The sequence below is a fragment of the Bufo bufo genome, unplaced genomic scaffold, assembly GCF_905171765.1.
Source record: "Bufo bufo unplaced genomic scaffold, aBufBuf1.1, whole genome shotgun sequence".
NCBI classification, from domain to species: Eukaryota; Metazoa; Chordata; class Amphibia; order Anura; family Bufonidae; genus Bufo; species Bufo bufo.
This window is the reverse complement of record NW_024400292.1, coordinates 186975-257110: the sequence shown is the minus strand read 5'-3', so window position 1 is coordinate 257110 and position 70136 is coordinate 186975. Positions and strand designations below refer to the sequence as shown.

At 46.9% G+C, this 70136-nt stretch overlaps 1 protein-coding gene across 1 annotated transcript; it reads right to left on the bottom strand.

Annotated features, from left to right (window-relative positions):
- Window positions 1-14484: 14484 nt before the first annotated feature.
- Window positions 14485-68968, bottom strand: LOC120983844 (protein TAMALIN-like). Its single transcript, XM_040413241.1, has 4 exons — window positions 68786-68968; window positions 25995-26044; window positions 18483-18537; window positions 14485-14616 (listed from the first exon to the last, which is right to left on the bottom strand). Exons 1-4 carry the CDS (start codon window positions 68966-68968, stop codon window positions 14485-14487), a joined length of 420 nt encoding a protein of 139 aa, XP_040269175.1.
- Between the last annotated feature and the right edge of the window lie 1168 nt (window positions 68969-70136).

Genomic DNA, 70136 nt, shown 5'->3' with positions numbered 1-70136 from the left:
CTTCAGATGACCCCAAAGATAAAAGTCTAAGGGGGTCAGATCAGGAGACCTTGGGGGCCATTCAACTGGCCCACGACGACCAATCCACTTTGAAGATACGAGATGTGCAGCACCTGAAACTACGGATACTGGAAGCCTGTGCTAGCATTTCTCCTGCGGTGTTGCTATCAGTGTGTGAAGAGTGGGAGAAGAGGGTCATGTGACAATCCAACACAATGGGCAGCACATTGAACACATTTTATAAGTGGTCAGAAACTTGTAAATAACTCATGAAAGAATAAAGTTATGTTAAAACCAAGCACACCATTGTTTTTCTTGTGAAATTCCCAATAAGTTTCATGTGTCACATGACCCTCTTCCTATTGAAAAAACAAAAGTTGGATTCAAAATGGCGACTTCAAAATGGCCGCCATGGTCACACCCATCTTGAAAAGTTTCCCCCCTCACATATACTAATGTGCCACAAACAGGAAGTTGATATCACCAACCATTCCCATTTTATTAAGGTGTATCCATATAAATGGCCCACCCTGTACATGAAGTGCAAACCCAAACGCTCTCCTCAGAACTTTGTCTGGGTATCCTCGCTGGCGAAACTAACACGTAGGTCAGCCGCCTGCCTAATAAAGTCACGCTTAGTGGAACAGTTCCTCCTAAGACAGAGGTACTGTCCCTTAGGGATACCTCGCTTAAGTGGGATAGGATTACTACTCTCCCACCTAAGTAGGGTATTAGTAGATGTCTGTTTTCTATACACAGATGTCTCGAGTTCACCAGTGTCTGTTTTGGAAACAAGAACATCGAGAAAAGGCAGCTGTTTACCATCAACTTCACAGGTACAAATGCATACCAATGTTATCATCATTGAGCATCCCCACCAACGTACGGAACGATGGTTCACTTCCACTCCATATGATGAAGGTGTCATCAATGTACCGCGCCCACAAGCCCACTTGGTCCATGAGTATAGACCGGTCCTCCCTGAAGACCAGGGTCTCCTCCCACCAGCCCAGGAACAAATTTGCATACGATGGGGCACATGAACATGTGCCGCTGAGCTGGTGGTAGATCCTCCCATTAAAGGAGAACACATTACTGCTCAGAGTGAATTCCAATAGGGAGAGGACAAAAAGGCTGTGGGCGTGGTACTGACATCCACGGGTACTCAAAAAGTGTTCCACTGCCCTTATACCGAGGGTGTGGGGATGCTAGAATATAAAGCTTCCACATCAATGCTCGCTAGCATACTCTCATCCTCGATGTGGATCCCTTCCAGCTGTTTCAACAAGTGCGTGGTGTCACGGGTTGGTAAGAAGGGAGTGCAGTAAACGAAGGGTGCCAAAACCCGATTTACATAAATCCCCACATTCTGGGAAAGACTTCCCACCCCTGACACAATGGGACGTCCCTTCAAGGGGTGCGTCCCCTTGTGCAACTTTGGAAGACAATAAAAAGTTGCCAAACAGGGGATGGGTAGGTAGCATGAATTTGTATTCATCATCCGTAATGATCTGTGAAAACTTGGCCTCATCCAAGATGGTCTTTAATTGTGCTCTGAACTTTTCCAAAGGGTTATGTGCCAGGACCTCGTATGTGGATGAGTCCCTCAGCAAGGCCTCGCACATAGCACTGTATTGACCATGGTCCATGACCACTGTGTTACCCCTTTTTCTGAGGGTTTGATCACAATAGATTGAGAAGAAAGAGAAGACGTCATCGGCGCAGGCGCACTGGGGAGTGCTGAGGAGGCGAGCCTCCTTATCTCAGAGCGTCTGCGCCGAATCAACACAGGTGCGCGATTTTTGAAATGCTGACAGGGCCGGCCGGAGGAGGAGATCGCGGCTGGCCCTGTCAATCAACAGAAGGAGGGGGCGGTTTTCTGCGGCTGCTACCAGCAAGTAGACGCCCTACTTGCTGGTAGAAAGGTAATTAGCATATCATAAAAGTAAGTTTTTTGCCAAATCTACTGAACGAAAATTATTAATAACATAATGTATGGCAATATGGCAGGATAGGGATTATAAGTACACACAAAAAAAATAAAAAAATGAGTTTAGTGGGGTGACAGAAGCCCTTTAAGCTTAAGATTAGTAAAAGGTCCCTGACCTTCCTGCTGTTCAAATTCTCTATCAAGACCATACAGAAGACGCACGTCCGCTAGAATGTCCAAGGGAATGCCCAATTCGCGGCACTGTTTCTTTTCTTGTAACTTATAGAATGCGTGGAGCTTGCGAATGAACAGATTTAGGTCTTTAATAACATCAAATTGATTAAAGGAAGGAGTTGGTACAAAAGAGAGACCGAGTTGGAGGACCTCGGTCTCAATTGGGATAAGGGGGACGAGAGGAGAGTTTAACAACCTGAGGTCCTAGGGGTTTGGAGGTGGCTGTGTGCGACTGCGCAATGGATAGGTCTGTGGAGGATTGGGTTGGCTCTGATATTGGCCAGTTCCCCCTAAAAAACATCTATCCCCCCCCCCCCTGTGAGCCTCCTCTCTGTTGCCCACGGCGATTACCTCCCCAAGGTGACAGTCTAACTCCCTTGGATATACTGTCAGAGTCAGAGCAATCTGTTTCTGTCGAGGATTGGTCAGTGTTACCACCCACGATGTCTCTCCATTGGCGATAGAGGAATAAATCCTGTTCTCTTTAAAATCTGCTAATCTCTCAACAAATTGGCGGTGCTTGCGCTCCTTGAGATGGTACTGGTATTTCTCAAGTTAGTTGTGTAACTGCTTCTCTTTATTTGCAAACCCGCCTCTTGTGAAAAGGTTTGAGCAGCCTCAACCTGCAGTTAGTTGTTTATTGAGGTTTTCTAGATTATTTTTCTCCTCTATTAAAAGGAGGCGCATCAGCCACAGAGAACTCTCAGTGGCTTCCTTCTCCCATTTACTGAGAAAGCTGGGGTTCTGAATCTAGCTGCGGGTAAACAGCGCGATCCTGAGTCCCTCGGAACAATGCTATGTTTGAGATAATTCTCCAGGCTTTGTACTTCCCACCAAGAGAGAATTTGATCTTTGTAAATATCTGTCAGTTCTTTAAATACTGCATGAAATGATAGGGTATACTTTTGGGAAAATTCTTTATCTGAAAAAACTTTTCTGGCCTGCACCAGCCAGCTCTCAGCACTGAAGCCATGGAGGCACACAAAGTACACGTAGGTCAGTCGCAGAACTAAATAAGCAGCATACATTTTGCTAGCACATGCAACCTTGTCATATGTCCAATGTTCAAATACTCTAATAGAAAAATCACTGGGTAGATCAGCAATGTACGCTAGCTATAAGGCCTCAAGCACATGGACATATTTTTAGTCCGCAGCCGATCTGCATTTTCTGCGGATCGGAGGTGGACCCATTCATTTCCATGGGGCCACACTGTGTGGATGCGCTATCCATATGTCCATTCCGTCGTCCTGCAAAATGGATAAAACATGTCCTATTCTTGTCCATTTTGTGGACAAGAATAAGCATTTTTAACATAAGATGGGATGCGCAGAACGGGAAAATATGGAACGCACACTGCCGATTTTTGGACTGCAAAAAATGGATACATTGTGTGCATGAGGCCTTAAAACGCACAAGAACAAGGTTTATGGATAGACGCTAGCTAGGGGGTACTGACTTAAGTGAGGGGAAATGTACTGTAGAGAACGAGGTCCAAGTGGTAAAAAGGAGACGATATCTAGGAGACCGCAATGCATTATATTAGAGAATTACGGCAACTATAACCTAAACTCTAGCCTGTGGTCATATGGACTGGAGGGAAGGGGCCTGAAATGCTGAAAGGATTTCTAAAACATTTGGCAGCTCTGATTAGAGCAGGAACAGAAGAAGTTCATGCTCTCTCTCGGAGGCTCCTGTACAAGTCCTCGGCTTCACGGACTCATTTCCTGCACTGAACATGCTGTATAATGTAAAAAAAACAAAAAACTGGGACTTGAACGAAAACATCCCACAAGCATGAGTTTCACATTAACACACTGTTGTTCAAAGTCAAAGAATCATTAGCCAAACAACACTGGACATTTTCTTAAAATACAAGAAATGAACCGGATTTAAGAAAGTAACCAGAGTTGAGGGAAGGAAACACTAGTAAAAATACATACATTACATACATTATACAGTCATTCACTAGGATCGTTAAGGTCCACCATACATAGGAATACATGGTGAGTTTGTATTGTTGTCTTTATACTATTTTTGTACTTTCTGCACAGATCTCAAATCTTCTGGGTTTCTGACCATATCACCAAATACACACCTAAGGCCTCATGCACGCGGCCGTTGTTTTGGTCCGCATCCGAGCCGCAGTTTTGGCGGCTTGGATGCGGACCATTCACTTCAATGGGGCCGCAAAAGATGCTGTGTGCTATCCGCATCTGTTGCTCCGTTCTGAGGCCCCGCACAAAAAATATAACCTGTCCTATTCTTGTCCGAGCTTTGCGTACAAGAATAGGCAGTTATATTAAAGCTGTCCGGGAACGCACATTGACGCCATCCGTGTTTTGCAGATCTGCGGACCGCAAAAAACGGAACGGTCGTGTGCATGAGGCCTTAGATAGAGGTCGGTTAGAAAGCTCCTTCAGCTGACAATGTTTCCTCCCACACTTTCCACAGACATTTCAGCTTGGCTAAATGTGTAACATGCCATCTACTACTGGGGAGGAATCTGGACATCCACCTCCATTTACATAAGACGGTCAAAACCTGTGTTGCAAAATCATACAATGTGCATTAAGCACCTTAAGTTCCTAATGGCTCCAACCTGCCTTAGAAATTCCTGTAAGGCTGGCCATTCACATGAAACACTTGTTCGACCACCACTCTCCTCATCCCCCTCACACAGGGACAGAAGTGGAAGACGCTATTAGACATATCTGGAGGCAGCTTAACTCCCAGAGAACAAAAGAAATGGGCATTTTGAAATCCAGCAGCCCAATCCTTATATCTCCTGTAATATGCAGCCAAGGGAGGGTCAGGAGGCCCCTACCCATACACATTTAATATGTATTGCCCTCTTAAAAGGGATTCACTCAGCAGTTTTGCCATTCAAAACGGTGAGAGCACTAGGTGGGGGCTGGGAGGAAAGCAGGAAAAACAAATATCAGGAGTAGTGTGAATATGAACTTTTTGATGCTTCTGTAAATGTCCTGGAAGCAGAGCTATGAAGTGTCCTTCCCCCTGCCCTAAATGACAGATGTACTGGCCTCCTGGTTGGATGCTACAGCTGTCACTTAGAGCAGAAGGGAAGGGCTGTGAATAAGCTTAATGCAGAAGACAGAGCACGTCAAATTGACGCTATACCCCTGGGCACTTGCAGAAGCAGTGCCTAGCAGAGTAATAATTTTATATTCACACTACTCCTGATAATAAATGCTCCACAAAACATATATGTGTGTCCTGCTTTCCCCACAGCCCTTACCCTACCTAGTGCATGTTCAACAGTGCAGACAGATTCTTTAAGTCTAAGACCTACTATCATTTCACAGGTCCATTCACAGAGGACATATTGATGTGGCAAAGCCTATATAAAATGCAATTTCACCCATGTACAGCTTCATTTTGAAAACGCCTCGAAAGTAAAAGTTGTGCATTTTATTATTAGTCACTCATCTCAGTTATAATTATTATTATTTTTTTACCACAAATGATTCCAGCACTCTCATATGTTTTGTGGGAAAAATATTAGATACACAATAGTTAAAATGTTTGAAATTCTGTGACACCTTCGAGTGTTTGACAGAAAATTGACAAAGTGCATTGCTGAGCAACATTCAGTCTGACCTCACGCAATTAGGCCTCATGCACACAACCGTTGTGTGTGTTTTGCCTTCCGCAAACCACGGATCCGCAAAACGTGTCCGTGTGCGTTCCGCAATTTGCAGAACGGAACGGACAGCCATTAATATAACTGCCTATTCTCGTCCGCAAAAAGTGGACAATAGGACAGGTTATATTTTTTTGCGGACCACGGAACAGAGCAACGGATGCGGACAGCACACAGAGTGCTGTCTGCATCTTTTGCGGCCCTATTGAAGTGAATGGGTCCACATCCGAGCCGCCAAAACTACGGCTCGGATGCGGACCAAAACAACGGCCGTGTGCATGAGACCTAAACAATAGAGGGTGATTCACATGATCACACTCAGGTCATATGTTGTTGCATCTCCCGGACCCACCGTAGCTCCCCTGACCTGAACTGCCTGCATCAGTGACTTATGATAGGTCAGTTCCTATCTGATAGTGGCTCTATTGTACTGTACTCACATGGATGATGCGAGTACAGTACAACAGACCCGCAATCAGATAGGAATAGACTGTTTTATAAATCACTGTGATGCAGTCAGTTCGGGTTAGGGGAGCAGTCGGACCGGGAGATGTGGCCAACACAGCCTGTCTTTCCTGAATCATCCCTAAAACTTCTTACCAAGACATAATAATAGTACAAACTATGCAGGGACCTAGTCTGATTAGATAAATGACCAGAGGTCACATTTTTCTTCTAGGTGATAGGATTTTTCCTTTTCACTCTCGTAGTCTACCAGTCGATCGTCTCTTACCATTTACCTCTCAGGCATACATACCTGACCATACTGTCAGTCATAACCACTATAATACATAAGCAACTGTGTTACACTTTGATAATAAGCAGCACAAAACAATTAGTCTAAGTGTAACCCTGTGAAGTGACACAGGCTGCATTATCTGAAATGCCCAGTAGATGGACTCAGTATGCTGTTAATAAAACATTGAGTATTGATCACATGACCTGCTGAAATCAGTCACATGGATTGTGACATCATCGCAGGTCCTGAAAGGGCACTTCCTGCACAGCTCGGAGGAGGGAGGTCCTGGAAGATTTCTAGAAGTTACGACTTGCTCAGCCAGAGAGAGGACATGTGTCTGGCATTGAGAGACTGCAGCACAGAGATAGAACCTGGCGGAGAGAGGGACCGCTGGCAAAGACAAGCACTGAGTCCAGACGTCTGGTGAATCAGTGAAAGGAGACTGCTGCTGACTGGCCTGGTTAATGGTGTTGTGAGGGTAAGTCAAACCTCTCCCTGCATCACCACAGGGCACCTGTCTCCTCACTCACAGTAAAGACTCTGAGGTCCAGTGACGGACATTACACAGCTCAGGCTGCTTCAGTGACCCTGCGGAGCAGGACTTATAGGGCCCCAACTTTCCTATGTGCACCAACGGCCACTAGGGCGAAGATAGGGGGTGGGACGCAGGTGTGCTGGTGGGTGGGTGAGGAAACATCCACATTACATTGTTATCTGTGTTACTCTATTGTATTTTCCTATGTATGTTGCTTCATTTGTTACGCACTATATAAAGTTAATTCCAGTTAGGCTGTGTCAGTCTCATTGCACCAAGTATGTTCCAGTGGGACCCCACATCCCTACCCGGATGCTCCACTGGGTGGAGGCACTGCCGCAGACATGTACCCCAACTCCCAGATAGCGGAGGCTCAGGATCCGCCTGTCAGGCATAGTGAGTTAACTAGGTTTAGGGACCCCAAAGACACTAGGGGGCACCCTCAAACCCCCGTTACATATGGAGGCACTGCTCAGATTCATTGGGGTACAATTAGTGAGAATAGGTTAAATCCTCGGGCCACTCCCTCCTTTGCAAAAGAGTGGGCCCAGCAAAGAAATGTACCATTACAGCAAGCTGTGATGTTATGCAGAGTCCCATCCTGCTGTGAGATGAATCACGTCATCTTGTGTATAGAACTTCGACTGGGAAAAAAAATGGCGACCGTCAGGGATATCCTGCAGGATTCTGAAGGCCAAACTTACATGTTAATATATTGTCATACGGACTTGGAGACCATGAGATGTCTACCAACATTCATTTATATGGAGCCCCGGATGAAGGATGCTCTTTAGTGTACGCTCTACTTGATAAGAAAGAAAGGGTCTCGCTGCAACAACCTTTTAAATTAGAACAGAGAGATTATGTCACAGAAAATTATTCTAAGCTCCTGACTCCCATCTCCGGAAAGGCCGGAGCCATTCCTAAACAAGCTGCCCATCCTCCTAGAGGACAGGGGATGATTACTCCTAAAGCAGAATTTCATCCATCTACAGCATTACTGAAACCAGACAACCCTGAAGTACGCACCCCCTACAGGAGTAGTGATGTATCGGACATACTACAGAAACTCTCAGAAGCCATAGTGACGGCAAACCACACCCATAGTTACCGCAAACTAAAGGTGTTTTCTGGGAATCAGCCTGTTCCTTCAGGAGAAGAGCCTTTTGAGGTCTGGAAGGATAATGCTATGCAGTTGTTGGAGGAATGGTCTTGTACGGATACCATAAAGAAACAGCGGTTGGTGGAGAGTCTTCGTTTTCCCGCTACAGACATGATAAGACTGTACAAGGGAGTAAATGGGCAAGCTACTGTGCACGACTATCTACAAGTTTTACAGGATGCTTATGGGAAATCAGAAGATTTGGATGATCTGCTGGTTAAGTTCCTAGCCACTAAGCAGAAGGAGCATGAAAAAGCCACTGACTATATCAACCGGTTACAGCTATCGCTTGGAAAGTTATTCCATAAAGGAGCAGTCACTGCCTCTGAGTTGGATGCTCGGCTATCTAAGCAAATTCAGAGAGGTGGTTTGACCAATAATCCAGTTATGATTCTGTTGAGAGCCAAGTTGGATGATAAAGTTCTGCCTTATTCCACATTAATAAATACAGCCAGGAGATTGGAAGACCAGACGTGTCCACCCTTACAGAAGGAGAAAGAGGATACAGAACTGTCAGCTCTTAGGAAGAAGGTGGCTGAATTGGAGTTCTTATGCAAATCACCACCAGAGAGAGCAGATCCTCCCCCTGGAAGTGGGGGGCAACACAGGAAGACTCAGAAAAAACTGTTTCCTGAGGATTCACCCCGCCGAGGGGACTGCTTTAAATGTGGAAAGTCAGGGCATTTTCAGCGGGAGTGCCCTGCGAATTCCGTGGATGTGGAGGTGCTGGCAACCGAGCTCGGGGAGACTCAAATGACCAGGTCTTACAAGCGAAGGAAGACCCGGGTTACGTATAGTTTATCTGTAGGGGCCAAGATTGGGCCTAAATCTTTGATACAAGTGCAAGTAGAAGGAATTCATGCTTCAGCATTGCTAGATACAGGTTCTCAAGTCACCATTATCTACAGAGACTTCTATGAACGTCATTTGAAACACATTCCTATGGAACCTGCAGGAGAGTTTCAGCTATGGGGCGTTGGGTCTCAAGCTCAACCTGTGGAGGGATGCATAAAAGTGACCATAACTATTCCCCAGTTAAAACCGGGATGATATGTCCTATGGAGCTGGAAGCTTTGATATGCCCTGCAGCCAAGAAAGTGTGTGCCCCAATAATTTGGGTACTAAGGCAAAGATGGTACAGGATGTATTCAAGGCCTATCTGACAGAAGTGGGAGATGTCTCCTTAGACCGACTGATGGAGGTCAGCCCTGTCCTAGGAAAAGAGTGTAGACGACTAGCCCTTGAAACAAAACCAGGGTCGTGCCACTATTCAGGAACAGAACCTGTATTTGTGAAGCCTGGTGAGACCAAAACCTTACGAGCCATAGCCTCAATGCACCATGAAATGTTGGGGAGAACTGGACAATACCTTATTGAGTCTCTGCCTGAAGAGGATCAGAAGAAGGGGTGGACTCTCATACCTGAGGTAAAAGATTGGCGAAAAAGGTGGTGTCGGAGCTTTCCTGTGATGGTACAGAATTTAACCCCCACAGAAATCCGGATTGATCGTCATCAGAAGATTGGTGTGATACACCTTTTAGATCAAGTTTCGTCCATCATGTCTGAGTGCAGAGAAGAAGGATCATGTGAAAGCACCTTTAGATTTTTATCTAGAAGATTCCCTCTACCACAGGAGTGGAAAGACAGCCTTCGTTCAAAACTGGCCACCCGAGAGGGAGTGTTCTCCAGAGCAGAGATGGACGTGGGGTGTTCTAGGAGTGCCACCCATGCTATAAGACTTGCTGATCCCACTCCTTTCAGGGAAAGGTCAAGAAGAATACCCCCTCGAGATGTGGAAGATGTCCGGGACATACTCCAGCAGATGGAAGGAGCAGGCATCATCACAGAGTCCCGGAGCCCCTATGCCTCACCTATTGTGGTAGTGAGGAAAAAGAATGGTTCAGTTCGGCTATGTGTGGACTACCGTACTCTGAACAAGAGGACTGTGCCAGATCAGTACACTTTGCCCCGGATAGAGGATCTTCTGAACGCCCTATCTGGCAGCCAGTGGTTCAGTGTGCTTGACTTGAGGTCTGGATATTATCAGGTACCCATGAAAAAGAAGGATCAGGAAAAGACAGCTTTCATCTGCCCTTTGGGGTTCTTCCAGTTTACCAGAATGCCACAGGGAGTCACAGGAGCTCCTGCTACTTTTCAGAGACTGATGGAGAAAACTGTGGGGGATATGAATCCCAAAGAGTGTCTAGTGTATCTAGATGACCTAATTGTTTTCGGGAAGACACCAGAGGAGCATGAACAAAGATTGCTAAAGGTGTTAGCTTCAGGCCTTCAGCTTGAAGCTATCAGTGGACAAATGCCGATTTGCCCAGAACTCTGTCACTTATGTGGGGCACATAGTCTCCGCTGAAGGAGTAGCCACAGATCCTGCTAAAATTGAAGCAGTGTTGAATTGGCCAAGACCAAATAACATCAGTGAGTTGCGGTCCTTTCTCGGATTCTGTGGTTACTACCGAAGGTTCGTCAAAGACTACTCAAAGATTGCTCGAGAGTTACATGACCTACTGAAGATTACCTCTGATGTAAAGGGTGCTAAGGCACCATATCCTAAAGACCCCTTTGGAGAGAAATGGACTTCAGGATGTGAAGATGCCTTTCTGACATTGAAGAAGAGACTTACAGAAGCTCCTGTCTTAGCCTATGCAGACCCTGAGAAACCATATATCCTCCATGTGGATGCCAGTATGGAAGGCCTAGGGGGTGTACTGCACCAAAGTTATCCAGAAGGATTGAGGCCGGTGGCTTACATAAGTAGAAGTCTTACAGGTGCAGAGAAGAACTATCCAGTCCATAAATTGGAATTTCTGGCACTCAAGTGGGCCATCGTGGATAAGCTGCATGACTATTTGTATGGAGCAACATTCGAAGTAAGGACTGACAACAATCCACTTACCTACATCCAGACTACAGCTAAGCTGGATGCCACAGGACATAGGTGGTTGGCTGCCTTGTCAAGCTACAGTTTCAGCCTGAAGTACAAGCCTGGGCCCAAGAATGTCAGCGCAGATGCCCTGTCCCGCAGACCTAGACTCCCTCCTCACCAAGAAGAAGAGGAGTGGGAAGAGATCCTGGGCCGGGGGTAGGAGCCTTTTGTCAGATGTATGTGATGGCCGAGGGTCAAGAAGAATTTGCCGAGCTAAGAGGGATAGACTCCATTAGCCACTCTCCAGAAGCCGTGCCTGAGGTGTTCCATGCTCCAGTCATGCTTCAACAGTGGTCCAGTATAACCACAGAAGGCAAGAAGAAGGCTCAAGTGCAGGACTGGTATATTGGGATAGTTATCAGAGCAATAAAGACTAAGAATCCTAAATTGCTGACTTCTCTACCTGTGAGTCAAAGAGAATTATACCGAAGAGAATGGAGCCGACTACATCTCGAAGATGGAGTACTCTATAGGGTCGTGAAGTATCATGATCACCCTGACAGAAAACAATTGGTACTACCGCACAGATACCGTGGCATGGTCCCGAGAGCTCTCCACGATCAACATGGGCATCTCGGGGTGGACAAGACCTATGGTCTAGTACAAGATCGGTTCTATTGGCCTCGCATGAGGGAACATGTCGAGCAACATGTAAAGACATGCAGGAGGTGTATCCAGAGGAAGACCCTGCCTGTGAGAGCTGCCCCTATGGGTCATCTGAAAAGTACGGGACCCATGGATCTTGTGTGCATGGACGGCATTGAGAGCGATACAGCGGGAATTGGAAATGTGCTGGTGGTAACGGACCATTTCACCAGATATGCTCAAGCCTTCCCTACTAAAGATCAAAAGGCTGTGACTGTAGCCAAAGTCCTTTGGCAGAAGTATTTTATTCACTATGGACTACCCAATCGGATACACTCTGATCAAGGTAGAGACTTTGAGAGTAAGTTGATCAAGGAGCTGTTGGACATGTTGCAAGTGCAGAAGTCCAGAACCACACCTTATCATCCGGAGGGTGATGCACAGCCAGAACGGTTTAATAGGACCCTCCTAGATATGCTAGGGACTCTCAAGCAAGTCGAGAAGCGGTCTTGGAGTAAACATGTGGAAGCCATGGTCCACGCATACAACTGTACAAGGCATGAATCTACAGGGTTCTCACCCTATTTCCTAATGTTCGGAAGAGAAGCTCGATTGCCGATAGATGTCCGTTTGGGAGTGTCTCCTGATGGAACAGATTCAACTTCACACTTTCAATATGTGAGGAACCTCAAGCAAAACCTTCATCGGTCCTATGAGTTGGCCACCCAAGCTGCAGCAAAAATGGAAGAACGGAACAAAAGAAGGTATGATTCTAAGGTGAGATATCGGGAGATTCAAGCAGGGGATAAAGTTCTTCTCCGGAATCTAGGTGTGCCTGGAAAACACAAACTGGCTGACAGATGGAAATCTACCCTGTTTGAGGTTGTGTCCAAACTGGAAGGACTGCCAGTGTACAACATTAGGGGCCCGGACGGCCGAATAAAGGCTTGGCATAGAAACCATCTGCTTCCAGTTGTGTATGCTGATAAAGAGGAAGAGAGTAGTGAAGAACTGGAGGAAAACCCAGCAGAGAGTCCTGGAAATGGGGCAGAGGAGACCCCGGGAACTCCCAGTGCAGAGGATCAGTGGTGGTCATCACCCGCAGAAGAAACACAGCAATTGCCTCCTTTAACTCCTGTGGTTTCACAAAGTCCCGGAACCTCTCCTGGGTCACAAAGTTCTCCAAGGTTGAATCCAGAAAGTCCATGTTTTGTGCCTGGAACATCCCTTAGAGACTTTACTTCGAGGGCAGGAGTCGAAGTTCCACAGTTGAAGTCCCAAGATCCTCTCCCACAGCGAGAACTGAGACACAGCACCAGAGTGCGGCAACCCCCTAGGGCCCTACTTTATGATAATATAGGAGAGCCCAGTTATGCCCCGCTGACACAAGCAGCATCTAAAATGGCCACTTTCTTACATGCACTAGCTGAAGTGGTAAATGTTAGTGACTCTTTACCCTAGATAACTAGCTAGCTAGGATGTTACTGTGCTAACTGTACTGTATGTATGCTAAACCTTTTTCTGTTGAATTTTTGTTAAGCCCCTTGGCTAGGACTTGCCAGTGGAAGGCAAGTATTTTCAAGGGGGAGCATGTAACCCTGAAGTGACACAGGCTGCATTATCTGAAATGCCCAGTAGATGGACTCAGTATGCTGTTAATAAAACATTGAGTATTGATCACATGACCGCTGAAAGGAGTCACATGGATTGTGACATCATTGCAGGTCCTGAAAGGGCACTTCCTGCACAGCTCGGAGGAGGGAGGTCCTGGAAGATTTCTAGAAGTTACGACTTGCTCAGCCAGAGAGAGGACATGTGTCTGGCATTGAGAGACTGCAGCACAGAGATCCTTGCTGAGAGAACTTGCTTCACCCAAGATCACACTGCTGAGAGAGGGACCGCTGGCAAAGACAAGCATTGAGTCCAGACGTCTGGTGAATCCAGTGAAAGGAGATTGCTGCTGACTGGCCTGGTTAATGGTGTTGTGAGGGTAAGTCAAACCTCTCCCTGCATCACCACAGTGCACCTGTCTCCTCACTCACAGTGAAGACTCTGAGGTCCAGTGACGGACATTACACAGCTCGGGCTGCTTCAGTGACCCTGCGGAGCAGGACTTATAAGGGCCCCAACTTTCCTATGTGCACCAACGGCCACTAGGGCGAAGATTAGGGGGTGGGACGCAGGTGTGCTGGTGGGTGGGTGAGGAAACATCCACATTACATTGTTATCTGTGTTACTCTATTGTATTTTCCTATGTATGTTGCTTCATTTGTTACGCACTATATAAAGTTAATTCCAGTTAGGCTGTGTCAGTCTCATTGCACCAAGTATGTTCCCAGTGGGACCCCACATCCCTACCCCGGATGCTCCACTGGGTGGAGGCACTGCCGCAGACATGTACCCCAACTCCCAGATAGCGGAGGCTCAGGATCCGCCTGTCAGGCATAGTGAGTTAACTAGGTTTAGGGACCCCAAAGACACTAGGGGGCGCCCTCAAACCCCCGTTACATAAGGATCATTAACTGGAAAGAGAAGCTCAGACAGGAAGTCACGTCTTTGGTTTCCTAAGCAAAACCACTTGCATTACTTCTAACGGCAGCAGGATGATGGTGATAACCCAAGGAAATTCTAGATAAATGCAACGCTCGCATTTTACTTGAACCAAGGCAAATGTAAAAAACCTGTCCTGGGGGCTTATCTTGAAAAAAAATAAACACACTTACCAATTTTCAACCCACACCACATGGCAGGACTTCCTTTGTGTACCCGACAGACAAACGTGAACATTTCCACAGCGTTTTTGTCCTTGTGATGTAGTTCGTACGTCTAGAGAACGAGAAAAATGGTACATGTGTAATTTAGAAACAAGGATAAAGAAGAGGATGGATAACTGGGTAGAAGGCTATGATGCCAATGTGACACTAAAGATTGGAAGAAAACTTTATGGAAAAAGCTGTCTAGCTTGATATTGAGAGATAACACAAGAATAAACCTCTGCAGTCCTCGAGAAGAGCTGGAAATGGCCAGACAAATATGGAAAAAATTACGCTGCGCAAACACTTGGTCTCAACACTTCCTAGCAACCATGACAGGCGGCTGCGCTGGATGAACACAGTGCCAGATGCTTCTGTTTGCTTAACAGATGATAATCCAGGAGCCCGGCTAAGTAAAAGGATGTAGCCATAATTAATTAACCACTTGCTGGATCCATAATCACAGGGTACATTTTATTAAACCGTTCATACTTGTCCAGTACTAATAAGGGATTCGAGATGTACTGAAGCATAATCTAGGAAAGGAAATGCATCAAAGAAAAAAGCGGTGGCCTATCATGTTCCATCAAACACCACCGTGAGACGACATCTCCGATTACAAGTTACCCTCTATTCTCATAACTATTAGATTTTGGCTGAGGTCCTACTGCTGGAATCCCACTGATCACAAAAGGACTCCACACCCCTCTGAGCCCCCCCAAAACAGCCATTTCATTCATCTCTAGTGATGTTCTAGAACAGGGATCAGCAACCTTCGGCACTCCAGCTGCTGTGAAACTACAGCTCCCAGCATGCACACTTACTCAGCTGTTCTTGTAACTCCCAAAGAAGTGAAGGAGGATTCTGGGAGTTGTAGTTTCAGAACAGCTGGAGTGCTGGAGGTTGCTGATCCCTTTTCTAGAAATAGCTGGGCGCTGTACTTGGCTGTCTCCAGAACTCCCATAGAGATAAACGGAGGGCAGTGTGCTTGAACGACCTTCGGCCATAAGGGTTAAGGGGGCTCCCATTCAGTTTAATATTTATTCTCCATCCTGTGGACTGTGAATAACCTGACAACTGGAATATCCCTTTAACTTACGTAAATCACAAAGGCCTTCATTCATTAATTTAAAGGGAACCTGTCACCGGATTTTGTGTATAGAGCTGAGGACATGGGTTGCTAGGTGGCCACTAGCACATCTGCAATACCCAGTCCCTATAGCTCTGTGTGCTTTTATTGTGTCAAAAAAAGATTTGCTACATATGCAAATGTCCCTGAGATGAGTCATGTACAGGACTCATCTCAGGTTGATTTGCATATGAATCAAATCGTTTTTTTTACACAATAAAAGCACACAGAGCTATAGGGACTGGGTATTGCGGATGTGCTAGCGGCGATCTAGCAACCCATGTCCTCAGCTCTATACACAAAATCCTGGTGACAGGTTCCTTTAAGTCACTTTTTATTTTTGCATAAACTAAGCCTTTAAAAAAAAACTAACAAAAACAAACATACTTTGAGTGTAGGGCTGAAACGATTACTCGATTAAATCGAGTAATTCGACACCAAAAAATCCTCGATGCAAATTCTTTGCATCGAAGATTCGTTTGTGTCATGTGACCACGGAGCGGGAGTGAAGCGCTTGCTATTACTCCCGCTCCGTGGTCTCCCGCTGCGCTCGGATTACTCACCTTTCCAGCAGGGGGCCTCCGGACACTTCACAGCACGTCCATGGTCCAGGGCTGCACTGACCTCCTGACGTATGCACGCAGTGACCTGACGCGCTGTGTGACGTCAGGCGCAGAGCAGCGTGGAACGATGGAGTGTCGGTGGCGCCCCTGCTGGAAAGGTAAGTTGGTGAACCCGAGGGGGTGGGGGCGTGACTAAGGCCAGGCACCCGGAGTGCACAGCGTCATAGCAACCAATGACGCTGTGCAATCCGGGTGTCAGGAGGAGCAGGGTGGAAGAGAGCTGGTGGCACTTGGTGGGTGGAAGAGAGCTGGTGGCACTTGGTGGGTGGAAGAGAGCAGGTGGCACTTGGTGGGTGGAAGAGAGCGGGTGGCACTTGGTGGGTGGAAGAGAGCGGGTGGCACTTGGTGGGTGGAAGAGAGCGGGTGGCACTTGGTGGGTGGAAGAGAGCGGGTGGCACTTGGTGGGTGGAAGAGAGCGGGTGGCACTTGGTGGGTGGAAGAGAGCGGGTGCACTTGGTGGGTGGAAGAGAGCGGGTGGCACTTGGTGGGTGGAAGAGACGCGGCAGACAGGCGGTATGGCACTTGGTGGAAGAGAGCTGGTGGCACTTGGTGGGTGGAAGAGAGCGGGTGGCACTTGGTGGGTGGAAGAGAGCGGGTGGCACTTGGTGGGTGGAAGAGAGCGGGTGGCACTTGGTGGGTGGAAGAGAGCGGGTGGCACTTGGTGGGTGGAAGAGAGCGGGTGGCACTTGGTGGGTGGAAGAGAGCGGGTGGCACTTGGTGGGTGGAAGAGAGCGGGTGGCACTTGGTGGGTGGAAGAGAGCGGGTGGCACTTGGTGGGTGGAAGAGAGCGGGTGGCACTTGGTGGGTGGAAGAGAGCGGGTGGCACTTGGTGGGTGGAAGAGAGCGGGTGGCACTTGGTGGGTGGAAGAGAGACGCCGGCAGACAGGCGGTATACCTGGCACTTGGTGGAAGAGCGCTGATGGCACTTGGTGGAAGAGCGCTGATGGCACTTGGTGGAAGAGCGCTGATGGCACTTGGTGGAAGAGCGCTGATGGCACTTGGTGGAAGAGCGCTGATGGCACTTGGTGGAAGAGCGCTGATGGCACTTGGTGGAAGAGCGCTGATGGCACTTGGTGGAAGAGCGCTGATGGCACTTGGTGGAAGAGCGCTGATGGCACTTGGTGGAAGAGCGCTGATGGCACTTGGTGGAAGAGCGCTGATGGCACTTGGTGGAAGAGCGCTGATGGCACTTGGTGGAAGAGCGCTGATGGCACTTGGTGGAAGAGCGCTGATGGCACTTGGTGGAATAGAGACGCCGGCAGACAGGCGGTATACCAGACACTTGGAGGAAAGCTGATGGCACTGGGGGATAGTGGAGCTGATGGCACTGGGCGGAACTACCGCACTTGGCTGATCGCACAGTTGGGAACGAAGGGTGTTGGGGACTGTGGCAGGAGGTCTTATGAATTTTTTAAAAAGGAAACAGTCTTAATTCATATTTTCTTATAGATTACCGATTAATCGTAAATAAAATATCGATAGAATACCTCGATTACTAATATAATTGTTACTGCAGCCCTATTTGAGTGAATTTCCTCTTTTACACCGTGTGTTTCCAAAGTTAAAGGCTTGCTGGCGGGGGACATGGACTAGAACTTTAAACCTGATTTATTAATACTAAATGCCAGACAAATGGTGCAAGTTTCGGCATAAATCTTCTCCTGCCTAATAGTCTCAAGGTGTGTCACATTTATTAAGAGGTGTGCCCCTTTTTGAATCATTTGCTACCATCACAACAATCTTTATCCTTGTCTTGGCATACGAGTGACTTTACCAGATATATACACTCTCAGGCTGAGCATGCATGTTTACAACCATAGAAAAAGGGGGTCAGGAGCTGTTTAAGGAGTTGTCCAGTTTAGAAAAGCCATTTTCCTATACCCCATTAGAGATTTAGTGGGGGGGGGGCGTCACATTTCTTGGCCAGAGTGAAGACTGGTAAAAAAAAAATGGCCTCTTTCTCTGGAGGGTGTCCTGTACTGCCCAGTAATGGAATAGGCAATGTGCCATGTTCATTTCCACCTGTGGTGGCGCTCTATTCTCAATGAATATTGATGATTTCATGATCATTGGATCTAACAGTATCACAGAGGTTTGACTGTAACTGACCAGAAAGCCTAGAATGAAAAGGACAAAACTCAGAGCAAGGTGATGAGGCGCCATACTAGCCGTCATGACTTTACTCACCTTAATCTCAAGTCCAAATGTTTCACAATCTTCTTTTTCTAAAGTGACTGTTTTCCTGGAAGAACAAAGAAAAAAAGGCTCTTTTATATTTAATGCCTTCCTTCCCCCATACATCTTAACAGTCATTTGCCACTAACCAGGACAATGTGCCGCGTCTTGCACAATCCGTCTCATTGTTCTTTCTAAATGAGGCTGTGGGCTGCTGACATAGAAAGCCACAACACCCACTGTGACAAACTGCCATTTGCCACTGGGCATTGTAGAGGACTTATGGCTAGCCTCCTGCCCTACGGACTATGGCCCCCGGGACATATTACCCTTCAGGAACAGAACTATGCCGCATGTCTGGACTGTTCTTAGGACCGAACGCGGGTCAGCGGTGTATACTAAAGAATCTATGGAACTGTTTTGGGCAGGAAGTTGTGCTTGCGGTCGGTCATAAAGGACTTCCACTAAACTTTTGATCCTCGGAGGGATTTGTGTGATTTAGGAAGTGTTTATCTTTGATGTAAGCTGAGTTTAATATGTAATTTTTATGGAGATGGAATGTATGGTTTTAAAGTTACAGTGTATGTTTAAAAACTGTATTTTTACTGTCTGTGATAGTTATGTTAATACATAATTATATCCCAGACAGAAGAGAGGATTTTGTGTATTCGGGTGGTGATTCCTCTCCTATTGTCCCGCATGTGTATTGGTGATCTCCCTTTGTCCTAGGAGATAATTGAATTGCACTTCGGGTGTCTCCAGGCAGAGAGGAGGAGACCATGATGCATTGTGGGGACCTGCATAAATACGGACGGGTAGCCCTCAATAAAGAGTTCATGTTTTTGGAACCCTTCAAAACGCAGCCTCGTCTCGTTATTGGAGGGAATTGCTGCATCACGCTGGGGATTGCTATGCTCTGCATATTCCCTGGAGGAGAGATCTTTCCCACACGGTCCTGAATGCTGGAGGTTCGTTCAGGGTGGAAGGAAGACGGCGCGGCTCCAGTTAAGCTACGGCGGTTGTGGAGTCTGCGAAGGTTGTGGTGTCCAGTGCAGTGCTTGTGGTCCTCCGGCGCAAGCTAGGAAGCGTCCATTAACGGAAGCGGATCCGTTACATTGGTGGCAGCAGTGGGATGGCTTCCCTAGAGCGAGGATCAGCATCCTGGGAACACCAAGCAAAACTGGACTATTGGTATAGTCACGTACGGTTTGACGCTATGCTGAAGAGGCGTTGGCTATCTACGGGCCCCACCTAACAGAGGAAATTGTACCGGAAGTGAGGAGAGAACTGGCGGAGTATCTGCAGCAGGAAGCAGAATATTGGGCAGAGATAGCGAAGTATTCCGTCCCTGCGCCCCAGCAAAAACGTGAGTTCCAGGGGGCCGAAGGTGTTGTTCTTCCCCCCCCAGCGGCAGTGTGTACCCCAGGGGGCTGAAGGTGTCGTCCTTCCCCCCCCCCAGCGGCAGTGTGTACCCCAGGGGGCTGAAGGTGTCGTCCTTCCCCCCCAGCGGCAGTGTGTACCCCAGGGGGCCGAAGGTGACGTCCTTCTCCCCAGCAGCAGTGTGTACCCCAGGGGGCCGAAGGTGTCGTCCTTCCCCCCCCCAGCGGCAGTGTGAACCCCTGGGGGCCGTAGGTGTCGTCCTTCCCCCCCCAGCGGCAGTGGGTACCCCAAGGGGCCGAAGGTGTCGTCCTTCCCCCCCCCAGCGGCAGTGTGTACCCCAGGGGGCCGAAGGTGACGTCCTTCTCCCCCAGCAGCAGTGTGTACCCCAGGGGGCCGAAGGTGTCGTCCTTCCCCCCCAGCGGCAGTGTGAACCCCAGGGGGCCGAAGGTGTCGTCCTTCCCCCCCAGCGGCAGTGTGAACCCCAGGGGGGCCGAAGGTGTCGTCCTTCCCCCCCAGCGGCAGTGGGTACCCCAAGGGGCCGAAGGTGTCGTCCTTCCCCCCCCAGCGGCAGTGTGTACCCCAGGGGGCCGAAGGTGTCGTCCTTCCCCCCCCCAGCGGCAGTGTGTACCCCAGGGGGGCCGAAGGTGTCGTCCTTCCCCCCCAGCGGCAGTGGTGTACCCCAGGGGGCCGAAGGTGTCGTCCTTCCCCCCCCACAGCGGCAGTGTGTACCCCAGGGAGCTGAAGGTGTCGTCCTGCCTCCCCAGCGGCAGTCACAGTGTGTTACCCCAGGGAGCTGAAGGTGCGTCCTGCCTCCCCAGCGCAGTCTGTGTTTCAGGGAGAGGAGCGCAGCACCCTCTCTCCCCAGCGGCAGCTTACCCTAACAAGGGGAGACACCAATCGCCCAGACGGCGCAGATGGGACCGTGGTCTCTGCGCCTGACCTACCGGGATGCTGGACAGCCTGTCCAGATCCCCCACTACCCTCACCAGGACAACAGGAGGTGGGGGTGAGTACAAGTTCCCCTCCCCAGTTAACTCCTAACGTGGCCTCAGGGTTAACAGAGGCGATGTTAACCCCTGCTGACTCCCATGTTCCTCTGGCTACTGAGCGGGACTATGGTCTCAGCACCCCAGCAGAAGAGCTGGCAGCTGGGCAGAGTGCAGTCGGCCTCTGCCCTCCCTCAAGTCCCCACAGCATGTTGCCCCATCACCACAGCAAAATACCCAGGTGCAGTAACTGTTTCTTGTGGGTGGGTCACCCTTGTACCTGTTTGTTGTGGGTGGGCTACTCGGGCATCTGGGTTACTGTGGGTTGGGTGGATCGACTAACGGAGGCACTGACCGACAGAAGGTCAGGTGCCTGGTTAGTCTTCCCCCCAAAGGGAGATGTGTGACAAACTGCCATTTGCCACTGGGCATTGTAGAGGACTTATGGCTAGCCTCCTGCCCTACGACTATGGCCCCGGGACATATTACCCTTCAGGAACAGAACTATGCCGCATGTCTGGACTGTTCTTAGGACCGAACGCGGTCAGCGGTGTATACTAAAGAATCTATGGAACTGTTTTGGGCAGGAAGTTGTGCTTGCGGTCGGTCATAAAGGACTTCCACTAAACTTTTGATCCGCTGGAGGGATTTGTGTGATTTTTGGAAGTGTTTATGTTTGATGTAAGCAGAGTTTAATATGTAATTTTTACGGAGATGGAATGTACGGTTTTAAAGTTACAGTGTATGTTTAAAAACTGTATTTTTACTGTCTGTGATAGTTATGTTAATACATAATTATATCCCAGACAGAAGAGAGGATTTTGTGTATTCGGGTGGTGATTCCTCTCCTATTGTTCCCGCATGTGTATTTGGTGATCTCCCTTTGTCCTAGGAGATAATTGAATTGCACTTCGGGTGTCCTCCAGGCAGAGAGGAGGAGACCATGATGCATTGTGGGGACCTGCATAAATACGGGCGGGTAGCCCTCAATAAAGAGTTCATGTTTTTGGAACCCTTCAAAACGCAGCCTCGTCTCGTTATTGGAGGGAATTGCTGCATCACGCTGGGGATGGCTATGCTCTGCATATTCCCTGGAGGAGAGATCTTTCCCACACGGTCCTGAATGCTGGAGGTTCGTTCAGGGTGGAAGGAAGACGGCGCGGCTCCAGTTAAGCTACGGCGGGTTGTGGAGTCTGCGAAGGTTGTGGTGTCCAGTGCGGTGCCTTGTGGTCCTTGGCGCAAGCTAGGAAGCGTCCATTAACGGAAGCGGATCCGTTACACCCACCAATGCTTGAGGAGCCCTTTATTCAAGAGTCTCCTTGAAAACTTAGTTGTGCATGAACTCCATCTACACTATGCTACCTAAAAAGCAGTCCACTGACCATAACAAAAATGTATATTAACTATGCATTATACATTATAGAAAAGAAGAAAAGAATGGTGAGCGATGCTCCTCCATAATAATTGCACGAAAAGTCTACGGTTCCCAACTACAATAGAAACTCAGCAGAACATGGAAAGCAGATGCCATAGGAAACTAAAACCAGGAGTCTGGTAATAAATATCCTAGTCAACATAGAGAAAGAATAAGGGGTGGTCCCTAGAAGGAGAAGGTGTGGAAGCACCTCTCCGGGGAGTACTGCTCTGTAAAGCAAAAATATGTGAGAAAAGGGGCAGTAACTTATTAAAACCTGTAGTTTATTAGGACGATTAATAACTAGGAATAAGAAGCCCCTACCAGACAAACCACATAAACAAACAATGGCAAGGGACCTAGTCAAATAGGTCACCTGTAGGTCAGGTCCACTTAGGCCCTTGAGATGGTGCGAAAGTGAAAGTGACCAGAAACATACACTGTGTTGAGACCAGGGGGCGGTGTGCCTGAGGTCTAATAATATGCCATTAGGCAAAAGTAACAGGGTAGATCTTACCGGTGATGGACGCCCGGACCGTGTAGTCCAATGCTCAAGGGAAGGAATTCTTTAAACCTGAATGCGTCCTTCAATAGGTTAGGCCTTGATAGCTGAGGGCCACAGGGAAAAGTCTAATCCTGTTAATGCCCTACTTGGCCTATTGTGCCCTAAGGTAACCTCAGGACGCCGGCAGACAGGCGGTATACCAGACTGCCCTGCCACCCTCCATGGTAAGGCAACACGCGCTCCATGTGACACACAGTATTTGGGGCCAATTTGGACTATACATGTCCACTAGAGCCTGTGCAACATTTACTTCTCCCCCCCCCCCTTCCTCCATCTGTAACTATCATCCAGCTGGTATAGGAGTGGGGGCTTTTCCTCTACTTATGACCCCTGTCCCCTGATGAGTTAGGGGGTTCTGTAGAAGTAGAGGTACCTTATTCCCTGAAGGTTTGATATATTCTGAACGAAACGCGTAGGGTCTACGAATATACAGTTGCAAGAAAAATTATGTGAACCCTTTGGAATGATATGGATTTCTGCACAAATTGGTCATAAAATGTGATCTGATCTTCATCTAAGTCACAACAATAGACAATCACAGTCTGCTTAAACTAATAACACACAAAGAATTAAATGTTACCATGTTTTTATTGAACACACCATGTAAACATTCACAGTGCAGGTGGAAAAAGTATGTGAACCCCTAGACTAATGACATCTCCAAGAGCTAATTGGAGTGAGGTGTCAGCCAACTGGAGTCCAATCAATGAGATGAGATTGGAGGTGTTGGTTACAGCTGCCCTGCCCTATAAAAAAACAGTTCTGGGTTTGCTTTTCACAAGAAGCATTGCCTGATGCGAATGATGCCTCACACAAAAGAGCTCTCAGAAGACCTACGATTAAGAATTGTTGACTTGTATAAAGCTGGAAAGGGTTATAAAAGTATCTCCAAAAGCCTTGTTGTTCATCAGTCCACGGTAAGACAAATTGTCTATAAATGGAGAAAGTTCAGCACTGCTGCTACTCTCCCTAGGAGCGGCCGTCCTGTAAAGATGACTGCAAGAGCACAGCGCAGACTGCTCAATGAGGGGAAGAAGAATCCTAGAGTGTCAGCTAAAGACTTACAAAAGTCTCTGGCATATGCTAACATCCCTGTTAGCGAATGTATGATACGTAAAACACTAAACAAGAATGGATTTCATGGGAGGATACCACAGAGGAAGCCACTGCTGTCCAAAAAAAACATTGCTGCACGTTTACAGTTTGCACAAGAGCACCTGGATGTTCCACAGCAGTACTGGCAAAATATTCTGTGGACCGGTGAAACCAAAGTTGAGTTGTTTGGAAGAAACACACAATACTATGTGTGGAGAAAAAGAGGCACAGCACACCAACCTCAAAACCTCATGCCAACTGTGAAGTATGGTGGTGGTTTGGGGCTGCTTTGCTGTGTCAGGGCCCGGACGGATTGCTATCATCGAAGGAAAAATGAATTCCCAAGTATATCAAGACATTTTGCAGGAGTACTTAAGGCCATCTGTCCACCAGCTGAAGCTCAACAGAAGATGTGTGTTGCAACAGGACGACGACCCAAAGCATAGAAGTAAATCAACAACAGAATGCCTCGGGCATCTCAAACTCGCGGCCCTCCAGCTGTTGTAAAACTACAACTCCCACAATGCCGTGCTGTAGGCTGATACCTGTAGGCTCTCCGGGCATGCTGGGAGTTGTAGTTTTGCAACAGCTGGAGGGCCGCGAGTTTGAGATGCCTGCCTTAAACAGAAGAAAATACGCCTTCTGGAGTGGCCCAGTCAGAGTCCTGACCTCAACCCGATTGAGATGCTATGGCATGACCTCAAGAAAGCGATTCACACCAGACATCCCAAGAATATTGCTTAACTGAAACAGTTCTGTAAAGAGGAATGGTGAAGAATTACTCCTGACCGTTGTGCACGTCTGATCTGCAACTACAGGAAACACTTGGTTGAAGTTATTGCTGCCAAAGGAGGTTTAACCAGTTATTAAATCCAAGGGTTCACATACTTTTTCGACCTGCACTGTGAATGTTTACATGGTGTGTTCAATAAAAACATGGTAACATTTAATTCTGTGTGTGTTATTAGTTTAAGCAGACTGTGATTGTCTATTGTTGTGACTTAGATGAAGATCAGATCACATTTTATGACCAATTTGTGCAGAAATCCAGATCATTCCAAAGGGTTCACATACTTTTTCTTGCAACTGTATCCATCTATATTAGTCCTTAGGGACTTCTTCATTTTCCACCAAATATCACACCCCGATAGCCAAAGCCCCCCACAGGGCCATTTCCCCTGCCTTTACAGGGCCATCTAGGGTGCATCATTCAGGGTCAGGTTCCGGACGGGGCCACCCCTTGCGGGGAGAGGACCCCGTGTTAGGAGGTTACCTTAGGGCACAATAGGCCAAGTAGGGCATTAACAGGGTTAGACTTTTCCCTGTGGCCCTCAGCTATCAAGGCCTAACCTATTGAAGGACGCATTCAGGTGTAAAGAATTCCTTCCCTTGAGCATTGGACTACACGGTCCGGAGCGTCCATCACCGGTAAGATCTACCCTGTTACTTTTGCCTAATGGCATATTATTAGACCTCAGGCACACCGCAGTGGTCTCAACACAGTGTATGTTTCTGGTCACTTTCGCACCATCTCAAGGGCCTAGGTGGACCTGACCTACAGGTGACCTATTTGACTAGGTCCCTTGCCATTGATTGTTTATGTTTATGTGGTTTGTCTGGTAGGGGCTCCTTATTCCTAGTTATTAATCGCCCTAATAAACTACAGGTTTTAATACGTTACTGCCCCTTTTCTCACAACATAGAGAAAGCAACGCAAACTAGGAATCTGAAATGTTTTTTAAAGGGGTTGTCAAAATCTTCTATACTGATGGTAGGACAGGTCATCAATATCTGATAGGTCGGAGTACAAAGCCTGGAACCCCCACTGATCAGCTGTATGAAGAGGAGGCGGCGGCACTCCAGTGAGCGCTGCATCCTCTTCCTAGACCAGTGATGTCACTTTCATTGGTCACATGGCAATTCAAATGAACAGGCCTGAGCTGCAATACCAAGCACAGCCGCTATTCAATGGACAGCGCTGTGCTGTGAGGCCGCCGCGCTCACCGGAGTGCTCCCACCTCCTCAAACAGGTGATCGGCGGGGTGCCAAGAAATAAATATATATATTTATTACAGATGTCTTACCTGTGATGCTCTGATGCCTGGCTTACGTTCTTCCAACCCATTGGAGATCCCTAAATGAAGACAATGAACGGTGACACATGAATGATACATCTACATGCAATACTTGGAATCATTCTGCAAAAAATAATATAGGAAAAAGTGAGAACGAAGGAAAGGAAACAGTTTCTATTAATAAACGGGCGCCTTATCTTCTGAACAAACCCAAAAAATTTTAATAGCACAGGGTTTGACAGCACAGAGTCAAGACACCTTTACATGGGCTGATGATCAGGACAATGAATGATCAGGAACCAATGTTCATAGGACCAATGTCCCATGTAAACATCCTGCCAATTAGCCAGCAAATAAGCAAGCGCTCTTTTGTCGGCTGTACAATTGCTAGCGTGTCAGCAGGACGGTTCACCATGTACACAGGGGATGTGCTGCTGACAAATGCAAACTGAATGGGGACGAGAGAATTGAGGTAACACTCAGAGAACTTTTTTTTTTTTTTTTTTTTTTTTTTTACAGCTGCTTATTCCTCTGTCCATGCTGAGCACATGCACGCTTGGACAAACAGTGCGTGCATGTATGTGGGGTGGGGGAAGTCGGGAGGAATAATGCCATCCAAAAAAGAGTTAAGTGGCTGTGACAGACTTAGGCCTTGTTCACATTTCCATTTTTCACGTGTGCCATCTGCATTTTCTAAGGACAACACACCTACCCATTGATTTTGATGAGTTTCTTCACACATCAGTAGTCAATGGTCAAGTCACAAGAGACATGCACTGCTTTGGTCTGCGATGTGGACCAAACACACCTATTGAAGTCTATGGCCCTGATTTATCATACCTTCACTCCAGAATTCTGGTATCAAAAAGTTGCAAGATTAGGGCTTTTGCAACTTTTCGCATTTTTACACCTCTCACTCCAGTTTTGGAATGTGGGTGGAAAAGTGGGTGTGGTTAGCTATGTTAATGAGTTTCACTCCAGATTTATCATTGAGACCTTTTTTTTTAAAGTTACAAAAAGTCGCAATGTGGAGTAGGAAAAGTGGAGGAGCTTCTCTAGACAGAAGTGTTAGGCCCCTTTGACACGAGGGAGTTTCCCACACGGGTGCAATGCGTGGCGTGAACACAACACCCGCACTGAATCCCGACCCATTCATTTCAACAGGTTTGTGTACATGAGTGTTTTTTTTTTTTATGCATCAGTTCTATATTCTGTGTTTTTTCACACAGCACCACAGAAGTGAATGGGGCTTCAGTGAAAAATGCATTGCATCCGGAAGCAGGTACGGATGTAATGTGTTTTTCACTGATGGTTGCTAAGAGATGTTGTTTGTTATCCTCCCGTTTTTTATCATCAAAACGCATTTCACCCGCGTGGAAAAAAAATGAAAAACTGATCGCAATCGCAGACCAAACTGACTGAACTTGCTAGCAAAATGGTTTGAGTTTCACCTAACGCACCCGGTGCCAATCCGTCACGCTCGTGTGAAAGAGGACTTAGGTCTGAGTATCAGACAAGTTTATCAAGTAGATCAATAGAAGTAGGATTGGATTGGCTCACCCTCCAATTTATACGGAATGGGTGCTCCCCCTAAAAGAAAGATATCCCCAATCTTCTAGGTAGGTAAATAAACTATATGGAGGAGAGGGGCACACCTCATATGGTGATCAAATGGAACTGCAGCCAATGCGTTTAAACTATTTATTAGTTACAATAAAATAATATACGGTACCTGAATAGCATAAAATACACTAAAATACAATTAAAACATAAATAACTATCTGTGTAAATTGAGAAAGCCAGTATAAGTGTCACTGATATCCAATAAGATTAGTAAATTTGATGGTATTCAAGTTCAGATGCGCAATGGTATATGCGCTATATCTCTCCTATTGTCGGGAAATAAACTAGCAGCTATGGCTAGTGTGTTGCAATATGATACAAAGTCTCGTATATTGCTTGCTGTTTGTTACAGCATATCAATTAATGCGATATAATGGCTGGGTGTGTATGAACACACTACTCACTGTTAGGGTTAGGGTTAGTGAGTAGTGTGTTCATACACACCCAGCCATTATATCGCATTAATTGATATGCTGTAACAAACAGCAAGCAATATACGAGACTTTGTATTAGGGGTGGGCGATATGGCCTAAAATCTATATTGCGATATAATTTTAAGCATGTGCGATATGCGATATATATTGCGATATATTGTTTTCTATATTTGGGGGGGCGTGTTTAAACTTTTTTTTACTTTTTATTTAATAACTATTAGTCTCCTTAAGGGCTAGAACGTAGAACCCTTGTCATATTCACCCTAACAGAGCTCTATTAGGGTGAATAGGACTTTACACTCTCCCTGCTGCCCTGTGCTTTGTGCACACAACAGCAGGGAGCTGATCCCCCTCCCCAGATCCCCCCCCTCCCCTAAACGGTGCCATCCACAGATCCCCCCTCCCCTAAACGGTGCCATCCCCAGATCCCCCCCTCCCCTAAACGGTGCCATCCACAGATCCACCCCCCCTCCCCTAAACGGTGCCATCCACAGATCCACCCCCCCTCCCCTAAACGGTGCCATCCACAGATCCACCCCCCCTCCCCTAAACGGTGCCATCCACAGATCCACCCCCCCTCCTCTAAACGGTGCCATCCACAGATCCACCCTCCCTCCTCTAAACGGTGCCATCCACAGATCCCCCCCCCTCCCCTAAACGGTGCCATCCACAGATCCCCCCCCCCCCCCTAAACGGTGCCATCCACAGATCCCCCCCCCTCCCCTAAACGGTGCCATCCACAGATCCCCCCCCCTCCCCTAAACGGTGCCATCCACAGATCCCCCCCCTCCCTAAACGGTGCCATCCACAGATCCCACCCCTCCCCTAAACGGTGCCATCCACAGATCCCCCCCCCTCCCCTAAACGGTGCCATCCACAGATCCCCCCCCCCCCCCTCCCCTAAACGGTGCCATCCACAGATCCCCCTCCCCTAAACGGTGCCATCCACAGATTCCCCCCCCCCCCCCTAAACGGTGCCATCCACAGATTCCCCCCCCCCCTAAACGGTGCCATCCACAGATTCCCCCCCCCCCTAAACGGTGCCATCCACAGATTCCCCCCCCCCCCCCTAAACGGTGCCATCCACAGATCCCCCCCCCTCCCCTAAACGGTGCCATCCACAGATCCCACAAATCAAATTGGCTTCTCAGGAGATATATATGTTAAAGGCATCTCATTCAGTAGTACTGCCTATATATGCCTTTAACATATATATCTCCTGAGAAGCCAATTTGATTCTAAAGGGTTAATTTAATTCATCCTGTAATCTAAACTCTGTGTCATCTGTCCCTTCTCTTATCTCTCTGCTCCTTATCACTGCTGCAACAAGATCCACAGCCTCAGTGTGACCTGTTCTAGTGACTCCCGGCTCTTTTAACTCAATGAATGGAATGAGTCACTGACTGAGTCGGATCTTTAGATTCTTGTGACTCATTCGATTCATTTAGACTCCCTGACCCTGTACTACTCCGAGGACTCGAGTCAGAGCTGCTACTGTGCTGTGCTGGCCTCGCCCCCTCAGCTCTGGTCGGTGATTGGTTGGTGGGCGGGGAGGGGTGGGGCTGGCAGAAGCATCTCTTCCACTCTAAGATCATATTACTGACTCCTCCCCAGTCCCTCCCTCAGGCTCCTGCTGCCAGCGTGAGGTGAGCTGTATTGTCTGTGTGCTGTGATGAGCCGATTCAAACGGATCGGATCAATCGACTCCTCCGGTTCACTGAACTGAATCGATTCAAATGAACGATTCGTTCATGAACCGGACATCACTAGTTACCGGAGCTAAGACCTAGTAAGGTATACAGTAAAGAGATCACCAATTAATAAAGTTAAAGTTACTGATTAGTTTTTAAATGTTATACTGTCAGCGGCGTGGCCCTGTATGTTCTAACCCCCAGGCAAGCGTCCCTGTCACCATGGGAACGCCTGGGGGTTAGAATATACCATCGGATTTGAGTTTTCACGCGCTCACTGAGATCGTGAAAACTCAATGATTTACTGTCAGTCCCTCCCCTCCTCCTCTTGTCATTGGTGGTCAGCGGCAGCCGCGCACAGAGGGGAGGGAGGGACTCTCTCCTTCTCCACTGTACCGGCTCAGGATCATATCGCGGTCCGGCGATATAGGCGATATGCTCAAAATCCATATCGTGGCACAAATTTATATCGCATATCGCCTATATCGTCTATATCGCCCACCCCTACTTTGTATCTTATTGCAACACACTAGCCATAGCTGCTAGTTATTTCCCGACAATAGGAGAGATATAGCGCATATACCATTGCGCATCTGAACTTGAATACCATCAAATTTACTAATCTTATTGGATATCAGTGACACTTATACTGGCTTTCTCAATTTACACAGATAGTTATTTATGTTTTAATTGTATTTTAGTGTATTTTATGCTATTCAGGTACTGTATATTATTTTATTGTAACTAATAAATAGTTTAAACGCATTGGCTGCAGTTCCATTTGATCACCATATGAGGTGTGCCCCTCTCCTCCATAAAGTTTATCAAGTAACATGAGATATTTGATAAGGCTACATGCACACGACCGTATGTGTTTTGTGGTCCGAAAAAAAAAAAAAAAAAAAGGATGACATCCATATGCCATCTGTTTTGTTTTGTTTTGTTTGTTTGCGGATCCATTGTAACAATTCCTAAAACGGACAAGAATAGGGCATGTTCTATTTTTTTGGGCGGGGCTACGGAACGGATATACTGATGCGGACAGAGTGGGTCCGCATCCTATCCACAAAAAAAACGGATTGGACACGGAAACAAAATACGTTCGTGTGCATGAGGCCTAAATGTGACAAAGTACTCTAACACTGACTGTCTGTGGTTTTTCACTGAGCATTGGTAGGAGATGAGTTGAGCAGTGTATGTGGAATATGGATTACTTTGGGGGGAAAAACAGACACGCAGACCAAACATGCACATTCTTCATGTATGAAACATGGACCGATTTTGCACGGAAGTCAAACGGAGTCAGACAGGGAAATGTGAACGAGGCCTTACAGCATTTATACAGCGGCCGTATGAATGCAAACAAATGATTCAATTCTTTAAAACAAAGACATTCACTAAGAGTGGCATGCTTAATGGGATGATAATCTTAGACATGGTACCAAGACAACAATAAGGAATTAAGTAGGTTAATCTGGGATTTTATGTCACGACACGGAGGCTCATATTGCATTCTCATTCTTTACTGAAATCCACAGCAGCAAAGAAAACCCACAAAAAATAAACCTACAGACCACCCCCACAAGGGGTAACCCCTCCCACCGACCAGTCCATAAATAGGTCCTCCCACCGGAACTCTTCTTCATGGCAGATAAGTATAACATTATGGCTCAGGCCTATCATTTTTTTCTACTCAATTTTTATTGATTTTCTGAGGATTTTTGTTTCTCTGGGGGGTTTGGGTTTTAGTCCCCATATTTTTCCTGTATTGCTAATTATATTTTTATATTGCCTTTTCCCCTTGTTTCTTTCCCCCCCCCCCTTTCTCTACCCTCTGGGGTTAATACCGCCGCTATTGCCGTCCTTCCCTGCCCGCCCTGGGCGGGATTTTTGTGTCCGGCCGCTTCCCCCTTTTTCTAGCTTACCTCGACGCGTCCGGCGCCATTGCTTCTTGATTCGGGCTTGCGTGCGCTCCTCTTCCGAAATCTCGCGAGTTGCGAGATTTCGGCGGCTCCGGGATTCTCGGACGCCATCTTGGTCCTCTCTTCTCCGCCGGCTGCATCGGGTTAGCCGTGAAGGGGTCGTGTTTTTTCCTGTATTCCCGAAAGCGCTGGGGGTGGAGTCTCTCCATCGGCGCCATCTTGCCTCCTGTTGCTCGGGTATCGCAGCGGTCATACCGGTAGTGTCGCATCTCCTGGAGTGACTAACTCAGTTTTTGCTCCTCACCATGTCTCTGCCTGTGGGGGTCTCCCCCTCTGTGCCTCCCACCTTGCAGGTTTCCTCTGCTTTAGTGCCTACCCCTGCCCCGGCGGGTACCGTTGCCAGCTCCTCTCCTGCTCAGTCCCAGTCTGCTGCCTTGCAGCAGTCCATTGCGGATGCTATTAATAATGCTATGGGTTCCATGTCCTCCATTATCTCCCAGTCTATTTCCCAAGCTCTAAGGACTCAGACCCCTGCCCCTATCCCTCCTGCCACCGATGCCTCCAGAAATATTGGATCTGATTGATAGAACTAAGCTAAGGATGGCGTGCTTAGTACACGCAAAAGAGCCTGCCCGCGCCAGGCGGAAAAAGCGCGCCCCTGGAAGTCCGCTCGGGCTCAGCCCGTCCCTAGTTCTGACTCAGAGATAGAGTCCGAGGAGGAGGCTTTGAGTAATGGCCACAGTGCCTCTGATGTTGACCTTGAAGGGGTCTTAGTGGAGGATGAGGATTTCGTGTCTGAAGTCCCTCTGTCACGCCCTTCAACTAGTGCGGCCCTTGAGGCCAATGGTTCGGCTCTTACTTCCCTAACGGACCCTTTGGGCGAACCCTTATTTGACCCAGACAGTTTACATCACCCGAGGTCAGCGGAGTGGTTACCCGCTCCACATGTGGCTCGATATTTGGAGGAGAGGGTTAGGAAGCCCCTGTCTAAAGAGACACGAAACAAATTGAGGGCGGAGTGCCCGCGCCCCCTTGTCCCAAACAACGAGGAATATAGGAGAATAATATCCTGTTACTTTTTCCCCCGGGGGGACTGGAACTATGGCTTCTTTCTGCAATAAGACCTTCACCTGGTCTAGGATTAAGGACTGGACCAATCAGTTTTTTTCGGTAATCTGGAAAACATCCTGGGGTAGAGAGGAAAATTCTAGCCTTAGGCCTGACTAAATTACATCCAGCACCCACGGAGAGCTGGAAATATTTCTCCAGGCCAGCACAAAATCCTTTAACCTTCCTCCTACCCTGCCTCTGGAGTCATTGTTTTGATGAAAAAAAACCCTTTTCCTCTTCCCATTCCCAAACGCCATCGGGATGAGAAATCTTTTTCTGATCCTGCCTGCCTCTTGATGAAAATTTCTTGGGTCTGAGGGAAAACCCTTTTTATCCGTGGCCTTTTCTAAGATGTCATCCAGGACCGACCCGAACAATCTATCTCCTTCACAGGGGATGCTGCACAACTTCTTTTTAGATGCAGCGTCACCCGCCCATGACCTAAGCCACACTGCTCTTCTGGTGGCATTTGAGAGGGCTGCTGATCTGGCTGCCAGTTTAACAGTGTCTACCGAGGCATCTGCTAAAAACTTCGCCGCCTGCTTAAGCATCGGCAAGGAGGCCACAATATCTTCACTAGGTGTTCCTCTAATTGGCTTATCCAAATTAACATCGATTTGGCTGTTTAAGTGGAAACTACACTAGGCCTTTAGGATGGACATGGAGGCTTCCCAGGATCTTTTCAGTAGCACCTCACCCTTTTTGTCCATAGGGTCTTTCAGCAGACCTAAATTTTCAAAGGGTAACGCTGACTTTTTTGTAATTTTTGCAACTGGGGCATCTACTTTTGGACACTTATCCCAAAAAGTTGTATCTTCCTCTGCAAAAAGGGTATTTTCTTTAGATGGCCGCTAGCACATCTGCAATATCCAGTCCCCATAGCTCTGTGTGCTTTTATTGTGTAAAAAACCCATTTGATACATATGCAAATTAACCTGAGATGTGTCCTGTACGTGAGATGAGTCAGGGACAGGACTCATCTCAGATTAATTTGCATATGTATCAAATCGTTTTTTTTTTACAAAATAAAACCACACAGAGCTATGGGGACTGGATATTGCAGATGTGCTAGCGGCCATCTAGCAACCCATGTCCTCAGCTCTATACCCAAAATCCCGGTGACAGGTTCCCTTTAAAGGTGGCTATATACATTTGTCTAAAGTTGATCAAAATGGATGATTTTAACCAAAACTGTCAGTGGCTGAAATTTAACAAATGATTGTTTCAGAGGCTGATGGCCTACTTCTCTTCAGATGAAAATGCTCTGCCAGGTTTAAAATTTTTGCCCAATAGTTTGACCTTTAGTTATATTATAAATAAAAAAAAAGCTTGTTTGTGATAATATCCATCTTTCTTTGAAAGAACATTCTAGAAAGATCTTTCATTGAATGTGTATGGCCAGTTTAAACCTCAACACCCAATACGGACTAAAGTGTGTATGGCAGTGTCTGTGAAACGATCGCTCACCAAATGAGTGTTTTCTCAACTGCTGTTCAACCATCAACCTACATCTACCTAATATGTATAGTCACCTCTACAAAATTTGGCTTATTACAAGATCAGATAAAAATACATATATTAAGGGAGTTTTAAAAGAGCACACGTTAGTCCAGATTTACTTATCCTAAAGATGGCAGAAGCTAAGACAGATTGTCTAGGCCAGGGATGGCCAACCTGCGGCTTTCCAACTGTAGTAAAACTACAACTCCCACCATGCCCTGCTGTAGGCAGCTATCAGACTGCTGGGAGTTGTAGTTTTGCAACAGCTGGAGAGCCTCAGGTTGGCCATCCATGGTCTAGGCCTTCACCAGATTAATCACAGGGTCTTATGCTGGATTTTACATTTGGTGTAGGGATAGACACTTTTCTGTCTCCATACCAACTATTGGTTGGCTTTCTTTGAGACTTTTTCAAACCAGAATTGCAGCTCAATTTTGGCACAAAATGGGGCACTTTAGACCCTGCATCATTCACACAAAGCTCAGCCCCTTGTAGAACTCCTAGATGTGCCAATTTGCATCCCTTTTTTTTTTAGACAGATTTTTGGTGCAGACACATTAGTAAATCTGGGCCATCATGTGTTCAAAATCCTCAGGGCGCTACGTGAATACAAAGTGAACAAACATACCTAGGTACGTAAAGACGGGCAAGATAGTGGTCTAGCATTTTAGATTCTGCCACATTTGCACTACTTTTTGCAGTAAAATGACGAACACTAGTAAGGAACCCTGATGGACACCATGATAAGTCACACATATCTATGGAGTGTATGTATACAAGGACTCCTTCTGCAGTTCCAATTTTAATGCATTTACTTACAGTCTTGTGAAAAAATTAGGACACCCTTTGAAAGCATGTGGTTTTTTGTAACATTTTTAATAAATGGTTATTTCATCTCCGTTTCAACAATACAGAGAGATTAAAGTAATCCGACTAAACAAAGAAAACTGAAGAAAAGTCTTTTCAAGATCTTCTGTAAATGTCATTCTACAAAAATGCCTATTCTAACTGAGGAAAAAGATAGGACACCCTTGCCCCTAATAGCGAGTGTTACCTCCTTTGGCTGAAATAACTGCAGTGAGACGGTTCTTGTAGCCATCTACCAGTCTTCGACATCGGTCTGAGAAAATTTTACCCCACTCCTCAATGCAGAACTTTTTCAGCTGTGAGATGTTTGAGGGGTTTCTTGCACGTACAGCCCTTTTCAAGTCACCCCACAGCATCTCAATGGGATTCAAATCTGGACTTTGACTTGGCCATTCCAGGACTCTCCATTTCTTCTTTTTCAGCCAATCTTTGGTTGATTTACTAGTATGTTTTGGGTCATTGTCATGTTGCATGGTCCAGTTCCGCTTCAGCTTTAATTTTCTAACTGATGGTCTCACATGTTCTTCAAGCACCTTCTGATACACAGTAGAATTCATCGTGGATTCTATGATGGTGAGCTGACCAGGTCCTGCTGCAGCAAAGCAGCCCCAAACCATGACACTTCCACCTCCATGCTTCACAGTTGGTATGAGGTTCTTTTCTTGGAATGCTGTGTTTGGTTTACGCCAAACATGTCCTCTGCTGTTGTGTCCAAATAATTCAATTTTGGACTCATCTGTCCAAAGAACATTATTCCAGAAGTCCTGGTCTTTGTCAACTTTATCGCTGGCAAATGTCAGTCTGGCCTCGATGTTTCTCTTGGAAAGCAAAGGTTTCCTCCTTGCACACCTCCCATGCAAGTTAAACTTGTACAGTCTCTTTCTGATTGTAGAGGCATGTACTTCTACATCAACAGTAGCCAGAGCCTGCTGTAGTTCTCGAGATGACACTTTAGGGTTTTTGGATACCTCTTTTAGCATCTTGCGGTCTGCTCTTGGGGTGAACTTGCTGGGGCGACCAGTCCTGGGCATGTTGGCAGTTGTTTTGAAAGCCCTCCACTTGTAGACTATCTTCCGGACAGTGGAATGGCTGATTTCAAAATCTTTTGAGATCTTTTTAAATCCCTTCCCAGACTCATAGGCTGCTACAATCTTTTTTCTGAAGTCCTCTGACAGCTCTTTTGCTCTCACCATGGTGCTCACTCTCACTTCAACAGTCAGGAGCACACCAAACTAAATGTCTGAGGTTTAAATAGGGCAAGCCTCATTCAACATGCAGAGTAACGATCTACTAATTATGTGCACCTGGTGTGATATACCTGTGTGAGATCTGAGCCAATTTAAGAGGGAATACATGTGAGGGTGTCCTATCTTTTTCCTCAGTTAGAATAGGCATTTTTGTAGAATGACATTTACAGAAGATCTTGAAAAGACTTTTCTTCAGTTTTCTTTGTTTAGTTGGATTACTTTAATCTCTCTGTATTGTTGAAACGGAGATGAAATAACCATTTATTAAAAATGTTACAAAAAACCACATGCTTTCAAAGGGTGTCCTAATTTTTTCACATGACTGTACACCTGCACAACTCTAGTTCTCCAAGGATCACTCTAACTTCTACCAATGACTGCATCAGTCCACTCAAACATGCATGCTGTTTTCTGAGGCAGATATTGCTTTTCACTCCATTTCTATGTGACTACTGATAGTAGAGAATTCCTTGCCCCAGCTGCTTGAGAACTGTATACAGACGGGACACGTGAAGGTTACAATGTGCTATAGGTTTTCCAGCTTCTCTATGCAGATGGAACAAATACAGGAAAAGGGAGTCCTGTTAGAGACACATTACTGAAGGGAAATGTGACTCCATGTTGTCTTCTCTAAGATGTACAGAATTGTTATAATATCTCACCCACGCACTTCACATCCCCCCCCCCCCCCCCCCCGCTGTAAGTTAGGTTCACTTATCTGTCTCAGGACAGATTCTGGGAATCTCCCGTGACCTAGAACAAATGTTCTGTTTCACTCAGGGTCATTCGGCACAACTGCGTACATTCTTATATGTGACGTATTACATACCCGTAAAAGGATGTTCCGGTAGTATCTGTGTGAACACCAATGTTTATCTTTTATGATTGGTTTAACGCTGTTATGCAAACTTTTCTACTGCCTATATAAGGCCAAGCTATAGCATAATAAAATTAGAGTGTTTCTCAGTGATGTGTGTGCCTGTTATTGCCAACTGAGAAACATCCCTCCCGTCTCAAACCAAGGTTGTCGTAGAGGTCCAGAAAGGTCCAAATCCTTTCAGTTTGGGGGCTCCGTCCGGGATAGAGAAGGCCATCCTTGTGTCCGGTAAGAGAGACATCCCTTTTGTTCACTGCCGGGGCCGAGGGCACTGGCCACATCTCTACCCGTGAGTTTTTATTATGTATCCGGGATACATTGTTAAGCCTTAAAAATAGACTCCGGGAGTTTATAATAAGTACTTGGAGTACTTTCATGAATAAGGCCGGCACTTGGAGTGCCATGCACGGTATAGAGCAGGGATGGTGAACCTTTTACAGACAGAGTGCATAAACTGTAACCCAAAACCCACTTATTTGTCGCAAAGTGCCAACACTGCAATTTATCCTGAATACTACAGTCCAATATAGTATATCATCCATGTACTTTATCATTTAGCTATAATAGCCTGCCTGAATTTAATGCGCTGCCTGTGCCATATATACCAGTGCTCCAGACAAAAAAAAATTACCAGGAGCCATTGGCTCCTAAACTAAAAAATTTAGGAGCCAAATTAAATTTTTTAGTCGCCAAATTTAAAATGCATATAATTTTAAAAAAAGGACTTTGAGAAGATGAGAAGCAGGTCCCAGTAGTGAGCCAGCACTACATATAGGAAAAAAACAGCACCACATGCCTCTCACATCCAGGGACATCTTCTGGGGGACAAGGTGACTAAAAATGGCGAATTGCGTGGTTTAGAGTTTTTTTTTCTGTTACGGCCTTCACCGAGCGGGAATATTTTTAAATATTTTAATAGCTCACACTTTTTGGGACATGGCGATATGTAATATGTTTATTCTTTATTGTTTGTAAATTTTATATGTAAAACTGGGAAGGGGGCCATTTAAACTTTTAGTATTTTGGTGTTTTTTTTTTACTTTTTATTTAATAACCATTTCTTCCCTTAGGGACTAGAACCTGGATCTTTTCAGCCCTTGTGCTATTCACCCTGATAGAGCTCTATCAGGGTGAATAGGATCTCGCACATCTCCCTGCTGCCCTGTGCTCTGTGCACACAGCAGCAGGGAGCTGAACATGGCAGCCAGGACTTCAGTAGCGTCCTGGCTGCCATGGTAACAATCGGAGCCCCAGCAGTGTAATCTGCCACTGCCACCAATGAAGGGGATGGGACCCTGTGGCCACCATATAACAATGAAAGGGGGGGGGGGGGGGACGACTTGTGGCAAGGGATAATGGGGGTGGGGGGGGGAGCACTGCGCCAACACTTACTATTATTCCTGGGCGCCGCTCCATTCGCCCGCTGTGGCCCCCGGTATTTTCAGCATTTAGAGGAAGGAGGAGGAGACGCCAGTGTCTCTCCTTCTCCCTGACAGCAGCGCTGTCCAATCAGAGCGCAGAGCTCAGAGCCAGGGAGGTTTTTTTTTCTCCCTGGCTCTGGGCTCTGCGCTGTGATTGGACAGCGCTGCTGTCAGGGAGAAGGAGAGACACTGGCGTCTCCTCCTCCTTCCTCTAAATGCTGAAAATACCGGGGGCCACAGAGGACAAACGGAGCGGCGCCCAGGAATAATAGTAAGTGCACTTAGATCCCTGGGCGCCGCTCTATGCAGCCTGCTACTAAGTTCTTATTCTTTGGACCCACGAAAGGTCCTCTTTAACTCTTTCATACAATTGTCTGCAGCGGTATAACAGACCCGTCACCCGGCCTCAATAACAGGGCATGCGATCTGTGGCACCTGAGGGGTTAATTGCCGCGTATCGCATGCCCTGTTATTGAGGCCGGGTGCCGGTGCCGACACTTATGTTTTACATTCATTGGTGGCGCAGTGGCGATAGCTCCTCCCCTGCTATCTCCCCATTGGTGGTATTAGCGGCCACGTCACAGTGGAGAGGGACGGACTCCTTTCTTCTCCACTGTGGTGTGCTACTGAAGAGAACTTAGGCTGCGCAGGATCGCGGCGGTACAGTCGCAAATGGCGACAAGACTAAAAAGTCTTGTCGCCATCTGCAAATTTTAAGGCGCATTGGCGACCATTTTGGTCGCCATCTGGAGCCCTGTATACTGCACCCTGCACTGATTAATGTCAGGAAAAGTCTAAGGCATCTTGGTACACCATAGACTTTTCCAGGGTGCGGGTGCCCACAGAGAGGGCTCTGAGTGCCGCCTCTGGCACCAGTGCCATAGGTTCGCCACCACTGGTATAGAGTCTCGGAGAGATCTATCCGTAAGTTGGTTTGTGTCAGGGACACACCGGAGGATCTCCGGGAGATCTATTTACTTTATCTAACTGTCGACAGATATTTTTTAGTACCAGGGGTACATGTAAGAACAGTCTCAGGGAGACTGACCTACCTTGGTTTGACACATACCTATATTTAGAGTATAAGATACATAGAGTGTTAAGATTAATCTGTTTGTGTGAGAGCTATTGTTCTGGTGGTAAGTGTAAGAACATATCTCACTGTAATATTATCATTGTCATTTGGTGAATTTTCTTATTGTGGGTGGAGGAAAATCTAAGTGCGAGTTTCCCCCTCCCAACCAGGGACTGCAGGCTGCAAATAGTGACAGCCCTAGTTTTCCTTCCCAATCTCATGTTGATTGTAAAGCAGCGCGTTTTCTCATGGACCTCAGGCAAAATACAAGACTTTGAGAAACATTTATATGAGAAGGAGGCAGCGGGATGCTTTGAGATTAAGAAGATACAGACCCCCACACAGTTACAAAAGTTCAGGAGCCAACACGTGAGTAAACAGACAGCCGACATTTCTCAGTTGCTGTCAGCCATTTACTGCAGAAGCTGTCTGTTTCAGCGTGATAGACTTGAAAAATGCTTTCTTCTCTATCCCGGTTGACAAGCAGACCAGACTCCCTTTTGCTTTTTCCTTTGAGGGTCGTCAACTCACCTGGTGCAGGATGCACCAGGGATATGCTGATTCACCGGTAGTGTATAGCATTGTCCTCTAAGACAGTTTAAAACCATGGCACTCCACCCAGGGTTCTGTGCTCTTGCAATACGTGGATTATTTGTTATTGTGTAGTATGTCAGAGGAGGCCAATGTAACAGATGGTTTATCTTTGTTGAAATGGTTGTCTGAATGTGGACACAAGGTGTCACGCAAGAAAATGCAATGGTGTAGAAAGCAAGTTGAATACTTGGGCTTTGTTCTCACAAAGGGAGAAAGGAGAATCAGCACAGAAAGAGTCCAGTCTGATTGTGGGCCTGGTCACCCCGCACACCGGGAAAGAAATGTTATCTTTCCTTGGTATGATAAACTACTGCAGACAATGGATTCCTGATTGCTCCTACTATGACAATGTAATGAGACAAGCCACTCTGGCAGACATGCCAGATCTCATCAGGTGGTCTGAGGAAATGTTTAATGCATTTGATTATTTGAAATGTTCTTTAATGACAAGTCCAGGTTTGGGCCTCCCTGACTACAAACTCACATTCCACGTATATGCTTGACAAAATTGTAAAACCATGGCGGGTGTGCTGACACAATATCACGGAGGCAAGTTACGTCCTTGTGCCTTTTTCTCAAAGGTGGTTCTGGTATCCGTCCAAGGAATGCCGGCCTGTCTGAGATCTCTTGCAGCCTGTGCTATGATGGTTGAGCTTGCAACGCCACTCACAATGGGACATGAGACTATCCTGTACACCACACATGATGTAGTAGGCCTTCTCAAAAGCATACACACACAGCACATGTCCGCACAAAGACTGTCTGGATGTGAGATTCTACTCCTCAGCAATCCCTCCCTTCAAATCAAATATGCAACACACACCTCAGGTCCAGCACCTATCTTGAATGCCCTATTAGGACTTAAAGGACCTGAGGATCACTTGACAGAGGCACATGATTGTATACACGCCATACAACATGACACACATATTGTCCTGGAAGCCAGACCCATCACATACCAATCTGCACAAGCAGCAGAATTAATTGCACTCACGAGAGCATGCATACTACATGAAGGCAAGCCAGTCACCATTTACACTGACAGCAGGTACACACATGGAGTGGTCTGGGACCACGGGGTCATTTGGCAAAGGAGACGATTCATTGCCACTGATGGTAAGCACATCTCACATTCATAACTTGTCATACAACTTTTAGAAGCCATAATATTTCCCTGACAGATTGCAATTGTCCACTGCAGGGCGCATACTGGTGGTAAAGATCATGTGTCCCAAGGCAATGCCCTGGCAGACGCGGAGGCCAAGAAAGCTGCACTGATGGCCCCGGCCACATTGCAAATGGTGAAATTAGTACCTCCTTCACTTGAGTTAACTCAGATGCTCGTGGATCTCCAGTCCTCAGCTACTGACGATAAAATGGCCGATTGGTGTTATCCAATCTTGCAGAGAATCCTAGGACAGGATTAATCTGCAAAGAGGGGGAAACATGCATAACACAGCACAGCTCCCCTCTGTTCATTGCACGTTTTCATGGAGTAGGACACAATAGGATGTAAAAGCGTAGCATACTATGAGTGCCATGTCTTTACAAAGGAACCCTATGTTGACGGGTGTCACTATATGGCATCTGTCAGAGGCATCCGTTTAACCTATACGTCATATGTACACAATAAACGTGGTGGGATCGCTTTGCGATCTCGGTTACCTAAGAAATCGCAAATGTGTCCGGTTTTTAAAAGCACACAGTTAAAATCTTTTTTTTTTTAACCCAGAAGTAATTCACCTTGCTAGCACAGCTCAGAGATCAGAGTAAATTTAGCACATCCGTGCCAAAAGAATCTTCCTGCCCCCGTGCCAGGATAAATCTATCAATCAGATATCATAATGACAAAACATCATAAAACTTGCATCTTCCCAGTCTTTGTGGCTCCGGCATCGTAGGAGGTCTCTCACCTTTAGCCTGGGCAGCGAGCTTCCGAAGAAAAGGACAGATCCTTATCACACAGCTGGTTGGTACAGGAAGGAAGATGACCTCAAAGTCACCTTCAATCCATAGACTTCATATTTTTCCCATATTTCCCTAATATTTCATAGGATAGGAAAATACAAAATTAATAATCTCTTCAGGAATTGTTCAGATTATAACCCACCTTCCAGGAAACCTGCGGGCAAATCAGATTCCCTGTTCCAATTACACAAGGCTGGACCTGTACGTGTCATAACCACTCCCCACTTCAGAGTGGGTAAAAACAGTGACACACTCAGGGGTCCTGGGTCCTTCACCTACCATCTGACGTTGACTACATCACGACCGCCCGCTGGACACGGGCACACCGCCATCTTGGATTATTCCTTATAAAGATTTTGTCTTTTACTGGACACTCCCACGGTAATTCTGAACTTACAGACAGACATTCTATTCCCTTCCACCTCTTACCTATTTCTATGCAACCAATCTGTTCGACTGGCAGGTATATTTATCTGTCAGTTTTAATGTATATATTTTTTGTGTATAGTTTTTAGAAATAAAACTAACGATTGCATCATTCCAGTTTTGCCCTTGTTCCTTGATTATCTGGTCTATGCTAAGAACTCTGTCCTCAGAGAAGACATAATACCGCATTATCTTATTTTTAGAAATTGTTAATTGGTTAGCTAGGTTGCAAATAACCGTTTCTTCCATTTAGGATTAGCTAGCCGGGGTCTCTTCGCCCAGATTCAATACGAAGAGTGGTGGCAGCAAATTAATCTGATTTCCAGCGTGAAATCTATAAATTTTATTTTTCTGATTGTATGGGCACACCAACCAATCTTAACCTCTTCCCGTCACACTAACGCTCCCCCAGGTCACACTAACGCCGATCGGCGTCATCTCGTGAGACCCGAGATTTGCTGTGAACGCGCGCGTTCACAGCGGCGCGCTGTTCGGAAGTTATACTACAGCCTGCCAGCGATGATCATTCGCTGGCAGGCTGTAGATGTTAAAATAATCGCATCAGAAAGGTATAGCAGACGCTGTTTTGTTAACAGCATCTGATATACCTGCTACTCTGGTGGTCCCTTTTGCTTGGATCGACCACCAGAGGACACAGGCAGCTCTGTAAGTAGCACCAATCACCACACTACACTACACCCCCCCCTGTCACTTATTAACCCCTGATCACCCCATATAGACTCCCTGATCACCCCCCTGTCATTGATCACCCCCCTGTATGGCTCCATTCAGACATCCGTATGTGTTTTGCGGATCTGCAAAACACTGACACCGGCAATGTGCTTTCCGCATTTTGCGGATCCGCACATTGCCAGAACTATATAGAAAATGCCTATTCTTGTCCGCAATTGCGGACAAGAATATGATATGTTCTATATTTTTGCGGAACGGAAGTGCAGATCCGCAATTCCGGATCCGAGCGGGACAAAGTCTGTCCCCATAGAAATGAATGGGTCCGCAATTCCGTTTCGCAAAAACACAGTAAAATCGCTGCGGCGCTATAAAGATCACTCGCATGGCGAGTTCATAGAAGATTTTTTTGCCACAAGTTAGCGGAAATAGTTTATTTTTTTGGTTTTTTGTTTTTTCTTACAAAGTCTCATATTCCACTAACTTGTGACAAAAAAATAAAATCTTACATGAACTCACCATACCCCTCACGGAATCCAAATGCGTAAAAATGCCCTGTGAAATCCTAAAGGTACTCATTGGAATTTGGGCCCCTTTGCGCATCTTGGCTGCAAAAAGGTGTCACACGTGGTATCGCCGTACTCAGGAGAAGTAGGGCAATGTGTTTTGGGGTGTATTTTTATATATATACCCATGCTGGTGAGAGAAATCTCTGTAAATTGACAACTTTGTATAAAAAAAAAAGGAAAAAGTTGTCATTTACAGAGATATTTCTCTCACCCAGCATGGGTATATGTAAAAATGCACCCCAAAACACATTTTCCGCTAACTTGTGAAAAAAAAATTAATCATACATGAACTCACCAAGCCCCTCCGCGAATACTTTGGGGTGTCTTCTTTCTAAAATGGGGTCATTTGGGGGGTATTTATACTATGCTGGCATTCTAGCACCTCAAGAAACATGACAGGTGCTCAAAAAGTCTGTTTAAAAAGGTAGAAATTCACATTTTTGTACCATAGTTTGTAAACGCTATAACTTTTGCGCAAACCAATATACACTTATTGGATTTTTTTTTATCAAAGACATGTAGCACAATAAATTCTGACACAAACTTGTATAGAAATTAAACCAGAGAAAGTTAAAAATACACATTTTTTTGAGAAAATTGCGGCCTATTTTGATTAATATCGGAAAAACTAAAAATGTCAGCAGCAATCAAATACCACCAAAAGAAAGCTGTATTTGTGAGAAGAAAAGAAGGTAAAATTCATTTGGGTGCCAAGTTGTATGACCGAGCAATAAACCGTTAAAGTTGTGAAGTGCCGATTTGTAAAAAAGGGCCTGGTCACTAAGGGGGTATAAACCTGTGGTCCTTAAGTGGTTAAACGTCTACTGTGATCACAGTGGATTCGCCTCCAGAAGTCTCTAGTGGACGAGACCTGTATGGCAATTGTGGCATAGTACGACGGGATTGGCGGGTGGTTTGTTACATTGGTGGCAGCTAGTGGGATAGCAGAACCCAAAACCAGGCAGAAGTCAGCTTTTGGGAGATCAGAGCACAAAGAACTGACAAGTGCAGCTTTTTGTGCAATCAGAACAATAGGACAGCGGTTACTTAGTATCCTGTCCTGCGGAACTTGAGTTCCGGGTGCAAAACGGTACACTTTGATAGCGAAAAGATTGGTATACATTTTCCCACCTTTTCTTTGCAATATCCTATTCTTTACTCTTCTTTTCTGAATGTCCGATTCAGTTCCAAATTACCTAAGTTAGTCTGTCATCGACTTACAAGCCTTATGTGAGTGGCACGGCATTGCCATTCTGAACAAACATCGATCACAGCTGATCAAAGCTTTGACGGAGAGAGACGGCCAGGCGATGGAAGGTTTCAATCCCATGCGGGAGGCTTCGCTGCCCCTTCGTTCAACGTCACCCAGCACCGCCAGCTATGGGAGTGCTGATATTGCCACTTCAGCTCTGAGGGATGTGGATACCCTGGATTACACTATGTCCACAGCTCCTGCTAACCCTCAGCAAGGAACAAGCAGCTCTGGACTGAACTTCACTGCCTTGGGCCCTATGAGCCAGCAGTTGTTACCAGGCCTGACTGGCGCGGATTTATGTTTATACCTGGAGATGCAGCAACAGCAGCAAAGAGAGGAGCGGCAGGTCCAGCTTCAGATGCAGCTTGAAAGAGAGGAGCAACACCAGCGTGCACTAGAACTGGCCCAAATGAGACAGGCCGAGCGGTCTTCCTCTTCTAACACTCCTGCTGCAGGAGGCATACCTCTACCCGTGGTCTCCAAAGCAAGGTTTCCAGTTATGGAGAAAAACGGGGACATTGATTTATATTTACGCTCGTTTGAGAGAGCATGCCGCCAGTTCTGCATCCCTGAGGATCAGTGGGCTCTGCACCTGACGCCTCAGCTGACTGGTAAAACCCTGGATGCTTTTGCGGAGCTACCCACAGACCACAACTGCGATTACAAGACTATCAAGGATGCCATAATCGCTAAGTTCCAGTAAACCCCTGAGGTTTACCGGAGAAAGTTCCGTGCCATCCAGAAAGGGTCCACAGACTCTTACGCGGATGTGGCTAGCCGCTTATGCACCACATTTCGCCAATGGACTCGAACCCTTAAGGAAAGGACTTATGCTCACCTTGAGGATTTGATGATCCATGACCAGCAACTCACTGTATGCCCTACAAACGTGAGACAGTTTGTGCTGGAGCACAAGCCCCTGTCTGCCAAACAAGCCGCTGAGCTGGCAGACATGTTTGTCGCAACCAGGGTGCCGGATGTTCGCAAACCTGTGGTGGCAGACGTTCGCAGGCCTATGGTATCAGACATCCGCAAACCCCTGGTACCTGACAGCTGCAGAAGTCCAGTATCCGACAAGGACAGAGCCATGTCCCAGAACTGGGAAGAAGGCAGGCCTGCTGGCCCTGTGAACCGCAAGACAACCAGGCCCTGGTGTGAGCTGTGTCGCAGGCCCGGTCACACCAAGCAAACTTGCTACGCAGGGAAGCCAGCCCAACCACCTAGCTAGGCAGCTAGCAACACAACGATGCCAAGGCCTAAGGAAGCCAACGCCCCAACATCTGCCTCATCTGCTATATTGCTGGTTGGAGGATCCAATGTGCACTGTGAATCCCAGAATCACCAGTCCGTCACTGTGAATGGCCAGACTGTCATCGGATTCCGGAAAAGGATATCCTTCCAGGAAAGTACCTCACTCTGACTGGAGTTGGGGGCACTCGCACTCATGTGGCCCAAACCCAAGTCACCATCGATTAGGAATGGGACGTCAAAAGCGGGTTGTTGGGGTCCTGAATGATATTCCTGTCGCCACAGTGCTTGGCACTGATTTGGGCACCCTTGTTTGCAGTTATCAGTACCCTGCAAACACACAGGAGACCCAAGCAGGACTCCCTGACCAAAACCAGGTACTGTACAACCCATTGGGGAAACAGGGAGACGGGGACACTTTACCTGCTATTTCTACCGTACCCAACACATCTAGGCGGGAGGTATCAGATTTACCGTAAGTGTGCAAGCAACGGAATGTAATTTGCCTATTTCTGCACCTGTCATTGTTAACACTAACGCATGCATTTGGATCAACAATGGTAATATACATGATGCTGTACCTGTTCTGGCCATTACATGTACTTTGGCCAGCCGCCTGAACTCAGAGCCGACCGAAGGGTCCCCCTCGGGTGATTCTGACCTTCGGGTGAATGACAATAATTTGAGAAACACCTTGTCATGTGATAATGATGATTGTGTAAATGCGCTGGCAGACGCTTCCAGTGTCGCCTGTAACCTGGGCTCAGATGGGGCTGAGGGGACAGAACCAACCGTCCCTCTACCCACCTCTGACCCCAGCATTGAAGGTAACTCTCCGCAGCTGACTTCATATGTCACTGGTCAGCTGGAGGAGACCTGTGGCACTGCATTCATGCAGGCCTTGAAGAGTGACCCCTGTCTGGAGACGCTTAGGGCTCGAGCCGACCAGCCTCCAGGCGAGGGCACTCCATATAAGGTCTATTGGGAGAACAACCGACTGTACTGTGAAGCGGTACAGCCTGAAAAAGGTGACGCAGGAGACCTGCTAGCAAAGCTACGAGAAGTGGTGGAGGATTGGAAACATCAACCCCCATCAGTGGCGTTGCAAGGGGGGTGCGGGGGGTGCGGGCCGCACCGGGTGACACCAGTCTGATGGGGTGTCACCCGGCCGCCGGAGGCCCGGACTGACTCACTGCCGAAGTGCAATTACATCATTGTGTATACTAATTAATCACCTTGGTAGGTCTGGCTGGCGGCTGCTGCTACAATGGGGTGTCACCCGCCCCCGCCGGAGGCCCGGACCGACTTACTGCCGAAGTGCAATTTCATTGTGTTACTAATTAATCACCTTGGTAGGTCTGGCTGGCGGCTGCTGCTACAATGGGGTGTCACCTGCCCCCGGCGGGGGGCGGGTGACACCCCATTGTAGCAGCAGCCGCCAGCCAGACCTACCAAGGTGATTAATTAAATGATGTAACACATTGAAATTGCACTTCGGCAGTAAGTCCGGCCGGGGGCCTTACATACTATTTACTTACAGTGCGGGCAGCGGGCCTGCGGCTGTCCTACTCCTGCCTACATGTGTGCCGGCTCAGGCCAAAGGAGGCGTCACTGACTGTCAGTGGGGCCGCGGTGGAGGGAGGAGAGGAGGCGGAGCTGCTGTGGCCTGTAAAAGCTGCCCCTCCAGGCTGGCAGCAGAAGAACACAGTGGCATGCTGTTGGAACTTCGCCGACCCTGCTGGACTCTAGTCTGGACCCAGGAGAAGACACCTTAAGGCAGAGCCAGGCCAGCTGAGATTGGAGCCAGGACCAGACCGACCCCACTCCAGCCAGACCCCAGTGATATATCAGGTACTGACACTGTAAATGTATTGTAATTGTAACAGAGAGGGGGAGATGGGGGACAAAATGTACAAACATGTCTGTGCCATGGAGCCTGGAGGGGAAAAGAAGAAATGTCTGTGCCACCGACTCCAACATTGTCCCTCATCATGTCACCCCCCCTGATGGCGCAGACTCCAACATTGTCCCCCATTAGGGAGCATAATGGATGGGGGCTGACGGCTGTCATGGGGGGCATGATGGCTGACATGGGGGGGCTGATGGCTGACATGGGAGTAATGATGGATGGGTGCTGACATGGGCATGATGGATGGGGTGCTGACATGGGGGGCTGATGGCTGACTGCTGACATGGGGTGCTGACGGCTGACATAAGGGACATGATGGATGGGGGCTGACGGCTGACATGGGCATGATGGATGGAGTGCTGACATGGGGGGCTGATGGCTGACATAGGGGCATGACGGCTGACATGGGGGGGCATGATGGATGGGGGCTGACGGCTGTCATGGGCATGATGGATGGGGTGCTGACGGCTGACATGGGGGCATGATGGCTGACATGGGGGGCTGATGGCTGATATGGGGGGTAATGATGGATGGGGGCTGACATGGGCATGATGGGGTGCTGACGGCTGACATGGGCATGATGGATGGGGTGCTGATGGCTGACATGGGCATGATGGATGGGGTGCTGACATGGGGGGCTGATGGCTGACAGCTGACATGGGGTGCTGACGGCTGACATAAAGGCATAATGGCTGACATAGGGGCATGACGGCTGACATGGGGGCATGATGGATGGGGGCTGACATGGGCATGATGGATGGGGTGCTGACGGCTGATATGGGGGTCTGACCTGAGGTATAATGGAAAATATTGTTTCTTATTATACTCCTCTAAAACCTATGTGCATCTTATAGGGCGAAAAGTACAGTCCTCAAACCAGATTGAAGCAGAGAGAAGATATCAGGACCACACAGAGGAGAAGCCAGCTGCTGCAGACAGAACCAGGACCAGGTGAGCTGCGGGCAGGGAGGGGGGGTCACCGAGATGTAGCTTCGCTTGTGTTGCCAAAAAATCCTTGCACAGGCTCTGGTCACGTCCACGTTACAGGGCCGGTGCAAAGAGTCCCACAGTACATAATGTGGGCAAAATATACCTACTTACATAACATTCCCAATAAATACATTTATTTTTTTGTGAAAAAAGGCTATTTTACATTTTTATTAGTGATACTCTAAGGTGCCAGGGGGTGTACCCTGGCATTTTTATTATGGTACACCACCTGGCACCATTTTCCACATAAAAATAAGTTTATGTATTGAGAATGTTATGTAATTAGGTATATTTTGCCCACATTATGTACTGTGGGACTCTTTATTTATTATATAAAAATATAGGGGACACGTACTGTGCTGTAAAAATATTGCTATTGCCAAAGTCAGGAGGTAAGCAGGGTGGCCACCTCCAGGCTCTATCATTGTGCCACTCTTTGGCCTTCTCATACTGCCGCCAACTCCTCACTCTGTCATTTTGCCTCTCGGTGGCCTTCTCCTGATGCTGCTGCCCTGAACTCCAGACTCTGTGCTTGTGCCACTCGGTGGCCTTCTCCTGATGCTGCCAACTCCAGACTCGGTCAATGTGCCACTTGTTGGCTTTCTCCTGACACTGCTGCTGCTGACGCCAACTATAGACTCTGTCATTGGGCCACTCTGTGGTCTCCTCATGCTGATGCCAAATCCACACTCTGTCATGCTGCCGCTTTGCGCCTACTTAATTATATTTGGGGGCGGGGGGCATTTCCAAATTTTAACCTGGACTCCAGGTTGGACCTGGAGAGATGTCAGGCACTCAGAGCCCTCTCTGTGGGCACCCATCCCACACCCTGGGAAAAAGTCTATGGGTGTACCAATTTGCCTTACACTTTTTCTGCCATTCATCAGTGCAGGGCGCGCTATAAACAACACAGGCAGCGCATTAACTGTAGGCAGGATATTATAGCTATGTAAATGATAAAGTACATGGAAGACAGACCATATTGGTATTCAGCTTAAATTGCCATGTTGGCACTTTTTTATAAATAAGTGGGTTTTGGGTTGCAGTTTGGGCACTCAGTCTCTAAAAGGTTCACCATCACTGCTCTATACTGGGCCCCCTTATATCCTATATCCAGTCACTTTATGCCGGTGTTATCCAGTCACTGTATGTAGGTGTTATCTGGTCATTGTATGGCGGTGTTATTATTTGGTTTGAGGACTGATATATTTACAGTGCATACTGTAGATTCCAGTATATTATGCTGTAGTGTGCCCTGTATTTCTCAGTAATGTAAATTAGCCTTGTAGAACACAGGCCACACCACTGACCACCAGGACCAGCCTTCTGTAATATAGCCTACAGTTAATCTTTTAGTGTGACAGTCAATTTGCATGTGGTCATCACGGGACCATCACACCGGCCATAGTGTCATAGTGACACTACTATGGCCTAATGGCCGGCATGACAGTCCTGTGATGACCACATGCAAATCGACTGCCATACTAAAAGAGTTCATTAAAGGGTTTCTACCACCAGAAATACTATTATGTAGCTGACTGACATTAGCGATGCGCCAATGTCAGCACTACATAACAGTATGTTTCTAACATTAGTCCCTGCAGCCGTTTTTGTTAAAAAAGCACTTTTATTATATGCTAATGAGCCTCTAGGTGCTATATGGGCGTAAAATCAGCACCTAGAGGCTCCGTCCACTCACCCTGTATTCTGCCCAGGTCCTGTGTTGTGCCCGCCCAGCTCCTCTTGATTGATGCCACTGTTCCCTGCGTCGTTGGCGAAATCCCGCGCCTGCGCCGTTCACTTCGGTCTTCGGCGCAGTGAGTGAATGATGCGATCCTGGTGCCGGCTTCCTCACTGCGCCTGCGCCGACTACGTCACAGTGAGGATCGCATCATTCACTCGCACTGCGCCGAAGACCGAAGTGAACGGCGCAGGAGCGGGATTTCGCCAACGATGCAGGGAACAGTGGCATCAATCAAGAGGAGCTGGGCGGTCAGAACACTGGACCTGGGCGGGATAAAGCGTGAGTGGACGGAGCCTCTAGGTGCTGATTTTACGCCCACATAGCACCTAGAGGCTTATTAACATATTATAAAAGTGCATTTTTAACATAAACGGCTGCAGGGACTAATGTTAGAAACATACTGTAATGTAGTGCTGACATTAGCGCATCGCTATATCAGTCAGCTACATAATAGTATTTCTGGTGGTAGAAACCCTTTAAAATGGCCCTAGCCCAATGATTTTAGCATAATTCAAGTTGCCTTCCCAGCCTGAGCCTGCTATTATTTTCTGTCTGCCGACACAAAACAATCTGGAAGTGCTCCTCCTGAGACCGAGCTCTGGATCCGCCACTGCGGGTGGGTGCTCTGCAATTATTTATAATTTTATCCTGTTAAATTTTGTGTTGTAAAATGTTATTTGTTCAGTAAAGGGGTTGGATTTAAAATAAACGTTATTTTTTAAAAGCATTAACTTTGACTTCTTTCATTCTTTCAACATATTTTTGGTTATATGACTAAAAGATTATTGCTCGGGGGGGGGGGGGGGGGGGGCTGGTTGGGGTGACACCATTTTCTACCGCACCGGGTGACACCAGCCCTAGCAACGCCACTGACCCCCATCTCTCGTACCCACAGCAACTTCAGCTCACTGCACTCCTGAGTGCGCACATCGCCACATTCTCAGGACTCCCTGGCCAAACCAACCTAGCAGCTCACCGAGTTGACACAGGGACCCACCAGCCGTTCTGAGTAGAATCCGGTTGACTGTCAGTTTAAAAAAAATGAACCTCTTCTAGCCAGGGAACAGGACGTCCATACATGGCCGTTCCTGTATCCCTGTGTAGACCACAGACTCTAATCACCCCCTGCCGAGATCACCTCACACCTTGGACAGCTTCTAAGGACAAACCTCAGACCATGTGTCTCCTGCCAACCTTGAAACCATGAAAGTTAAACACATGCTAGTTGGCCCTTTCTTGCTGCCTGGTCAATTTACACATCAGAAGCAGAGCGATCTGGGAGGGGGGCGCATAAGGAGAGACATGTGAACCATGCTCTGAGAACCCCAAAAAGCATATTTGGGCTATATGGAATTATGACCCAAAAATATAGGTACACTCAAAATGCACCTCTCACCCAGAGGAACCGGGAGAGTCCAAAGTTGGCGGCTCTGGGGTCTTCCCAGACTGGGAAATGGGTTACTAGTCACCTGGAGGGGAGAGAGGTGTGGTATCACCTATGGAATCGTCCATTTATTACGCCGGCAAATTTATGGGCCATTTTTTGAAAAATTTGGGAAAACTGGCCTGGCCAGCAGCAGGGAGGAGCGAACAAGCCCTCCCAAATTCTCCTTCAGGAACACCCACCGTGCAGCCCTTGGCCAGCGATTGGCTGGGCCAACCCCCCCTTACCCTCCCACAAAATGGGGCATAAAAGTCTGTGCGCAATGGGAGAAGAGAGCTTTTTGCCCTGTGGTTACATCGCCGATAGGCTGTCCGTTGGAATGTAAGTTTTGTGCCTGGATATTGCATAGGCAAAATTCAAGATAGTAATTTCTCTTTTTATCCCTGTTTATTTCACTTATGCTTCCCAGCTTGCTATTGTAATCTTTTTCTGTAAATTTTTGTATGCATTGTTTGTTTCCCTTCTGTGTTACTTAAAGTAAAAGATATTTTCATATATCTTTTCAATTGTCTCTCTCTTATCGCTCTAAGCCACACTGCAACAAAGTACTGGTACGCCTAGAAGAGACCTACCTGTTTTTATAGTAGACTGATATTAGAGACATAACTGTTTTATGACTCGATTGGTGTTAGCTTGTAGCGTGGTAGTGGGGCTGATCTGTGAGTGGTCCGAACCCCTATCCCTACAATTATAGAGTCGGTCACTCACGAACGTGGTGGCAGCAGAAAATAAGGGGGGTCCAGGATTGACTGTTTGGGCAATTCTGAATCTCCCCCCTGTCACGGTCCACCCTCTGTTGGGCTTTTCTCCAGGCTGGGGCGTCCTGGTGGTCATAAGTCTGATTTGAACGGGGGTGGTTGTGTCAGTGGGTACTGGCAGATTCTGCTTGCGCCAGAGGAGAGAGCGAAGTCCGCATTCATCACCCCTTTTGGCCTCTGAGTTTACTCATATGCCCTTTGGGATGAAGAATACGCCCGCCACCTTTCAGCAGGCCATGAATGAACTGCTGGATGGAACGCAAGGTTACGCAGTAGCATACCTGGATGACATTGCGGTATTCAGTCCAACCTGGGAAAATCACCTTGACCATTTGTCACAGGTATTGGGAAGACTGTCCACTGCCAATCTGACCGTTAAGCCCAACAAATGTCAGATTGCCATGACAGAGGTTCAGTACCTTGGACACAGCGCAGGCAGCCAGTCCCTGACACCTCAGATAGGGAAGGTCGATGCCATTGTGGCATGGCCGCAGCCTACCACCAAAAAACAAATACAGGCTTTTCTGGAAACGGCAGGAAGTTTGTTCCGTCCTATAGTACTCTGGCTAAACTACTGACCGATGCAACGGGTAAAAAATAACCCAACAAGGTCACGTGGAACCCAGAACTAGAAGAGGCGTTTCGGGCCTTGAAGGAAGCGCTGGCTGGCGCTCCGGTCCTTCAAGCTCTCGACTTCTCCAGTTTGTACAAAGAACTAACTGACACCTTAGACCACAGCCTGGGAGCGGTACTTAGTCAGACGGAAGCAACCGGGAATGAGCATCCTGTCCTCCACCTGAGCAGGAAGCTACTTCCTCGGGAAGCTGCATACTCCATGACAGAGAAAGAGTGTCTAGCAATTGTGTGGGTCCTACAGAAGTTACAATCGTACCTATACGGACGATCCTTCACGGTCATCACAGACCACTACCCGCTCAGCTGGCTGAAACGTATTGCTGGTACCAACGGAAAACTCCTCCGTTGGAGCTTAGCACTTCAACTGTACGATTTCAGGATCCAGCATAAACCAGGAAGTCGCCATCAGAATGCCGACAGACTTTCCCGCTGTAACGAGCCCAAATAGCAAGTGGGGATTGCTTCAATCCCAGTCTTGCTGACCACTCCTTCCCCAATCTTTACGATCTCGGTTACCGAAGAAATCGCAAATGTGTCTGGTTTTTAAAAGCACACAGAGTTAAAATCTTTTTTTTTAACCCATAAGTAATTCACCTTGCTAGCGCAGCTCAGAGATCAGAGTAAATTTAGCACATCCGTGCCAAAAGAATCTTCCTGCCCCCATGCCAGGATGCATCTATCAATCAGATATCATGACAAAACCTCATAAAACTTGCTGTCATGGATGGTGTTGCAGAAAGCTAGAACTTAAAAATAAACATCCAACTGGCTTGATCCCAAACTAAGGAGCATATGGGTGAGCCCTATAAAACCCCTAAAGCTCTCCCTGACTGCTATGCCCATGCAAAGGTCTTTATGGTAGACTATTGCATGCCCACGTACCTTATACTATGTGACACCTGAAAACCCTATAATAGTGAGGGGACACGACCACTGGCTCCCTGCACTTAATACGGACGGAGTCAGGGTCACCTACAATCAAGCCAGCAAGGAAACACAAATAAAGGAAACAGACTTATCTGAGGAATCAGTAGCATCCAGCAGTGAACAACTCATCCAGGAAGAACTATAAACCGCAAAGTGGGGCAGTATGGGAGGAAATATAAAGGGAGACAATTAGTGTAAATAGGTGACAGCTGAAAGAAGGAAAGGAGATGACAAAGTGAAACCAAAACAAAGAACGTCATGCAAGAGGTAGCGAAGAACGTCTAACAGACCTTCTCACAGAGCTGGCGGTGACAGTACCCCTCCCACTACGGGTGGACTCCGGACACTCAGAGCCCACCTTCTCAGGATGAGACCTATGGAAAGCCCTGATGAGACGAGTGGCCTTAATGTCCGCCACTGGGACCCACATCCTCTCCTCAGAAACATAACCCTCCCAATGAACGAGGTACTGGAGAGAACCGCGGATAATGCCAGAATCCACAATCCTAGAGACCTGAAAGTCAAGATTACCATCAACAACAATCGGAGGAGGAGGCAAAGAGGATGGTACAGTGGGTTGGACATAAGGTTTTAATAGGGACCTGTAAAAAACATTATGGATCTTCCAAGTCAGGAAGATCAAGACGGAAGGCAACGGGATTGATGACGGACAAGATCTTGTAAGGCCCAATAAAATTAGGACCCAACTTCCAGGAGGGAACCTTCAGTTTGATATTCTTTGTAGACAACCACACCAGATCACCCACATTCAGGTCCGGACCAGGCACACATCTCTTATCTGCCACACGCTTATACCTCTCACTCATCCTCTTCAGATTACCCTGAATCTTTTGCCAAATAAATGACAAAAACGAGGAAAATCTCTCCTCATCAGGTAAACCAGAAGACCTCTCTCCAGAGAATGTCCCAAACTGCGGATGAAACCCATATGCACCAAAAAATGGTGACTTATCAGAGGACTCCTGGCGACAGTTATTTAAAGCAAACTCAGCAAGGGACAAAAAAGAACACCAATCCTCCGCCACAAAACAGCGCAGAAATGTCTCCAGATTCTGATTGACTCGTTCGGTCTGACCTTTCGACTGCGGGTGAAAAGCAGAAGAGAATGACAACCGAACCCCCAAGCGAGAACAGAAGGCCTTCCAGAATCTGGAAACAAATTGCGTGCCCCTATCAGAAACGATGTCTGAAGGAATGCCGTGCAATTTAACAATGTGATCAACAAACGCTTGCGTGAGCGTCTTAGAATTGGGTAACCCAGGAAAGGGAATGAAATGCGCCATTTTGCTAAAACGGTCCACTACTACCAGAATCACAGTCTTCCCCGAGGAACGAGGCAGGTCCGTAATGAAGTCCATGGACAGATGCGTCCAAGGACGGGAAGGAATGGGTAACGGGAGGAGAGAACCCGATGGCCGTGAATGAGGGACCTTGGCACGAGCGCAGGTCTCGCAGGCTGCCACAAAACCCTCAACCATCTTACGAAGAGCCGGCCACCAGAATCTCAGAGCAATGAGATCCACTGTGGCTCTACTCCCCGGGTGCCCAGCAAGGACAGTATCGTGGTGCTCCTTAAAAACCTTGTGTTGTAAAGCGAGAGGCACAAACAACCTCCCTGGGGGACAAAGATCAGGAGCCTCTACCTGGGCTGCCTGAACCTCTGCCTCCAAATCAGGATAAAGAGCAGAGACGACCACCCCTTCAGCCAAAATGGGACCTGGGTCTTCAAAGTTCCCCCCTCCCGGAAAACAACGTGACAGGGCATCCGCCTTCACATTTTTAACCCCAGGAGCGGAACATAACAAAATTAAACCTAGAAAAGAACAACGACCATCTGGCCTGTCTCGGGTTCAGACGCTTGGCCGATTCCAAGTAGGCCAGATTCTTATGGTCGGTAAACACGGTAATAGGGTGTCTGGCTCCCTCTAACCAATGGCGCCATTCCTCAAAAGCTAATTTGATGGCCAACAACTCCCTATCTTCCACATCGTAATTTCTCTCTGCAGAGGAGAGTTTCCTTGAGAAAAAGGCACACGGTCGCCATTTGGCAGGAGAGGGACCCTGAGATAAGACCGCACCCACACCCACCTCAGAAGCGTCCACCTCAACAATAAAAGGTAGAGAGACATCAGATTGTACCAAAATGGGAGCGGAAGCATAACGCTCTTTGATACTAGAAAAGGCTTTAACCGCATCTACCGACCACAAAGAAAAATCTACCCCCTTTTTAGTCATATCAGTGAGTGGCTTAACAACATTGGAATAATTCAAAATGAACTTTCTGTAATAATTGGCAAAACCCAAAAACCGCATCAGTGCCTTCTGATTCTCAGGAAGCTCCGAAAATGTGAACCAGTCCCATAGGGAAGCATTGGTTTGCATCGGTTATGCGTTTTACAGCGCGTTCAAACGCGCTGTAAAATGCGCAAGTGTGAACTTAGGGTAAAGCTCTCCCTGACTGCTATGTCCATGCAAAGGTCTTTATGGTAGACGATTGCATGCCCACGTACCTTATACTATGTGACACCTGAAAACCCTATAATAGTGAGGGGACACTACCATCGTCTCCCTGCACTTAATACAGACGGAGTCAGGGTCACCTACAATCAAGCCAGCAAGGAAACACAAATAAAAGGAAACAGACTTATCTGAGGAATCAGGAGCATCCAGCAGTGAACAACTCATCCAGGAAGAACTATAAACCGCAAAGTGGGGCAGTATGGGAGGAAATATAAAGGGAGACAATTAGTGTAAATAGGTGCCAGCTGAAAGAAGGAAAGGAGATGACAAAGTGAAACCAAAACAAAGAACGTCATGCAAGAGGTAGCGAAGAATGTCTAACAGACCTTCTCACAGAGCTGGCGATGACACTTGCATCTTCCCAGTCTGTGTGGCTTCGGCATCGCAGGAGGTCTCACACCTTTAGCCTGGGCAGCGAGCTTCCGAAGAAAAGGACAGATCCTTATCACACAGCTGGTTGGTACAGGAAGGAAGATGACCTGAAAGTCACCTTCAATCCATAGACTTCATATTTTTCCTATATTTTCTTAATATTTCATAGGATAGGAAAATACTAAATGAATAATCTCTTGAGGAATTGTTCAGATCATTATAACCCACCTTCCAGGAAATCCGTGGGCAAATCAGAAATTCCCGCTCTGAGATATAATGGTTCTCAGGCACCCTGTATTATCTTCCAGTCATATTTGGTATTAAATGATGCGTAAAATTGTACCGATTATCAATATCAACTCTATTTCTTGATTGGACTTACGGGATACGGAGAAACTGGCAAAGCAAAGATTCTGACAGATTTTCTCCCTATGGGGCAAAGGACTGCCCCTGTTCCAATTACACAAGGCTGGACCTGTACGTGTCATAACCACTCCCCACTTCAGAGTGGATAAAAACAGTGACACACTCAGGTCCTGGGTCCTTCACCTACCATCTGACGTCGACTAACATCACGACCGCCTGCTGGACACGGACATCCCGCCATCTTGGATTATTCCTTACAAAGATTTTGTCTTTTACTGGACACTCCCACAGTAATTCTGAACTTACAGACATTCTATTCCCTTCCACCTTACCGATTTCTATCCAACCAATCTGTTCGACTGGCAGGTATATTTATCTGTCAGTTTTAATGTATATATTTTTTAAAATAAAACTAACGATTGCATCGTTCCAGTTTTGCCCTTGTTTCTTGATTATCTGGTTTATGCTAAGAACTCCTCAGAGGAGACATAATACCGCATTGTCTTATTTCTATAAATTGTTGATTTATTAGCTAGGTTGCAAATAACCGTTTCTTCCCTTTAGGATTAGCTAGCTGGGGTCTCTTCGCCCCAATTCAATACGAAAAATGTGGTAGCGGCAAATTAATCGGTTTCCAGCGTGAAATCGATAATTTTATTTTTCCGATTGTATCATGTATGGGCACACCAACCAATCTTAACCACCTCAGCCCCCCTAGTTTAAACCCCTTTAACCGCCCCCGGACCGCCTAACGCAGGATCGCGTTCCGGAGGCGGCAGCCTGGCGCAGAGTCACGCATATATGCGTCACGCGAGATTTCCTGTGAACGCGCGCGCACACAGGCGCGCGCGTTCACAGGATCGGAAGGTAAGCGAGTGGATCTCCAGCCTGCCAGCGGCGATCGTTCGCTGACAGGCTGGAGATGCGATTTTTTTAACCCCTAACAGGTATATTAGACGCTGTTTTGATAACAGCGTCTAATATACCTGCTACCTGGTCCTCTGGTGGTCCCCTTTGTTTGGATCGACCACCAGAGGACACAGGCAGCTCAGTAATAAGTAGCACCAAGCACCACTACACTACACCCCCCCCTGTCACTTATTAACCCCTTATTAACCCCTGATCACCCCATATTAGACTCCCTGATCACCCCCCTGTCATTAATCACCCCCCTGTAAGGCTCCATTCAGATGTCCGTATGATTTTTACGGATCCACTGATACATGGATCGGATCCGCAAAACGCATACGGACGTCTGAATGGAGCCTTACAGGGGGGTGATCAATGACGGGGGTGATCACCCCATATAGACTCCCTGATCACCCCCCTGTCATTGATCACCCCCCTGTCAGGCTGCATTCAGATGTCCGTATGTCTTTTACGGATCCACGGATACATGGATCGGATCCGCAAAACACATACGACATCTGAATGGAGCCTTATAGGGAAGTGATCAATGACAGAGGGGTGATCACCCCATATAGACTCCCTGATCACCCCCCTGTCATTGATCACTCCCCTGTCATTGATCACTCCTCTGTAAGGCTCCATTCAGACATTTTTTTGGCCCAAGTTAGCGGAAATTATTTTTTTTTTTCTTACAAAGTCTCATATTCCACTAACTTGTGTCAAAAAATAAAATCTCACATGAACTCACCATACCCCTCACGGAATCCAAATGCGTAAAATTTTTTAGACATTTATATTCCAGACTTCTTCTCACGCTTTAGGGCCCCTAGAATGCCAGGGCAGTATAAATACCCCACATGTGACCCCATTTCGGAAAGAAGACACCCCAAGGTATTCGCTGAGGGGCATATTGAGTCCATGAAAGATTGACATTTTTGTCCCAAGTTAGCGGAAAGGGAGACTTTGTGAGAAAAAAAAAATAAAAAATCACCCAGCATGAGTATATGTAAAAAGACCCCCCAAAACACATTGCCCAACTTCTCCTGAATACGGAGATACCAGATGTGTGACACTTTTTTGCAGCCTAGGTGGGCAAAGGGGCCCACATTCCAAAGAGCACCTTTCGGATTTCACAGGTCATTTACCTACTTACCACGCATTTGGGCCCCTAAAATGCCAGGGCAGTATAACTACCCCACAAGTGACCCCATTTTGGAAAGAAGACACCCCCAGGTATTTCGTGATGGGCATAGTGAGTTCATAGAAGTTTTTATTTTTTGTCACAAGTTAGTGGAATATGAGACTTTGTAAGAAAAAAAATATATATATCATTTTCCGCTAACTTGTGACAAAAAATAAAAAGTGTTCTATGAACTCACTATGCCCATCAGCGAATACCTTAGGGTGTCTACTTTCCGAAATGGGGTCATTTGTGGGGTGTTTGTACTGTCTGGGCATTGTAGAACCTCAGGAAACATGACAGGTGCTCAGAAAGTCAGAGCTGCTTCAAAAAGCGGAAATTCACATTTTTGTACCATAGTTTGTAAACGCTATAACTTTTACCCAAACCATTTTTTTTTTTACCCAAACATTTTTTTTTTTTACAAAGACATGTAGAACAATAAATTTAGAGAAAAATTTATATATGGATCTAGTTTTTTTTGCAAAATTTTACAACTGAAAGTGAAAAATGTCATTTTTTGGCAAAAAAATCGTTAAATTTCGATTAATAACAAAAAAACGAAAAATCTTAGCAGCAATCAAATACCACCAAAAGAAAGCTCTATTAGTGAGAAGAAAAGGAGGTAAAATTCATTTGGGTGGTAAGTTGCATGACCGAGCAATAAACGGTGAAAGTAGTGTAGGTCAGAAGTGTAAAAAGTGGCCTGGTCTTTAAGGGGGTTTAAGCTAGGGGGGCTGAGGGGGTTAATGACCAGACCACTTTTTACACTTCTGACCTACACTACTTTCACGGTTTATTGCTCGGTCATACAACTTACCACCCAAATGAATTTTACCTCCTTTTCTTCTCAGAAATACAGCTTTCTTTTGGTGGTATTTGATTGCTGCTAAGATTTTTCGTTTTTCCGATATTAATCAAAAAAGCAATTTTCTCAAAAAAAAGTGTATTTTTAACTTTTTCTGGTTAAATTGTTCAAATATAATTACATTTCTATACAAGTTTGTGTCAGAATTTATTGTGCTACATGTCTTTGATAAAAAAAAAATCCAATAAGTGTATATTTATTGGTTTGCACCAAAGTTATAGCATTTACAAACTATGGTACAAAAATTTGAATTTCCGCATTTTGAAGCAGTTCTGACTTTCTGAGCACTTGTCATGTTTCTTGAGGTGCTAGAATGCCAGGATAGTATAAATACCCACCAAGTGACCCCATTTTAGAAAGAAGACACCCCAAAGTATTCGATGAGGGGCATGGTGAGTTCATGTACGATTAAATTTTTTTTCACAAGTTAGTGGAAAATGACACTTTCTGTGAAAAAAAATAAAGTTTCCATTTCTGCTAACTTCTGGCGAAAAAATAAAAAATCTCCCACGGACTCACTATGCCCCTCAGTGAATACCTTGGGGTGTCTACTTTCCGAAATGGGGTCATTTGTGGGGTGTGTTTACTGTTCTGGCATTTTGGGCGGGGCTAAATTGTGAGCAACCCTGTAAAGCCTAACCCTGGGTTCAGACCTGAGCGTTCGCGATGGAGCGCTCTGTATGCGCGTTTGTACCGGCGTTTACAATCGCGCATACAGAGACAAGCGAACGCCCATTGTTGCGCGTTCCCAAAAGTCTATGTACGGGAACGCGCGACAAAACGCCCCAAAGAAGCTCAAGTACTTTTTTGAGCGTCGGGCGTTTTAGAGCGCGATCGTACGCGCTCTAAAACGCCCAGGTGAGAACCATTCCCATAGGGAAGCATTGGTTTCTCCTTGTTGAGCGTTTTACAGCGCGTAGGAACGCGCTGTAAAACGCGCAAGTGTGAACTTAGGGTAAAGGTACTCGTTGGACTTTCGGCCCCTTTACGCACCTAGGCTGCAAAAAAGTGTCACATGTGGTATCGCCGTACTCAGGAGAAGTAGGGCAATGTGTTTTGGGGTGTATTTTTATATATACCCATGCCGGGTGAGAGAAATATCTCTGTAAATGACAACTTTTCCCATTTTTTTATACAAAGTTGTCAATTTACAGAGATATTTTTCTCACCCAGCATGGGTATATGTAAAAAGACACCCCAAAACACATTGCCCTACTTCTCCTGAGTACAGCGATACCACATGTGTGACACTTTTTTGCAGCCAAGATGCGCAAAGGGGCCGAAAGTCCAACGAGTACCTTTTATGAGGGCATTTTTAGGCATTTGGATTCCAGACTTCTTCTCATGCTTTAGGGCCCCTAAAATGCCAGGGCAGTATAAATACCCCACATGTGACCCCATTTTAGAAATAAGACACCCCAAGGTATTCCGTGAGGGGTATGGCGAGTTCATAGAAAAAAAAAAATTTTGGCACAAGTTAGCGGAAATTTTATTTTTTTCTCACAAAGTCTCCCTTTCCGCTAACTTGTGACAAAAAGTTCAATCTTTCATGGACTCAATATGCCCCTCAGCAAATACCTTGGGGTGTCTTCTTTCCAAAATGGGGTCATTTGTGGGGTGTTTGTACTGCCCTGGCATTTGAGGGTCTCTGCAATCATTACATGTATGGCCAGCATTAGCAGTTTCTGCTATTCTCCTTAGGCCTCATGCACACGACCGTTGTTTGGGTCCGCATCCGAGCCGCCCATTTCAATGGGGCCGCAAAAGATGCGGACAGCACTCCGTGTGCCGTCCGCATCCGTGGCTCCGTTCTGTGGCCCCGCTAAAAAAAATATAACGTCCTATTCTTGTCCGGGCTTTGCGGACAAGAATAGGCATTTATATTGCCGACGCCCGTTCCATTCCGGAAATCAAGTCAACACGGGCGCCTTCCGTTTTTTGCACATTCGCGGTTTGCGGACCGCAAAAAACGGCACGGTCGTGTGCATGAGGCCTTATATTGAGCATACGGGTAATGAGATTTATTTTTTTCCGTTCAGCCTCTGGGCTGAAAGAAAAAATGAACGGCACAGATTTCTTCATTCGCAACGATCAATGTGGATGAAAAAATCTCTGCCAAAAAATGTGCAAAAAAAAAAAAAAGCTGCGATCGCTAATAAAGATCCCAAAAACTCAAAAGTGATCTTTATAGCACCGCAGCGATTTTACCGTGTTTTTGCAGTGATCAGAAAAAAAATAATGTGATTACACTTACCGGTAATCGTTTTTCCTTGAGCCTATGACAGCACCCATGGACAGTATCCGCCCCTTTCCTCAGGACAGGAAACAGGAAGCACAGCCTCTTTAAAAGGGAAGTACAACCCCCATCACGCCAGTCCTATTCCAAGAACTAAGGAAACAGAAAAGACTACACCACAGGACACAATACATCCATAATAGACCGGTAAGTGTAATCACATATTTCCCCCCTCGCCTATGACAGCACCCATGGATATCTAGGCGAGATTATCTAGGGTGGGACAACTGCTTGGAGGACTTTACACCCAAACCCTCTTGTGAAGGAAGCTGCAGTCTATAGCTGTTCCGTTCTGCAAAATACAGAATGCACACGGACGTCATCCGTGTTTTTTGCGGACCGCAAAATACATACGGTCGTGTGCAAGAGGCCTTAAAGTGAATTCACACTTCAGTTGTTTGGTCAGTTATTTCCAGCAGTTATTGTAAACCAAAACCAGGAGTGAAGCCTACACAGAGATCAGGCACAATGGAAAGATCTGCACCTATTCTGTGTTCTTGACCCGCACCTGGTTTTGGCGCACAATCACTGAAGTGTGGCTTAGACAAGCTGGAGCTAGACTGACCACTGACAGCATCCAGGCACCTGTCACTGCACCTGGTCAGGACAGGCGAGTATCCTTCACTCCGTCATACAACATAGGACTTCATTTATTTTTTCTGGGCTGAAGAAGGTGCAGGATGCACACGACCAGTACCTGAATGTTGTGTGAATGAAGCCTAAACGTAAAGTTGTGTGATCTGTAAAATACAACATGGAGCACGTGTGCAGGCATGGACAATACACTGCACGTGTACAAGACTTCAAAGCAGTGACTACTTAGCCTCCAAGCAGAGGTGTAACTACCATAGACCAAGCGACTGCTATGGGGCCCAGTTGAGATCACCCCCTCTTCTACTGGAGGTGAAAACTTGGTCAGGACTCTACCTTCTAAAGGAACAACTTTTAGCAAATGAGGCAGTGGAAAAATGGCCGTCATGGTCATGGTCAGGGGTTTAGCCGGTAACCCTTCTGTTCTGTGGGGTGGGCTGGTTTGATCCTTGCTATAGTGCCCTTATTTCTCTATGTACGCCACTGCCTCCAAGCTTCAGTAGTCTCATGGCCAATTTATCCAGCATTTAGCAAATAAATCCTTCAAATGCTTCGTGAAACCCTTCTGCCATTACCCACAAGAAAGGAACAGTCAAATCAATTTGATGCACACCTGCTATTAATGAAGTGTGCTAGCGATCCGGGGGCACCCAAAATAAAGTGGACTGGAGATTGTATTCAGACACTGCAGTTAAGGTGCAGTCCAACTTGTGGGTCAACGCCACCTGCACATACGGACAGCGTAGATACTCAAAGTCTCCCATGAATGGGGCTGCGTTCAGAAATAGATGTGGTCAGTAAGGTCTACCGTGTGATAAGAAGTCAAATGTCTAGTATCAGACAGCGGATGTGCAACCACCTCAGACACCTCCACGTATTACTGGAGACGCAGGATACAGAAGTGTAAAGTGGTAATAATTGCTTATTGTAAAGGAGTACTAAAACGCCAACATAAACTACTGAAACCCCACGTATCAGATCCAGAAAAGTGGAAAGATATAAGTCACTGCTCACAGAATTAGTAATGCAGAACAGCAAATACATGAGACACGACTGATGGTTATAGCTGTATGGTGAGGGGCAGATTATCAGACCAGCTACCCCACACCCAGCGCAGGAAGGTGTGCAATGATGAGGCGCTAATAACTGCAGCACAAAAGGTACTGTTATATTACAGGTCATCACAGCGTATAAGCCACACAGGACAGGTACTGTTATATTACATCCATGCACAGTCCACACAGGACAGGTACTGTTATATTACATCCATGCACAGTCCACACAGGACAGGTACTGTTATATTACATCCATGCACAGTCCACACAGGACAGGTACTGTTATATTACATCCATGCACAGTCCACACAGGACAGGTACTGTTATATTACATCTATGCACAGTCCACACAGGACAGGTACTGTTATATTACATCCATGCACAGTCCACACAGGACAGGTACTGTTATATTACATCCATGCACAGTCCTCACAGGACAGGTACTGTTATATTAAATCTATGCACAGTCCACACAGGACAGGTACTGTTATATTACATCCATGCACAGTCCTCACAGGACAGGTACTGTTATATTACACCCATGCACAGTCCACACAGGACAGGTACTGTTATATTACATCCATGCACAGTCCTCACAGGACAGGTACTGTTATATTACATCCATGCACAGTCCTCACAGGACAGGTACTGTTATATTACATCCATGCACAGTCCTCACAGGACAGGTACTGTTATATTACATCCATGCACAGTCCTCACAGGACAGGTACTGTTATATTACATCCATGCACAGTCCTCACAGGACAGGTACTGTTATATTACATCCATGCACAGTCCTCACAGGACAGGTACTGTTATATTACATCCATGCACAGTCCTCACAGGACAGGTACTGTTATATTACATCCATGCACAGTCCTCACAGGACAGGTACTGTTATATTACATCCATGCACAGTCCTCACAGGACAGGTACTGTTATATTACATCCATGCACAGTCCTCACAGGACAGGTACTGTTATATTACATCCATGCACAGTCCACACAGGACAGGTACTGTTATATTACATCCATGCACAGTCCACACAGGACAGGTACTGTTATATTACATCCATGCACAGTCCACACAGGACAGGTACTGTTATATTACATCTATGCACAGTCCACACAGGACAGGTACTGTTATATTACATCCATGCACAGTCCACACAGGACAGGTACTGTTATATTACATCCATGCACAGTCCTCACAGGACAGGTACTGTTATATTAAATCTATGCACAGTCCACACAGGACAGGTACTGTTATATTACATCCATGCACAGTCCTCACAGGACAGGTACTGTTATATTACACCCATGCACAGTCCACACAGGACAGGTACTGTTATATTACATCCATGCACAGTCCTCACAGGACAGGTACTGTTATATTACATCCATGCACAGTCCTCACAGGACAGGTACTGTTATATTACATCCATGCACAGTCCTCACAGGACAGGTACTGTTATATTACATCCATGCACAGTCCTCACAGGACAGGTACTGTTATATTACATCCATGCACAGTCCTCACAGGACAGGTACTGTTATATTACATCCATGCACAGTCCTCACAGGACAGGTACTGTTATATTACATCCATGCACAGTCCTCACAGGACAGGTACTGTTATATTACATCCATGCACAGACCACACAGGACAGGTACTGTTATATTACATCCATGCACAGTCCTCGCAGGACAGGTACTGTTATATTACATCCATGCACAGTCCACGCAGGACAGGTACTGTTATATTACATCCATGCACAGTCCACGCAGGACAGGTACTGTTATATTACATCCATGCACAGTCCACGCAGGACAGGTACTGTTATATTACATCCATGCACAGTCCTCACAGGACAGGTACTGTTATATTACATCCATGCACAGTCCTCACAGGACAGGTACTGTTATATTACATACATGCACAGTCCTCACAGGACAGGTACTGTTATATTACATCCATGCACAGTCCACACAGGACAGGTACTGTTATATTACATCCATGCACAGTCCACACAGGACAGGTACTGTTATATTACATCCATGCACAGTCCACACAGGACAGGTACTGTTATATTACATCCATGCACAGTCCTCACAGGACAGGTACTGTTATATTACATCCATGGACAGTCCACACAGGACAGGTACTGTTATATTACATCCATGCACAGTCCTCACAGGACAGGTACTGTTATATTACATCCATGCACAGTCCTCACAGGACAGGTACTGTTATATTACATCCATGCACAGTCCACACAGGACAGGTACTGTTATATTACATCCATGCACAGTCCTCACAGGACAGGTACTGTTATATTACATCCATGCACAGTCCTCACAGGACAGGTACTGTTATATTACATCATGCACAGTCCACACAGGACAGGTACTGTTATATTACATCCATGCACAGTCCTCACAGGACAGGTACTGTTATATTACATCCATGCACAGTCCACACAGGACAGGTACTGTTATATTACATCCATGGACAGTCCACACAGGACAGGTACTGTTATATTACATCCATGCACAGTCCTCACAGGACAGGTACTGTTATATTACATCCATGCACAGTCCTCACAGGACAGGTACTGTTATATTACATCCATGCACAGTCCTCACAGGACAGGTACTGTTATATTACATCCATGCACAGTCCTCACAGGACAGGTACTGTTATATTACATCCATGCACAGTCCTCACAGGACAGGTACTGTTATATTACATCCATGCACAGTCCTCACAGGACAGGTACTGTTATATTACATCCATGCACAGTCCTCACAGGACAGGTACTGTTATATTACATCCATGCACAGTCCTCACAGGACAGGTACTGTTATATTACATCCATGCACAGTCCTCGCAGGACGGGTACTGTTATATTACATCCATGCACAGTCCTCACAGGACAGGTACTGTTATATTACATCCATGCACAGTCCTCACAGGACAGGTACTGTTATATTACATCCATGCACAGTCCTCACAGGACAGGTACTGTTATATTACACCCATGCACAGTCCTCACAGGACAGGTACTGTTATATTACATCCATGCACAGTCCACACAGGACAGGTACTGTTATATTACATCCATGGACAGTCCTCACAGGACAGGTACTGTTATATTACATCCATGCACAGTCCTCACAGGACAGGTACTGTTATATTACATCCATGCACAGTCCTCACAGGACAGGTACTGTTATATTACATCCATGCACAGTCCACACAGGACAGGTACTGTTATATTACATCCATGCACAGTCCACACAGGACAGGTACTGTTATATTACATCCATGCACAGTCCTCACAGGACAGGTACTGTTATATTACATCATGCACAGTCCTCACAGGACAGGTACTGTTATATTACATCCATGCACAGCCCTCAGCAGTAGGACACAGGGCACTTATCACCGCCGCAGGTAGAGGGACAAGTCACAGCAGGCGAAGGAGCCTATAAAACAATAGGTCCCTGCAGCCCCACCCTGCAGGGGCCAAAATAAAGCCATGCAGAAGATGCATGACAACGGGAGGACACGCTCCTAACATGACGGGAGCACTGCGGGGGTCAGCCCCGGGCAAGCACTCAGAGAGCACCTCCCAGATCCGCAGCTCTATTCACACTGTGCAGAAAACGCATGACAATTGCCACAGGTTCTTACTTTCTTAGCCCTGGGAAGGGTCGCGCCGGAGACCACCAGAGCCTTGTACATGTCATCGCTCCTATAGCTGTTTAGCCCCATGTAGGGCTCAGCCTTGTCTCTCTCCCGGTATATGGCCTGGTCTGGCGGGGAGGTGTAGCCCTCCTTGTGATGCGGCTTCTTCAGGCGTCTGAATAATGACATCTTAGTCGCTGCAGCCGCACCGAGCAGCGCGCGCTGTGTCTGTCAGGGGCGGGGCTCTGCACTAGGGATCGAGGTGATCTCGGGGGCGGGGTCGTCACCTCAGGACACGCCCCTCCCTGCTGGAGCAGCACGTGCCTGCCTCTTGTGTGTAATTAGGGTGTGCTCCGACCTACCATCAGATCAGCATCGGGGGTCCACATGCCTCATGGACGATCACATACAACAAAAGACCACCCCCCTTGCTGTAAATATGCAGAAAAAAAGTTAAAACAGCGGGATGTGAATAAATCCTTAGACAAGCGAGATCCAACTCCTCCATGCGCTGGCTGGACAAAAATCCATTTTGAAATTTACAGTAGCCTGGGTGGGGGGGGGCGGGGGGTTGCAGAATCTCAATTTGCTAGACAGTGGAATAGCAACTCATGACAGGTTCGGGTGCGGCCACACGGTCAGGTTTCCTGATGCAGTTTTGGAAGCCAAAATCAGGAGTGGATCATAAAAGCAGAGAAAGTGTAAGGCCCATTTCACACGAGCGAGTTTTCCGCACGGGTGCAATGCGTGAAGTCGGGCCCGTCGCTAACAGACAGGCAAAACAAGCAATTGCTTGGGGCCCCGAGCTGGCCCGGGGCCAAGCAGAGCCGGTGCTGGTTTTGCTTCCTTTAAGGCTGCAGCTGCCTGAGCGCTCTATAGAGAGCCTCAGGCGGCTGCAGCACTCCTGGTTACCTCCCGAGTTTCTCCTCTGCTGACTGCTGCTCTGTAGCGTGGCCGAGCTCTCCTACCTCCTGGCTGTCACTCAGTCCGGCCGGGTACCGCGCGGTACAGGAACAGGGGATTCAGTTTCCTGTTCCTGGCCGGACTGACAGGAAGTGCTCACTGAGTGCTCACTTCCTTTTAGTCCGGCCGGGAACAGGAAACTGAATCTCCTGACCTGTACCACGCGGTTCCCGGCCGCACTGAGTGACAGCCAGGACTGGAGGTAGAGAGCGAGGAGCTCGGCCACGCTACAGGGTCCAGGGACGGAGCCGGAGGACTGAATTAACTTAGGAACTTATCTAAGGTAGGGTAGGGAGTAAAAAAAAAAACAGGGAGGGGGAGAGTAAGTAGGACATTTGTTGAAAATGTTCAAATTTCATGCACATTAAATGCAACAGCAGTATTTGCCCTGTAA

What these genes read in the sequence shown, in the direction of transcription:
- LOC120983844 (XM_040413241.1), bottom strand. Translation starts at nt 68,968, where the DNA reads ATGTCATTATTCAGACGCCTGAAGAAGCCGCATCACAAGGAGGGCTAC. An exon ending in CCCTTCCCAGGGCTAAGAAA is followed by an intron (nt 26,045 to 68,785) that starts GTAAGAACCTGT and finishes GTCTTCATTTAG; the next exon opens with GGATCTCCAATGGGTTGGAA. An exon ending in CATTTGGACTTGAGATTAAG is followed by an intron (nt 14,617 to 18,482) that starts GTGAGTAAAGTC and finishes CTCGTTCTCTAG; the next exon opens with ACGTACGAACTACATCACAA.